This window comes from Pan paniscus, chromosome 11 (genome assembly GCF_029289425.2).
Source record: "Pan paniscus chromosome 11, NHGRI_mPanPan1-v2.0_pri, whole genome shotgun sequence".
NCBI classification, from domain to species: Eukaryota; Metazoa; Chordata; class Mammalia; order Primates; family Hominidae; genus Pan; species Pan paniscus.
In genome coordinates, this window is record NC_073260.2 from 11434342 (window position 1) to 11500337 (window position 65996).

Below are 65996 nucleotides of genomic sequence, written 5' to 3' on the forward strand. Positions count from 1 at the left end.
GTCCTGAGCACATGGCTGGTCTGACTTTGCCCACATGGAGCTTAGAGTCTGTGGGGCAGGTGGACCATAAATAAGGCAACCAGTTAATACACAGGGCAATTTCAGAGTGTGACAAATATTATGAAAAACTGAGTCGGGGTGAGGCAAGAGGGATTGGGGTGCAGTGTTGGGTAGGGTGGCTGGCAAGGGCTTTTCAGAGGAGGTGATGCTTGAGCTGAATGGTAAGAGAAGCCACCATATGACTAGCGCAGTCCAGCAGAGGACACAGTGAGGGCAGAGGCCCCGCAGTAGGAATGGCTTCAGTAATGATTGGCGGTCGGAGGGTGGCCAGGGCAGGTGGAGGGTGACTGAAGGAGTTCACACTGTGTAGGATCATGTAGGTTGTGGTAAGCGGAGTAGGTTTTTGCCAAAAGCAAAGTGAAGATCTTTATCTGGGGCTGTGGGACTTCCTGGTCACAGTTCTACTGTGGACTTATGATCCTCATCTACCCTGGGAGCACGGGCCATTTGGGCATGTCCCTGTCTCCATGTGGCCCTAGCAAGGATGGAGTTGCCTCTCCGGGGAAGGAATCATCACCTCACCAGCCATTGTGGGCAGTGAGTGAATCCATAGGGAACTTCTCACCATTGTGCCTTCAGGGTTGGGCCTATGAGGAAAGAAACTTGAAGAACGAGGACTGAGAGGAAAGGGCTCTGGCTTTGGGGACCCACTGCCTTGTGTGAGTGAGGGGCCATGGTGACTGAGCGTGAACCACTACTCCCCATGTGTGTCCAGGCTGGAGTGGCAGTGACAGGAGAGTTTGTGCTCAAAGGAGGCCCCTAGGGGGCAGGGCCACTACAGCAGCCCTCCTCCCAGCCCCTGGATAGGGGAGGCACTGAGGCCTAGAGCACCAGGCCCAGGGGTGATTTGGCTTTGAACCTGGAGCAGGGTAGACTGGGAAGGTTGCTGAGCTGGGGACAGATACCCTGGCATCCTGCCCAGGCCTGAGCCTCTGAGAAAAAGGAAAAAGGAGTTTGAAATGGAGACCAGGGCAGGAGCCCAAGCTGGTTCCCAGGCTAGCTCCCTGCAGAGGAGGTGGGTGTGGTGGGGATGGTGAAATGATCTTTCTGGCCAATTCAACATTTTGCACAAAAAAATCATAAACAAGGGCTGGGCATGGTGGCTCATGCCTGTAATCCTAGCACTTTGGGAGGCCGAGGCAGGCAGGTCACTTGAGGTTAGGAGTTCGATACCAGCCTGGCCAACATGGTGAAACCCTGTCTCTACTACAAATACAAAAGTTAGCTGAAAATTGCTTGAACCCAGAAGGCGGAGGTTGCAGTGAGCCAGGATGGCACCACTGCACTCCAGCCTAGGCAACAGAGAGAGACTCTGTCTCAAAAGAAAAAAAAAAATCCTAGACAGGAAGTGTGCCCTCTCACTTCCCCATAGGCCCACCCCTGCTACTGTCCCAGTGCTTTCTGCCACCAGCCTGGCGCTTGAAGGCAGTTGCCTCTGAGATCCCAAGGGACCCCAATAGGACACACTGCAGCATCTGCCTGGGGCCTGAGCTGACTTGACTTGGATTTGGAGGACATTCCAGCGAGGGAGCCTTCGAGAGGTAAGAGTAGGTGGTCACAGCCCCGGGTCTGGAGTGAAACTTCCTGGGTTCGAATCCTGGCTGTGACAGGAGCTGCCTCTACACGTGTGTCTCAGAGGAGAAAAACAGGCTCAGGTGACTGTCACACTGACATAATCATAATAAAATAATCATATTGAAAATAACTCATGTATTCGTTGTTTATCTGAATTTCCAGTGTCACTGGGCGTTCTGTATCTTACTTGATAAATGCAGCAATCCTACCAGTTGAAACGTGGGCTGCCTGACCCGAAGCCCTGCTTAATTTCCCTCCCCAACCACCATTTCAGAAATGGAGACACTCAAGTCCGGACAGCCAGGCCGCCACTGCCCGGTGGCCCCCGACACCCTCTAGGTCTCTTTCCCCTGCGGCCCAACAGCCTCGCCCAGGCAGGAGCCTGCTGGAAATTCCGGAGGACCGAAAAGGGAGATGCTGGTACTCAGACTCCGCCCCGGCTTTGAAGCCCCGCCCCCGGCCCTGAGGCCCCGCCCCTAGCTGGAGGCCTCGCCGCCAGCCATTCACGTCCCGCCCCGTCCCGGCCGCGCAGAGCCCTCCCCAGGTCGCGCAGGCCGCGCTCGTAGGATCCGCCTGCGGCGCGCAGGCCCCGCCCCCGGCGCGCAAGTCTCCGCCCCTCCTCGCCGGCCCCGGCCCCGGCCCCGCCCCCTGCCTCTGGCCGCGCGGATCAGCTTCCAGCCCAGTCGGTCCGGCCCGGGGGCCATGGAGCTCCGAGCGGCGGATCGCGAGCCTCCTGCGAACCCCAGCCTGCACGCCCGGTTAGCATTCGGCCGGGAGATGCGGCAGTGGAATCTGGAAGGGCGGTGAAAAACCCACGTCCTGCCCTCCCCCGGCCTCTCCATTCGTCCCCCGGGTAGAGAGGTAGGATGGATGGGGTGGAATTCCGGGCTTCTGGCTCTCTCTGCCCCAGACCTGATGGGTGACCTTGAGCTGGGGGCGCCCCCTCGCTGCCTCTTCCTCCCCATCTACGCACTGGGAATTGGGTTGGCAGGAGGTCTCGCAAAGGTCGCTGATTCCTGCTCCTTTAGGATGGGGACATTGCCTTCCGGTGTTTGGAGACGTCAAGGGGTTGGATTCCCGGGTGCCATGTGCTTTCACCCCGGCCTGTACCCTCTCCTGCCTCAGTTTTCCCTATAGCTTAGAACCCCACCTGCCTTACCCCTCCCGGCTCTGAGTTTGTTTCTGGGTCTTGGCAGGTGCCCGGCTCCCACCCCTTCCCAGCCCCAGCCCTGGAGACAGCAGCCCCTAGACTACTGAGGGACAGCGACAGCATGAAGGCTCCGGTAAGTGGGAAGAAGGAGGACTTCCAGGGAACGCAGAGGCCCCGACTGGCGGAGCAGCTCAGCAGCCTCTCCACCCCAGGACCCACTGCCACTTCTGACCTCCCTACTGCTGAGCAGAGAAGGGCAGAATGGCCTCAAAGTCCAGCCCTGTTCTTGCAGACCGTGTGGCCCCAGGCGGGTGGCATCCACTCTGAAGTGTCAGTACCTTGCTATCCCTGTAAAACGGAGGTAACGCTACGAGCTCACCAGGCAAAGCCTACGTGGAATTGGGGTTGTGAAGTTCAGTTCAGCCGCTCTTGTCTTTACTGCAGAAGCCCCGGGCTGTGAGAGAGAGAGCTGGATGTGGGGGGCAGTTCATCTCGACTGCCTGAGTCAAGGTCTCTGGTTCCTCATGGGCAGGGGAGCAGGTGCCAGGCAGAACTCCCTCCCCTGCACAGCTGGCCACACAGAAAAGACTTATTTTTAGAAGCTGACTTAGCTTGCGGGCAGAAAATGGTGGGCCTCAGGCAGGATGCGCCGGGGCAGGTGGGGTGATGGGGTAGGGGGTGGGGGCCACTTTCCCACTTCTGATTTTCGAAGAGCACCAGCCAACTGCTTGGTGGCTTCTGAAGGGTGGCCTAGGGACTTGTGCCTCGAGTCTAGAAACCTGGAGCCCAGAGAGACACAGGTGGTGACCAGGGTGGCCCACTACCCAGTGACTAGCCCACAGTTCTGCTGCCACCAAGCCCTTCCCCTCCTGGGAGGCTTGGTGGTGGTAGGGGCATTCACTAAGTCTGCCAGCAGGGCCAGCCCCAGGCTGGGTCTAGGCCAGATGGCTAGAAGAGCTTCCTGGTTCCAATGGCCTTTGGCACATGGTTTCTGGAGGCGGTAGCCTCCAGGCACCAGCTTTTCAATTATTAAAACCATTTCTTGAGTGACCTTTGCTCCAATCTCCTTGTGCCACCTGGCCTGCTGACCCAGATCCGGATCACCAGGGGACAGCCACTGAGTCAGCTGGGAGTGGGGAGGAGGCGGGGCCACACTAGGCAGCCCTGGTCCTAGGCTGAAGGGGCTGGTGGCCCTTCTGAGGCACCACTTTCCCGTTGTCATGTGCACAGCACTTTACAGTATACAGAACGTTTTCACTGCCCCCCTCCCGTAAGTTCACATGGTGGGCATTATCAGTCCCCAGTTTGTAGAGGAGGAAACAGGCCCAGAGGGATGGAGAGCCATAGGTCGCACAGTACACCCCAGCCTCCAGTTAGGAATATGGGCTTTCCAGCCGGTATTTAAGGCCCCACTGTGCTGCTTCTTTGCTGTATGGCCTTGTACTACACACTTCACTCCAAACTGCTTTCCTTATCTAGAATGTGGGGATGATAACAGTGTTATCTCCGGGGCCTTATGTGCCCAGAGCTTGGCATCCCCAGGTAAGGCCCAGTGGATGGAGACTGGATTCTGCTGCTGTTCTAGGAGCTGCTCTAGACCCAGGAGCTTCTCTAGACCCAGGAGGCCAGGTGCAGCGCTGAAGGGGCTTCTGGGAGCCCCTCCCCACATACACCCCCCATGGCCACTGTCTCCCTCAGGGTCGGCTCGTGCTCATCATCCTGTGCTCCGTGGTCCTCTCTGCCGTCTACATCCTCCTGTGCTGCTGGGCCAGCCTGCCCCTCTGCCTGGCCACCTGCCTGGACCACCACTTCCCCACAGGCTCCAGGCCCACCGTGCCGGGACCCCTGCACTTCAGTGGATATAGCAGTGTGCCAGATGGGAAGGTGAGTGGGCCAGGCAATGCATCCGGGATGAGTAGTGAGAGCTGGGCTTGTCCCAAACCGGACCTTGAGCTTGACCCCTCTACTCACCAGCCATGTGATCCTGGCCAATCACATCACCTCTCTGAGCCCTAGGTTCTTTTTTTTTTTTTTTTTTTTGAGACGGAGTCTTTCTGTTTCTCCCAGGCTGGAGTGCAGTGGCGCAATCTCGGCTCTGAGCCCTAGATTCTAAAAAGAATTTTTTTTTTTTTTTTGAGATGGAGTTTTGCTCTTGTTGCCCAGGCTGGAGTGCAATGGCATGATCTCAGCTCACGCAACCTCCGCCTCCCAGGTTCAAGCGATTCTCCTGCCTCAGCCTCCCGAGTAGCTGGGATTACAGGCATGCACCACCACACCCAGCTAATTTTGTATTTTTAGTAGGGACGGGGTTTCTCCATGTTGGTCAGGCTGGTCTCGAACTCCCAACCTCAGGTGATCTGCCTGCCTTGGCCTTTCAAAGTGCTGGGATTACAGGCATGAGCCACCGCGCCCGCCCAAGAAATGTTTTTGTTTGTTTGTTTGTTTGAGAGAGAGAGTCTCGCTTTGTCACCCAGGCTGGAGTGCAGTAGTGTGATCTCAGCTCACTGCAACCTCCACCTGCCGGATTCAAGTGATTCTCATGCTTCAGCCTCCCGCCACCGGTTCTTGCCTGTCTCGTCCTGGAAGATCTGGTCGCAGTAGGCCATCATGCGCTCGGTGAAGGTCTACACCTGCAGGCCGGGGTACATCCTGGTGAGCTGCAGCAGTGTGCAGTAGGTGTGGCCGCCGAGCACCCAGTCCATGTGCCTGCCCTAGCCCTGCCCTGGGACTACAGGCTCATGCCACCACACCTGGTTAATTTTTAGAGATGGGGTTTCACCATATTGGCTAGGCAGGTCTTGAACTCCTGATCTCAAGTGATCCACCCACCTCGGCCTCCCAGAGTGCTGGGATTACAGGTGTGAGCCACCTTGCCCGGCCAGATGTTGTTTTCTTTTTCTTTTTTTTTTTTGTATTTATATTTTTATTTATTTATTTATTTATTTTAGACAAGAGCTCACTCTGTCAACAGGCTGGAGTACAGTGGCACAATCTCGGCTCACTGCAACCTCTGCCTCCCAGGTTCAAGGGATTCTTCTGCCTCAGCCTCCTGAGTAGCTGGGATTACAGGCGTGTGCTACCACGCCCAGCTAATTTTTGTGTTTTTAGTAGAGATGGGGTTTTGCCATGTTGACCAGGCTGGTCTTGAACTCCTGACCTCAGGTGATTCACCCACCTTGGCCTCCCAAAGTGCTGGGATTACAGGCGTGAGCCACCGCTCCCGGCCCAGATGTTGTTTTCTTCCCCATTTTATAGATGAGAGACTTGAGGCGCACAGAGGCCGGTGACTTGGCTTCAGGCCACATAGCTAGGAGAGGGCAGAGCCAGGATTCAGGCTCAGGACCAGGGAGTCCCACAGCTGTCCTGGGCGCTGATGACCCTGCTCTTACTTAGAAACTGGGCACAGTGTGGGTGAGGCATGCGCAGGGGAGGGAGTGGCCTAAGAATGATTCTGAAGAGCTGAGGTTCATGTTTACTTGACAAATACTTATATGACCTCCAGTCTGCGCCAGCCACTGTTCTAAGTGTTTTATAACTATTTGCTCAAGCAAACCTCATAAGGACTCATTACGTAGAGACAGGGCCTCAGAGGCAGCAACAGGAATGAGGACCACAAATATGGCTGATGAGGAAGTGGGGGCTGAGTGCAGAACCTTAGCTCTGACACTGGGTATCACTGTGATCTCGGGAAAGTCATCCCTGCTGCCCAGCCTGCAAAATGGGTTCATAACAGTCCTTCAAGCCGATACCTGATCAAGCAAGATTGGTGGATATTCCAGGGGGAGCTGCAGGGGTGTAAGCTGCGTGCTCATGCCTCTCTGTCTCTTTCTCCCTGCCTGCCCTGCAGCCGCTGGTCCGCGAGCCGTGCCGCAGCTGTGCCGTGGTGTCCAGCTCCGGCCAAATGCTGGGCTCAGGCCTGGGTGCTGAGATCGACGGTGCCGAGTGCGTGTTCCGCATGAACCAGGCGCCCACCGTGGGCTTTGAGGCGGATGTGGGCCAGCGCAGCACCCTGCGTGTCATCTCACACACAAGCGTGCCGCTGCTGCTGCGCAACTATTCACACTACTTCCAGAAGGCCCGAGACACGCTCTACGTGGTGTGGGGCCAGGGCAGGCACATGGACCGGGTGCTCGGCGGCCGCACCTACCGCACGCTGCTGCAGCTCACCAGGATGTACCCCGGCCTGCAGGTGTACACCTTCACGGAGCGCATGATGGCCTACTGCGACCAGATCTTCCAGGACGAGACGGGCAAGAACCGGTGAGCCTGGGGCCTGCCTGCTGGGGTCTCTCTGGCAGCTGGGGCCTTCCTTCTCTGGGAGTCTCTTGTCGATCAGGGGGCTGCTCTGTCAGGCCCGGGAGGTCAGCACTCATGGAGGCAGACATGGTCCTGCCCTCTAATGGGGGCAGGAGGCAGAGGGGATGTCACTCAGGAAACTGTCACACAGATCTAGAATCCCAGATGGTGTTGAGGGCTGTCAGGCCTTTTGAGCACCTGATGGGAAGCACTAGCCAGTGTGTAGGGGCATGAGGGAGCACTTCTCTCTGGAGGGAATGGTCTGTCTAACTTGGTCTCTGATATCCCTTCTGGATAATAAAAGTTAGAGGCCGGGTGCGGTGGCTCACGCCTGTAATCCCAGCATTTTGGGAGGCTAAGACGGGAGGATCACTTGAGGTCAGGAGTTTGAGGCCAGCCTGGCCGACATGGTGAAACCCTGGTCTCTACTAAAAATACAAAAATTAGGGCTGGGCGCGGTGGCTCACGCCTGTAATCCGAGCACTTTGGGAGGCCAAGGTGGAAGGATCACGAGGTCAAGAGATCAAGACCACCCTGGCCAACATGGTGAAACCCCATCTGTACTAAAAATACAAAAATTCGCCAGGTGTGGTGGCGCATGCCTGTAATTCTAGCTACTCAGGAGAGTAGCTGAGGCAGGAGAATCGTTTGAACCTGGAGGCAGAGGTTGCAGTGAGCCAAGATCGCACCACTGCACTCCAGCCTGGGTGACAGAGCGAGACTCTGTCTCAAAAAGCAAAACAAAACAGAGCAATAACAGCCCTCTTTGCTCACCAGGCATTGGGTGAAGCACTCCGCATTCAAGGTTTCATTTTATGTCATAACCAAAAGCACACTCATGACTCTTGCCAGCCCCTCCTCCACACACCTGCTCTCCACTGGCCTCTGTGCTCAGGAGATAGAACAGTCAGCCTCTGGTGTATCCCCCAGAAAATTGGGCTGTGCCTCTGACTCCTCTTGTATCATCATCTGCCACGTACAATGGCCCATGGCTGCCATCTTGACTTAGGCTTCCCGCCCCCACCACTCCTGGCCTGCCTGCCCTGCGTGATCCTGCCTCTGCCTGCCTCTGTGACTTTGTGTCTCCTTCACTCTCCCTGTTCTACCCATACTGGCCGTCTGGGGCTCAGACATCCATGCCTATTTCTACCTGCAGGCCTTTGCACCTGCTGTTCCCTCTCCCTGGAATGTTCTTCTCCCAGATCTTCCCATGACAGGCTCCTCTTGTTACTCAGGTCACCTCCTCAGGGAAGCCCGCCCTGACCACCCCATCAGAAGGAGTGCCTCCCGCCCTGGCATTCTTTATCCATTCCTTTGTTTCCTTGTCTTGGCAGCAGGTGTCACCCTCTGCCATCATCTTGCTTACAGATTGGTCTCCTAGCTACTTGTTTATCTATTTGTCTCCTTCCCTTCCCATCTGGTGCTTCTGTGGAATGTTAGCACCAGATGAGGTAGGTTCTGGGCCAGCACAGGGCCTGGGTGGGGCTCAGTTTGAATGAATGAACCAGTTCATACCCGCTCTATAGAGGTTGAGAGGGGCGGCCCTCGGCTGCAAGAGTACCCAGGGCTGCTGCCTCCAGGGAGCTGAGGCTGGGGCCACCACCTAGCCCCTTGCTGTGAGTGGGGCATGGGGGCATGCGGGCAGGGGCTGGGCTGACAGTGTTCCCTCCCTATAACCCCCTAGAATTATCTCCACTTCACAGACTGGTCATGAGGCTCAGAGAGGTTCACGAGCAAATGTGATGCCCATAGCAGAGCCAGGGTTCAAGTGGAAGATCCTTGGACTCTAGAGAACCCCCACCTGACTTCAAACCACGGTGCCCTGCTGCCTCATGCTGTCTCCCCAGGCCTGGTCCCTTAGATGAGGAGAGGACGTGGCCAGAGCCCCCACACCCATCATCCAGGGGTTTGCTCAAACCCTGCAAAGCGTAGCTGGGCCCGAGCCCCGCTGGGTGCTGAGGAGGTGATCAGGCCTGGGTTTGTGTGCCGCTCTGCCTGTCACCCACTGCTGGCCTTGGGCTGGCTCTGCCCCCTCCCCAGCCTCCCCCAGAGTCCCCCGCAAGAGGTTGAGGTGCGTAGCCCTGGGCGGGCAAAGTACCAAGTGCTGCTGGGGCCTGGAGCTACCACATGGCCCCTTGTTGACAGCATCCCCCTGTCCCCCTGCCACCCCCAGGAGGCAGTCGGGCTCCTTCCTCAGCACCGGCTGGTTCACCATGATCCTCGCGCTGGAGCTGTGTGAGGAGATCGTGGTCTATGGGATGGTCAGCGACAGCTACTGCAGGTCAGACCGGCCAGGCCAGGCACGCGGGGACGCGGGGAGGACTGTGAGCCCTCCTAGGCCTTAAACCAGAGGATTTGGGAGCTGTGGGGGCACAGGGAGTGTGGGCTTCATGGTGGGTGACCATAGCACAGATACCCCTTGGGCTCTGGGCCTTGGGAAAGAGCTCAGTGTCAAACAGGCTGCCTTACCAACCCCAGTGCTGCTGTTGTGGCCACAGGCTGTTCACGGGCCAGTCATGCCACCCCGCAGACCCTCTGTTTCCTTATGTGGAAAATAGAGAAAAGAACCACATCTTACTTGGAAGGTTGTTGAAACATTTAGGGAGGGAATAATCTACAAAAGTGCTTACCACAGTCAGGGCCTATATATATAGGGCCTAAATATATATATATATATCAGTGATATGTTTTATATAAGTTTTAATTTTTGATATTATATATGATTTTTGATATATAATATTTGATATTATAATACCAGCATGATATCAAGTTCAGATATGTTTATGGTATGATTTTGTACCATTGTTATATTATTATATTTCTTTTTTTTTTTTGAGATGGAGTTTTGCTCTTGTTGCCCAGGCTGGAGTGCAGTGGTGCGATCTTGGCTCACTGCAACCTCCGCCTCCCGGGTTCAAGCGATTCTCCTGCCTCAGCCTCCCTAGTCGCTGGGATTACAGGCACGTGCCACCACGCCCAGCTAATTTTTTGTAGTTTTAGTAGAGACGGGGTTTCATCATGTTGGCCAGGCTGGTCTGGAACTCCTGACCTCAGGTGATCCTCCCGCCTTGGCCTCCCCAGGGATCAGGGATTACAGGTGTGAGCACCGCACCGGCCTATATTATTATATTTCAATATTATGGAAACTAACGAGTTCACCACAGGTCACCGAGGTGACAGGTGTCCCTGTGCCCCAGCCATGGCCCTGGCCATACAGCTGGCCCCTGTGATGCTGATGGGGAGGTGGGCATGCAGGGCTGGTGGCTCTGTGACATGGGAATGAGGGGCTCCTCCCTCACCAGGAGCCCAGGACCACTAGCAGGGTGCCTGCAGTCTCCATCTCTTGATCTATGCACTTGTTCTGGAAGGCGGATGTGACCGTCTGCGTTTTACACACGGGCTCTTGAGGCTCACAGCGTCCATCTCTGGCCCAGAGTCATCCAGCTTGCAAGAGGCAGAGCCAGGACTCGAACCCTGGCTCTCGGGATCTGCTACTCCCCTATGTGTCTTGGCCTCCCCAGGGATCAGGCGTGGGTCTTCACGAGCCCATGGGCCTGGCGAGGGGTGGTCAAGGTAGGCGGCAGGGTGTGGCCGGAGGCGAGTGGGTTCTGTCCCACCCCAGCCCTGTTCCCCACCCCGCAGGGAGAAGAGCCACCCCTCAGTGCCTTACCACTACTTTGAGAAGGGCCGGCTAGATGAGTGTCAGATGTACCTGGCACACGAGCAGGCGCCCCGAAGCGCCCACCGCTTCATCACTGAGAAGGCGGTCTTCTCCCGCTGGGCCAAGAAGAGGCCCATCGTGTTCGCCCATCCATCCTGGAGGACTGAGTAGCTTCTGTCACCCTGCCAGCCGCCATGCCGTTGCGAGGCCTCCGGGATGTCCCATCCCAAGCCATCACACTCCACAAAAACACTTAATTTATGGATCCTGCCTCCTGCCACGTGCTGGGGGGACCTAAGGTTCCTTCCCGCCCCATTCTGGCGACACTTGGAGCCATCTCAGGCCTCATGACTTGAAGGGGAGTGGAGGGGGGAGCTGTGTCTCCCCCCTCCACTCCCTGAGTAATTCATGGCATTTGGGGGCTCACCCCACCTCCAGGTCTGTCAAGTGGCCTTTGTCCCTGGGGCTGATGGCCCCCAACTCACCAGCATCATGACCTTGTGCCAGTCCTGGTCCTCCCTCCCCAGCCGCCCCTACCACCTTTTGGTGCCACACTTCTCAGGCTGGCCGCCCTGGTTGGGGCAGCCGAGAGCCTGGGGTTCATTGGTGAAGGGGCCTTGGAGTTGTGACTGCCGGGGCCGTATCAGGAACGTACGGGTAAACGTGTGTTTTCTGGATGCTGTCTCTAGCGTGGTCATGTGTCTGATGTGTTTAGGGGTGGAGATGAGGGTTTCTTTCCCTGTCACAGTCCCAGAAGCTTTTTTTTTTTTTTGAGACGACGTTTTGCTCTTATTGCCCAGGCTGGGAGTGCAGTGGTGCCATCTCGGCTCACTGCAACCTCCGCCTCCCAGGTTCAAGCAATTGTCCTGCCTCGGCTTCCCAAGTAGCTGGTATTACAGGCGCGTGCCACCACGCCCAGCTAATTTTTTGTATTTTTAGTAGAGACGGGGTTTCATCATGTTGGCCAGGCTGCTCTCGAACTCCTGACCTCAGGCGATCCACCCGCCTCGGCCTCCCAAAGTGCTGGGATTACAGCCGTGATCCACCGCGCCCAGCTGTCCCAGAAGCTGTTGACTGGAATCCCTGAGGCTCCTACCTGGGCCCACATTGGCTGGGCTTCAATTTCTTCCCCAACAACCTCCTGCTGGTGGCCCCAGCCCAGCCCCTTCCCCAGCAGGTCAGGGCTCCTCTGGGGGGCTGGTCCCTTCACTGCTCTGGCCCAGGAAACTGACCCCAAGTCGGAGGCTTCTTTGGGAACCCCGTTCTGTACCCAGTGAGAGGAGAGCCAGGGCCAGGAGGAAGCGACTCTGAGTGGGAGGGAAATTCCTCCACCCATATTGCTTCCCTGGTCCTGGGTCAAATGGCAAGTTAAATTAGCCATTAAATCTGGGGTTGGGCCTGGCACAGTGGGGGCTAAGGCGGGAGTGTTGCTTGAGACCAGGAATTTGAGACCAGTCTGAGCAACGTGACAAAACCAGTCTCTACAAAAAAAAAAAAAAAAGAAGAAGAAGAAGTGGGCCAGGCACGGGGGCTCACTCCTGTAATCCCAGTACTTTGGGAGGCCGAGGTGGGCAGATCACTTGGGGTCAGAAGTTCGACACCAGTGTGGCCAACATGGTGAAATCCCGTCTCTACTAAAAATACAAAAAATTAGTAGGATGTGGCGGTGGGTGCCTGTAGTCCCAGCTACTCGGTAGGCTGAGGCAGGAGAATTGCTTGAACCCGGGAGGCGGAGGTTGCTGTGAGCTGAGATCATGCCACTGCACTCCAGCCTGGGCGACAGAGTGAGACTCCATCTCAAAAAGAAAGAAAGAAAGAAAGTGGGTTTGGTTTCCCAGCAAAACAGGAAGGCAGAGGGCAGCCCTGGGTGGCTGCTGTGAGGGAGTCTAGTCTGGCTCAGGCCTTACTTTCGTCATCTGTAAAGTGAGAAAAAAAGTCCCACCAGCGGAACCTTGCCATCCTCAGAGGAGGACTGGTGCTAGCCGGTTTTACAGATGAGCTGAGGCCACTCAGCTGAAGCCGGACAACTGTGGAGCGGCTGGGCCAGTGTGCAATACCAGTTCTGAGAGCTGAGCCCGAGGACCTCAGCCCTGCACCCCTGGGCTGGAGAGAGCCCACAAGCATCACCCCTTCCAGGCATCACTACTTCATCTGGGGACGGGAAGACTCAGAGGACTGGGCCAGGGCCTCGGGCTGTCAGCTGGGATGCAGCCCTGGGGTTCTAGCTGCCAGCTCCAGGGATCAGGGCCCTATGCTAATGCTCTGCTGTTGCCAACTTTAAATTCTTAGGTTTTTTGTTTGTTTGTTTGTTTTTTGTTTTTGTTTTTTTTTTGCAAGAGGACTTGCATTTTCATTTTGCACTGGATCCCAGAAATTATGTAGCCAGTAGTCCCGGGGGCTCTGGGTGACCCGGCGCACTCTCCCTCCAGCCTTTGGCTTTCACAAAGGGGGCTGAGACCTGGCACTTGGTTCACAGCACCGCTTTTGTGCCCGGCTTCCTCCTGCCCAGTGCCAGGTGGACCCAGAAGTTTCTGCAGGAATGGGAGGGGGGAGGAGAGCCCTGAGCTGGCGAAGCAAGGAGCAGGCTGGCAGCGGAGCCACAGCACAGAGCGAAGAGCTCTCAACAGGTGTCAGGCAGAGGTAAGGGCGGGATGGAGTCTGGTAGGCGGAGGTGGAGGGGGTTTCCGGGCTCAGAGGGAGGGAGGGCCCTGGAATCAAGGCCTGACTTCTTTCTGGCCCCACTTTCTGCTGTTGTGGTCTTGGCAGATTAGTACCCCTCTCTGGGCCTGTTTTGTCATTTGTAAAAGGTTAAAATTGTCCCCACCTCACAGATTCAGACAGTGGACTATCCCCGTGGCTTAGGACATAGCAGGCACTTGACATGTGGAGCCAGCATTTTTCGTGGGGTTCATCTGCCCTCGGCTGGCCCTGCCTTTCCTTGGTGGTGACAGATGGCAGGAAGCCCCTGCCCCATTGGTTGTCTCCCTACTCCCTGCCTCATCCTGGGTGTCCAAGGCCTAGTGTCCGCTGGTTCTGATGGGATTTGAACTCCACTCCCTCCTGGGAGGCTGCCTCCTCTTCCTTCTCTATCCCCTGGGAAAAGGCTGACCCAGCCCTTGGGCCCAGGACACAGAGGCTCCTCTAACCTGGCCCTACCCTTGGGTGGGGTATTTACTACTGGGTTGACCCAAATCGTGTGTCTTTCTGGGGGTGGTGACCTCGCAGGAGTGATGCGTCACTCACTTCCTCCAGGCAGATGGAGATGATCCTTGACAGGTCTGGTGGCTGGCTCGGGGTCTACTGAAGGCTGTCTTGATCAGGAAACTGAAGACTCTCTGCTTTTGCCACAGCAGTTCCTGCAGCTTCCTTGAGGTGAGCCCAGGGCAGGAGCCTCCCCACAGCCCCAGGGATCACCTGAATCTGCAGCCACTCTTTGGGCCTCTGTTTTCCTGTTCATACCCTGGTTCCTTTGCCCCTCAGCAGACTGGCTGAGGACCTACCCTACTTCCTCCAAGCCCAGAGGGGAAGCCAGGTAAGCCTCACAGCCCAGAGGTGTCCTAAGGGGCCTTTTCCTTAGAAGGGCCATGGAGCCAGGCCCAGAGCTCACGCTCACGGTTCACACAGCTTCACTTTGTAAGGAACAAAATGAAACAAAAAATCTCACACACCCAGGTGAGAACAGGAACATCTGGCTTTGAGGGACTGGTGGGCCCCAGCGTCTAGGCTCATCTAGGCCCGTCTGCCCTCTCCAGCCTCTGTGGGGGAAGAGGCAGTACTTCCTCGTTCCAGACCCTCTGGCTGGGAGCCCAGGTCTTGGGCTATGGAGCAGCCCCTGTGTGCAGGCCCCCACCTGCCCGCCACTCTCACAGGCCTCTCCTCTCCAGAAGACCCCCCGCCAAGACAAAAGCCTAGAGGGAGAGAGGCCGGAGTCCCCAGGCTTGGCTTGCAGCCTGGCTCTGCCCAGGACCCGCTGCGGAGTCTTGGGCAAGTTCTATTCTCTCTCCGACCCTTGATCTTGATTTCTTTGAATTGGGAGCTGCGGCAGGTGAGGGGGTCTCTTAGAGCTCTTTCCAGAATACCATGGAAGGGAAAAATCCTAACAGATCAAAGAAGTTTGCTAAGGGTCAGGAAGCAGGGGATACATGGGCCTCTCCTACCCGTGTAGGAGGCAGGAAGGGTCAAAGCAGAGGCCAGCTCTCCTGGACTGTGGGGGAAGGGCTGGCGGGGGGGAGGCCCACGAGGACTGGCCACAGCCACCATGCAGGAACGTCCTGGTGTGGCCTGGCTTGGCTCTCTCAGACCCAAGGCTTCCGTGTAGAATGTCTGTGGTTATTAAACAGACAGGCCTAGTGAAAACAACCCTGCCACCTGCATGTTCTCTGAGCCTCAGTTTCTTCCTCTGGAAAGTGGGTTAACCGCAGTACCCAACTCATAGGCCACCATAAGGATTCAATGAGGTGTGTTTGCAAAGTGCCTGGCAGAGAGTAAGCTGCTCTGTTTCTCATCCTTGTTATTACTGTTATTGAGATGGTTGCTGTCGTTCTTGGGGCCCAAGAAGGGAAGCCAGCCCTGAAGCAAATCCTGCTGGAGTGAGCCTGGGCCCAGAGACATGGCAGGCGGGACAGGCAGCTCCAGGCCCAGATGCTGTCCAGGAGCAGGGCCAAAGCACCCTCTCACTTCTGGGTGTTTGATTCGGGTCACTGGCCTGGGTTAGTGAGAAGGGCTGGAGACGGGATGTTTCCCTCCCTGGTGCAGCCCCCAGCCCCCTGGGTGGCCTTGGGCTAGAGGCTCTGAGTCCTCAGAAGTCAAGTTCATCAGGCCTCCTGCCTGTCTGACCGCCCTGCCCCCACTCCGTGGTTTTCCATCCTGTCACTTGTAGGGCGGGGTCGGCGACCTAGGAGGGCCATGGGTGGAGCTTGGTCTGAGGCTCAGGAAGCGGATGGAGGTGGGCACCAGGGACAGGAAGCCTCCAATCCACCCTTGCGGGCCACCCCCTCCCTGCCTGGTGGGCAGTGCCTTTATGGCCTAAAGGCTGGACCCTGGGGGACTGCTGCTGACTTTTGTTTTAATTGGAAACAAACTGGTATTAACTTCCCATATAAGTACAGTGCAAACAACCTAGAAGTTTATAAAGGGAAAAGTGAAGGTAGCACCCAACCGTCCTGCCCCACCTTCACTTTAACAGGGAATCAACTGCTGGTAGTCCTTGTGGGTCCTTCCAGACACTTTATGTGTGCATTTACAAATATTATGCATAGTTATGTATTTTTAAAAGGCAAGCAAAGGCCGGGTGCGATGGCTGATGTCTGTAATCCCAGCACTTTAGGAGGCCGAGGCGGGCGGATCACAAGGTCAGGAGATGGAGACCATCCTGGCTAACACAGTGAAACCCCATCTCTACTAAAAATACAAAAAATTAGCCGGGCGTGGTGGCAGGCACCTGTAGTCCCAGCTACTCGGGAGGCTGAGGCGGAAGAATGGCGTGAACCCGGGAGGCAGAGCTTGCAGTGAGCCGAGATCGTGCCACTGCACTCCAGCCTGGGCAACAGAGTAAGACTCCATCTCCAAAAAAAAAAAAAAAAAAAAGCAAGCAAAAAATTATGCTATATATTGCAGTTTGTTTTTAGAAATTAAAAAATACATTTTTAAATATATAAAAATATTGTGTGGGCTGGGTGCGGTGACTCATGCCTGTAATCCTAGCAGTTTGGGAGGCCAAGGGGGGTGGATCATTTGAGGTCAGGAGTTTGAGACCAGCCTGACCAACATGGTGAAACCTCGTTTCTACTAAAAATACAAAATTAGCCCAGCGTGGTAGCACACGCCTGTAATCCCAGCTACTCAGGAGGCTGAAGCAGGAGAATCACTTGAACCCAGGAGGCAGAGGTTGCAGTGAGCCGAGATCGCGCCATTGCACTCCAGCCTGGGCAACACAGTGAAAGTCTGTCTCAAAATAATAATAATAATAATAATAATAATAATAATAATAATAATGTGACCATTATCTTAAAATTTTTGGAAAAATACAGTTAAACCAAAAGAAAAAAAGCAGCCCCAGATCCCATCATTCCAGAAATAACCACTATTAACACTAAACACTGGCCAGGCACAGTGCCTCACACCTGTAATCCCAGCACTTTGGAAGGCTGAGGCAGGCGGATCACCTAGGTCGAGAGTTCGAGACCAGCTTGGCCAGCATGGCAAAACCCCATCTCTACTAAAAATACAAAAAAATTAGCTGGGCGTGGTGACCCGCGCCTGTAGTCCCAGCTACTCGGCAGGCTGAGGCAGGAGAATCACTTGAACCCAGGAGGCGGAGCTTGCAGTGAGCCGAGATTGAACCGTTGCACTCCAGCCTGGGTGACAGAGCGAGACTTTATCTCAATAAAAAACAAAAAACCAAAAACACTAATCACCGTGATAGGCAAAAGGCATTTCCTTATTTATTTTTTTGCATCTTTTAAAATATTGTGATATGGTGTCATATTTGAAAGTGATAAAGCATAAAAATATCATGAACCTCTTGAACTCAGTCCCCACTTAAAGACCAGTTACTGTAACTTGCATACCTCTTTGATTCCTCCCCCATTGTTCTTGACTTTTGCTTTTATTTTTATTTATTTATTTTTGAGATGGAGTCTCGCACTGTCACCAGGCTGGAGTGCAGTGGCACGATCTCGGTCACTGCAACCTCCACATCCTCGGTTCCAGCGATTCTCTTGCCTCAACCTCCAGGGTAGCTAGGACTACAGGTATGCACCACCACACCTGGCTAATTTTGTATTTTTTAAGTAGAGACTGGGCTTCACCATGTTGGTCTGGCTTGTCTCAAACTCCTGACCTCAGGTGATCCGCCTGCCTTGGCCTCCCAAAGTGCTGGGATTACAGGCCTGAGCCACCGCACCCGGTCTATTTTTATTTTAATTTATTTTATTTTATTTTTTTGAGACGGAGTCTCTCTCTGTCGCCCAGGCTGGAGTGTAGTGGCACGATCTGGGCTCACTGCAACCTCTGTCTCCCGCCTCTCAGGTTCAAGCGATTCTCCTGCCTTAGCTTTCCAAGTAGCTGGGATTAAGTAGCGTGTTCCAAGTAAGCATGTGCCACCACGCCTGGCTAATTTATTTGTATTTTTAGTAGAGACGGGGTTTCACCATGTTAGCCAGGCTGGTCTCGAACTCCTGACCTCAAGTGATCCGCCTGCCTCCCCTCCCAAAGTGCTGGGATTACAGGCATGAGCCACCGCGCCTGGCCCCTATTGTGTAGTTTTTACTTATCTTCCAATACCTCTTTTTCACTCCTTGTGTCTCTAAGATTCATCCATGTAATTGTAGATCATTGATTTTACCCTGTTACATATTATTCCACAGTGTGAACCTTCCATTGTATAAAACAATTCCATTCTCTTGTTGATGGATATTTGGGGTTTTTCCCCATAGCGATGCTGCTATGAACCTCCTTGGGCACATCTGCAAGAATTTCTCCAGGGCATGTGTACTCAGCTGTGGAATGCAAATGTTTACAACTTTGTTTCCAAGACAGTTTTTTTTTTTTTTTTTTTTTTTTTTGATAGGGAGTTTAGCCCTTGTTGCTCAGGCTGGAGTCTGGAGTGCAATGGCATGATCTCGGCTCACTGCAATCTCTGCCTCCTGGGTTCAAGTGATTCTCCTGCCTCAGCCTCCCAAGTAGCTGGGATTACATGTGCCCGCCACAACGCCTCGCTAATTTGTGTATTTTTAGTAGAGACTGGAGGCGGGGTGGGGTGGGGGGTTGGGGGAGGGGGTTTCACCATGTGGACCAGGCTGGTCTCTAATTCCTGACCTCAGGTGATCCACCCACCTCAGCCTCCCAAAGTGCTGGGATTACAGCCACTGGGCCTGGCTGGCAGTTCTTTAACTTGCTTTCTTCACGTAAATATCCTATAAATATCCTGGCCATTCTTTCCTGCCAAGACATACTGACCTGCATCCTTCTTTTTTTTTTTTTTTTTTTTTTGAGACGGAGTTTCGCTCTTGTTGCCCAGGCTGGAGTGCAATGGCGTGATCTCGGCTCACCGCAACCTCTGCCTCCCAGGTTCAAGTGATTCTCCTGCCTCAGCCTCCCGAGTAGCTGGGATTACAGGCATGTGCCACCATGCCAGGCTAATTTTGTATCTTTAGTAGAGACGGGGTTTCTCCATGTTGGCCTGGCTGGTCTCAAACTCCTGACCTCAGGTGATGCACCTGCCTCGACCTCCCAAAGTGTTGAGATTACAGGCGTGAGCGAGCCACCGCGCCTGGCCCGCATCCTTCATTTTAACAGCCTCCTCGTGCACTTCGGCAGGCTGTGCCTTAACTTAAGCAGTCCCCTAGCAATGGCTACTTAAGTTATTTTTCCTTATCACGTAGAGTGATGTCATGGATGTCCTGGTAATTACAAGAAGGAACATCTTAAGTTTTCCTAGCTCTGTGAAGTTATTCTTCTCCCTATTTTCCAGAGGCAGGGAGAAGGGAAGTTATGCGCTAAGGCTGCGCAGCTGGCGAATGGCAGAGCGGAACTTGAATCTGAGGGTGAACCCTAAGTTTGCCCAGGTGACTACAGGGTGCAAGGCAGGGAGCTGGAGGCCCTCTTTGGGGAGCCCAGGTAGAAACTCCACTGAGTGCAAGCACAGCGTGCTCCGGAACTCAGTTTCCCCATCCGGGGTCATGGTGGCAATAAAGAGAGCTAGAAGTGGGCCTGATCCACACTGCAGGGAGCCGAAAGGCTGTTGTATTTTGGTGGTCACCCCGGGCTGCCCAGTGGGGTGACCGAGGCGCTCACCAGGCGGCGGCACCCGGGTCCGCCTCCCCTTTCCCTTCCCCGCCCGCGCCGCCCGTGGGCGGAGCCACCCGCGGCCCCGAGGCTCCGCCCACCTTCCAGGCCTGGGCCGGGCCGTGACGGCGGCGCTAGGACCCGGCGGGCCGCGGGTGCGGCGAGGCCTGGGCGGCCTGAGGAGCGCGGACCCCGGCGCTCGGCTCCCGGCGCCATGTGAGGGGGCTCGGGGGCCGCGGGGGGCCGGGCGCTCCCCGCCGGAGGTGAGCAGGCGCCGCGCGGGAGCGGGCCGCGGGGGCGGGGGCGGAGGAGGGGGCTGGGGCGGAGGGCGCCGGGAGAGGAGATTGCTAATCGCCGGGGATGGGGATGGATGCGGGTCCCCCGGCGGCACCCCTAGACCCCTTCCCCCTTGGTAGCCGCGCCCCGAGGTTCCGGTCCTCGCGCCCAGGGTCTGTCGCGGGGTCCGCTGGGCCTCTTGCCGCCGACTACCCCGTCAGCGGTCCTGCCTGTCTTTTCTTCCCAGCTGGGGTTAGGGCTCCGGACCCCCGGAGTGCAGGAGGTGGGGAGGGGGTTGACGCGAGGCGCGCGCTGGGTGAGCCCCCCACCAGGTGGACGCACGGGCTCAGCGTCCCGCATCGTCTTGGATTTAGGAGCCCCCCTCCCCCTTCTCCCTGGAGCCCTCCTCCCACGCGGGCTCGTGGGGGCGTCCCGATCTGCGGGAGGACTCCCGGGGCTGGAAGAAGGAAAGCCCCCAAACAGAGGTCAGGGTGTGGCCCCCACCCTCGGCTCCCGCTCAGCTCGCCTGCATGTCCAGCCTTGGGCTGAGTCCATGCTCCTGGCCCAGCGCTCGGGGCTGCCGCCTCCCCAGCGTGAGCAAGCCGCTCCCCAACAGGCCGGCACCCCTAGACCCCCGCCCTGGTGCCGGTGCCGAGCCACGTCCTGGGCACACACTCCATGGCCTCTGACCCGTTCCAGCCGAGAGGGATCCTCCAGGGAGACGAAGTCAGGCTCAGCCCTGGGCAGCTCCCTGTAAACAAGCCTGTAAACAAGGCTCTGGAGCCGGCTCTGGGCGGCCCCGCAAGGCGCTTTGCCTCTCTGAACCTCAGTCTCCTTATCTGTAAAATGGGCAACAAGAGCTCCTACCATGCATTGCCTGGATTCAGTGCGTGGGTGATGCTTAGAACGCATTCCCACACATTCCTTGATATTCCGGGAAAGTCGCCGCACTGGGGTCAGGGGAGGAGTGTTTCACTGACACACTGGAGAGGCGGGCCTTGAACAGTGATTAACCACAAGACTAACAGCTGTTGGCATTGTGGGAGCACTTTCTTTTCTTTCTTTCTTTATTTTATTTTATTTTATTTATTTTTGTTTTTGTTTTTGAGACGGAGTCTCGCTCTGTCGCCAGGCTGGAGTGCAGTGGCACCATCTCGGTTCACTGCAACCTCTGCCTCCCGGGTTCAAGCGATTCTCCTGCCTCAGCCTCCGGAGTAGCTGGGACAACAGGCGCACGCCACCACGCCCAGCTAATTTTTGTATTTTTAGTAGAGACGGGGTTTCACCATATTGGCCAGGCTGGTCTGGATCTCTTCACCTCGTGATCTGCCCACCTCGGCCTCCCAAAGGGCTGGGATTACAGACGTGAGCCACCGCGCCCGGCCAATGTGGGAGCACTTTCAAGCCCCGCGTGTTCCTTGCCACATCTGCTTGAATCCTTCCAACAACCCCTTGAGTTACCGACTCTTATTGTTCCCATTTCACAGATGAGGAAACTGAGGCTCAGAGAGGTCACATGGCTTGCTCGAGGCCCCCCAGCCAGTAAGTCGTGAAACCGGGATTCGCACTGGCAGCTGACATGCTGTACTGACCATGGCCTTCTCAGAGCAGGATTGTGACGGGGCGGACCAGGGGGACGGTGGTCCTGGCTGAGGGCACAGCTCGGGCAAAGGTGGGAAAGTGGGGGGCGGGCAGGGGGCATCCGCAGGAAAGGGTGGCCACGCGTAGTAAGATAGAGGCGGCTGGACCCCTGGGCGCCTTGAATGCCAAGGTCTCAGGGCAGATGGGGCCACCCCAGGATTCTGGATTCCTGTCTTTTGCTCTAACGGTCTGTGAGGGCAAGAACAAGCCGCTCCCTGCTTCTGATGAGGCCCCGTTTTCTGCTCTGTACCGCAGGGCCTGGACTAGATAGGAGTCTGGGCCTCCCTGACTGGCAGCGAGGGGCAGCCGCTGGAGAAACCCGAAGCCGAGCTCCGGATGAGGGGCGCTCCCACGGGGAGGGGGCGGGGTTGGAGAGGGGGCGGGGCCATGATCTAACCAATCAGGAGCGAGGTGTGTGTGCCAAGCCTCCTCTGGCCCGAGGTTCTCTGGCTATTCCTGGTGGCCGTGTAGGAGTAAACAGCGGCTAGGTCAAAGGGCTCAGAGAATACAGGAACTGAGAGGCCCCTGGAGCAGGGGACGGAGCTGAGGAGGGCCCCCTAAGCCCCAGTTTCTTCCCTCTGCACTCCTGCCCGCCCTGCCCCCGGCCTGTCTGCTGGAGGTAGGCTGGACACAGTACATTTTCCCTTTCGCAGGTGGGGAACCCTGGAAAGGAGCTGGGTTTTGGTGGTGGGAGAGGAAGAGATTGGGGTGTGCGGAGCAAAGCTGGGCCGGCCTCCTCACTGCCAGGTCTTCCAAAGGCCCCCCCAGCCACCCCCTGAGACTGTGATTACAGCCATTGGACAGATGAGGAGTCAGCCCTGGCAGAGACTGTTGAGCCTGGACTAGAACCGAGCCTCTCAGACTTGAGTCTGTGCCCTTAGCCCCCGAGAGATCCTGCTTGTTAATGCATTAATTCATTCAGCGATATTCCTGAATCTCCGTGGCTGTGGAGGCACGGGGAAACTGAGTGAGGACCTGGGTGGGCTGTATCCCGCAGGCAGCTCTTAGCCTGGGGGGACGGGAGGACCTAGGGGAGTTCCTGGTCCATGCCAGGCTTGGAGGATGAGTGGGAGTCAGGAGGCCATAGGAGGGAGGGCGTTCCAGGCCAACCTGAGAGAGAGCCAGAGCAGAGGAGTTTGGGGCCTACAAGCGGTGTTGTTTTATTCTGACACCACAGGGACCCAAGGCAGGGTTTAGAGCAGGGTGTGAATGGGGCTCCTACTGCGTGGAGGTCAGGTCCTCCAGCAGGGGAGCCAGCTTTGGCCCTGCCAGCTGCCTTGGTGTGGGAAGGTCCCTGCTTAGGGAGGAGAATGGGCAGGGCTCTGCTGCCACCAGGCTGTGTGACCTCAGGCAGATTCCTGGCCTTTCTGGCCCTCAGTGTCTCCGTCTGCAAAAGGGATACAGTCCTGAGCCTTAAAGTTCTGGGTGCATAGAAGAACTAGTGCGGGGCAGAGAAGGTGTAGCCTTTGGCTTGCTGGACCCAAAGGACCGAAGCCATAATAACCCTTTCTGGTGGCTTGCAGGTGTGAACCCACATCCCTGCCCCCAGGGCCACCTGCAGGACGCCGACACCTACCCCTCAGCAGACGCCGGAGAGAAATGAGTAGCAACAAAGTAAGTCTGCCTTCATTTCTTAACCCCATTGAGCCTCTCACTTCCCTCCATGGAACGGGTTCCTTTGGACCTGTCTCAGGCCCCAGCCACCACGAGTCTCTTCTTCCCCGCAAGAAGCCGCCCATGCCTGGGAGGCCCAGATTTAAGCCCTGGTTTGGCCACTGATCTTCTGAGTGGCTTAGGGCAAGCTCCTGCCTGTTCCCGGGCCCAGGGTCAGCTCTGCCTTCCCAGGCCTGACGGTCTGTCTGTGATGGTCAAGGACTAGCTGAGGTGACTGTGGAGTGCTGTGCAGGAGAGAGGGGTGGGCAGGTGGAGGTGAGCGGGAAATGGGGCAAGGGTGCACTGATCAGAGTTAAAGGTGATACAGCCCGAGCATGACCCTGAGAATGTCAGGATTCCCCATCGTTCTTTCATTCATTCATTCTTTCCTAAGCACTTACTACATGACTGGCCCTGCATGCCCCTTCCCTAGGATCCACTGCAGCCTTGGTGGAGCCTGAGGTTTGGAAGTGGGATGGGGTGGTTGTATTAATTTGAGTTTAATCAGGAAAAAGAAACTACACAGTGATTAAACAGGAAAAGTTTAATGCAAAAAATTATTGACTATAATAGGACACTAGAGTAACAAGGGATTGGAATTCTGAGGAATACAGGAATAGCAGATATTAATATAAGGAGCACCCCTGCCCCCATAAAGGCTGAGATCTGGGCCTTGCTGAAGAAGGCCCAGCTATGGCCCACTGGATGGCTCCAGTACAGAACCGGCCTGGGGAGGGGAAGCCGCCAGCCTCCAGGTGCTGCAGGTGGTTGAGTGTACTGTAGGAGCTGGACTTCGGAGAAGCTGTGATCACAGCGGGAGCCAGAAGCAATATGCCTGACTTGCTGGCACTGCTGGCCTCTGGGCAGTGGGTAAGATGCCCTTACTGGAGAGGCCGTGTGCACTGAAGGAGCCTCCCTAGCAAGCCTACCAGAACCAAGAAGCAAATGCTTTTCCTCCTGCAGTGTCTGTCCAGCACCCTCTACTCACAAAGTTTTATATGCAGCTAACTGACAAGGGAAAATATTTAAAGGGCCCAGATCCATTTCCACAGAGCAGACAAAAAGGATAAATTTGGAGCTAGAGGCAATACATTGGAGAGTTACTGTTGGGGGAAGACCTAGACCCTCTCACTCAGATGTCCCACCTGTCTCTAGACATCCTCTTAGCAGCAGCTATAGGGAATCCTGACATATTCAATCCAGTCCAGCAAACCCTCCCGGAGAACCTTCCATGTTCCAGGCCCGGCCCTGGGATCTAGGATACAGTGGGGAGCAAGGCTGACCTAGTCCCAGAGCTCACGGTCTAATTGGAGGGATGGGAGTTTGAATGCAGTATGATCAGTGTTGTGATGGGGGGACTGAGGTGGCTGAAGGAGGCCTTCCTGGAGGAAGTAGTGCCTGACCTGGTCTGCAACAAAAAGCAGGAGTTAACCAGGCATGGTAGGTGGCAAGGAGGTGGGGCGCTGAGCCTGCCCGGCAGCTGGGCCCTCACTGACCTCTCCTCTCTCCAGGAGCAGCGGTCAGCAGTGTTCGTGATCCTCTTTGCCCTCATCACCATCCTCATCCTCTACAGCTCCAACAGTGCCAATGAGGTCTTCCATTACGGCTCCCTGCGGGGCCGTAGCCGCCGACCTGTCAACCTCAAGAAGTGGAGCATCACTGACGGCTATGTCCCCATTCTCGGCAACAAGGTAGCGCAGCTGCTTTGGGGAGCTCCTCCCTACTGCCCAGCATCACCACTCCCTCCACCTGTTCTTTCCTAAAGGAAAGGTGGACCCTGAGAGTCAAGGCCCTGCCTCCGGTGATTTCAGCTTGCTGCTTGCTGTGTGACCTTGGATAAGTGCGCTGCCCCTGTCTGGGCCTCAGTTCTCTCCAAGTCCCCACCCTTATTGCTAATATCCTACCATCTCCTGAATCAGAATCCTTTTGAAAATGTGTTTCTGTTTTCACTGCTCTCTGTCTCTGCTGGGGAGCCCACACAGGCTTGGGAGCAGAGCACTGGGACATTTGACAACACAAAAGCAGTAATAATACCGGCTGCCTTTTATCAAGTGCCTGTGTGTGCCAGGCACTTTGATCACCAGTAATCCTCAGACAAGCCCTGTGAGGGCAGCATTATTATCTTCCTTGGTGAGATGGAGTAACCAAGGCTCAGAGAGGTGAAGTCACATGTCTAAGGCCACACAGTGAGGGAAGGAAGAAGATGGTATTTTCCTACCCCCTGCTAAGATGCAGCTGCACAGAGAGGCCAAAGTCATTCCTGGGGACTTCTGTTGGCCTTGGGTAGCCATGAAATTCAGATTGTATTTCTGGGGTTCACCCTGTAGCACCTCTTTCTCCTTCCTCACTGACCCTCCTATATTTTCTTCAGGGCCTTCGCATGCAGAGTGTAGAGCCCGGGCTCTGGACACACCCTCACTAGGAAAGGGCACATTAGCAGGTGTCTGGAGACAGGTTAACACCTAAGTGAGTCTTTCTCTACCCTAAGAACCCTTGAAAGCGGAATAAAAATGGGACAGCTTGAGTGTGGGTGATGTGGAAAGGAGAGACAGAGCCTGGCTTGCAGTGCTTCCAGCATCACAGGGGAAGCCAGAAAAACTAGCACTCAGAAAAGTGGGAGCGCCAGTCGAGGTACGTGGGATGTGTTGCTGGATCTTGGAGTAAGGGCTCAGGGAAGGCTGCCTTGGGGAGGGTGGCATTTGAGCTTAGCCTTAAAGGGTGAATGGGAATTCCGTGGGCAAAAAATAGACCCCAGAGAGTATGTGGTTCCAACCCATTCATTTCAGCCATGGAAAAACAAGCCCAGAGTGGCTTTCACACCTTCCTTAATAACAAGGTGGTTCTTGTTTCTGGGTGCTGTGGAAATGTCATGGGTGCTTTTTGGAAGATGTCTTCTTTGGAGAGCTGGGAATCTGTGGTCACATAGACTTTGTGACCTTCTGTTCTCCCACTTGTTGACTCTGCCCCAACTGAATGGCCTTCTTTTGGTTTTCAATGTACCACCTTTATTTCCACATTGGAGCCTTTGTGCTGGCTGTTTCTCCTGCCTTGAGTATGTTTCCCTAGGTGGTCCTTCTTCATCCTTCACATCTCAGCTCAGAGAGACGTCTCTGTTACAGCCGGACAGCTTCTTGCCTGCTGCCCAGGAAAAGCCAATACACTGAGACTGCGGGTGTTGCAGCAGAGAAAGGGTTTAACAATCGCAGGGCCAGCCAAATGAGGAGGCGTGGGATAGTTCTCAAATCTGCCTCCCCCAGAATTTGGAAGCCAGGGTTTTTAAAGGATAGTTTGGCAGGCAGGGGGACTAGAGAATGGTTGGGGATGAAATCATAGGGGTGTTGAAACTGTCTTCACCTGCCGAGTCAGTTCCTGGGTGGGGGCCATGGGCCACTGGTCTGGTTGGCATCCATTGATCTACCAGATTGCAAGGTCTGAAAAATATCTCAGACACTCAGGTTTTACAATAATGATGTTATCTATGTTAAAAACAACGATGATGTTATCTATATTTTAAAAAGCAAACTAAGAACCAATGACTGGTTATAATTCAACTATAGCTACATCTTAGCAGAAAAGCAAGCTAAGAGATAGTGACTGGTTATAGTTTATGCCTACAGCTTGACAGAAAGGTGTGCAGGGGGTGAGACAATCAATTCTTAGTGACCACCTTCTATCGAACTGACTATATGCAGGCAATCATGCATCTATGAAGAGAAGGACAAAGGAAAAGGAAAATAAGTAAAACAAATGATTTTACTACACCTGTATCCTAGCAGAGTCCAGGCCTCTGTCTCAGTTGTTACCTTGTGGCCTTTTATTAACTTTACAAAGTCAGTTTTAGTCCCCAAACAAGGTGGAGTTCAGTTTTGGGAAGTGGCTGTTATCATCTTTGCTTCAGAGTTAAACTATAAAGTAAATTCCTCTCATAGTTAGCTTAGCCTATGGACAGGAATGAGCAAGGGTGGTTAGACTGTGAGGTCAGAAACAGGATGGAGTCAGTTATGTTAGATTCCTCTCACAAATTAGATTCTTTTTTTTTGTTTTGTTTTGTTTTTTGAGATGGAGTTTCGCTCTTGTTGCCCAGGCTGGAGTCCAATGGCTCGATCTCGGGTCACCGCAACCTCTGCCTCTGGGGTTCAAGCGATTCTCCTGCCTCAGCCTCCCGAGTAACTGGGATTACAGGCATGTGCTACCACACCTTGCTAATTTTGTATTTTTCATAGAGATGGGGTTTCTCCATGTTGGTCAGGCTGGTCTCGAACTCCTGAGCTCAGGTGATCCGCCCACCTCAGCCTCCCAAAGTGCTGGGATTACAGGCGTGAGCCACTGCACCTGGCCTTCCAGGCCACCACTCCTAAAGTGCCCTGGCTGCAGTCGCTCTTTGGTCACTTGCCCCTGTTTCCCCTCCCTTCCCCTCCCCTCCCTCTCCCCCCTCTCTGTCCCCTCCCCCTCTCTTCTTCCCCTCCCCCTCCCCCTTCTCCCTCTCCTCTCCTTTCCTTTCCTTTTTCCCCTTTCCTTTCCTTTTTCTTTTCTTTCTTCTTTCCTTTCCTTGTTTCTTTTCTTTCTTTCTTCTTACCTTTCTTTATTTCGACAGAGTCTTGCTCTGTCATCTAGGCTTGAATGCAGTGGCACGATCTAGGTTCACTGCAACCTCTGCCTCCAGGTTCGAGCAATTCTTGTGCCTTAGTCTCCCGAGTAGCTGTGATTACAGGCACGCGCCACCACGCCCGGCTAATTTTTGTATTTTTTGGTAGAGATGGGATTTCACCATATTGGCCAGGCTAGTCTCGAACTTCTGACCTCAGGTGATCCGCCTGCCTCGGCTTCCCAAAGTGCTGGGATTACAGGCATGAGCTACAATGCTTAGCCATTTGCCACTATTTTCTTTCTTTTTCCTGGCATGTATTATGTACATTCTTATCTGTCTCCCCACCTGTTTCTTGAAGGCAGAAGCCTGGTCTGTTTTGCTCCTTGCTCTGCCCCAGGACTTGGCCATTAACCAGCTTGCTATCAATGTGTGCTGAATGTGGAATGAATGGGCTCAGTTTCCCTGTCTTTAAAATGGGCATAACAATTCCTGGGTCCTGGAGGCCTGGATGTATGGAGCACAGGGCCAGCACAGAGTGGCCGTGATAATGTTGACTTTCCTTATCCACCAGACACTGCCCTCTCGGTGCCACCAGTGTGTGATTGTCAGCAGCTCCAGCCACCTGCTGGGCACCAAGCTGGGCCCTGAGATCGAGCGGGCTGAGTGTACAATCCGCATGAATGATGCACCCACCACTGGCTACTCAGCTGATGTGGGCAACAAGACCACCTACCGCGTCGTGGCCCATTCCAGTGTGTTCCGCGTGCTGAGGAGGCCCCAGGAGTTTGTCAACCGGACCCCTGAAACCGTGTTCATCTTCTGGGGGCCCCCGAGCAAGATGCAGAAGCCCCAGGGCAGCCTCGTGCGTGTGATCCAGCGAGCGGGCCTGGCGTTCCCCAACATGGAAGCATATGCCGTCTCTCCCGGCCGCATGCGGCAATTTGACGACCTCTTCCGGGGTGAGACGGGCAAGGACAGGTACCAGCCTCCTGCCTGCCCCCTCTGGCCAGCACTGTGCTCCTTCTCAGCATGCCCCATCCAGAGGGCCTGTTGCTCCCAGCATGCACTGCTCTGAGGGGTAGTCAAGTCCTGCCGTCCTCTGGTTGGGCCTCCTAGGAGAGTTCTCTTCATGTCCAGCTGTTCACATGGGTCCTCTCCAGCATGCTCTGCATGGCCTGGTTTGTCCAAGAGGGCTTTCTCCTGGCATACCTTGCTGTGAGGGCACAAGGGCTCCCACCCAGCATGCTCTGCTCTGAGGTTGCACAGTCAGTCCTAGCATCTTTCTGAGAGAAGCTCCCCATAGTGTACCCAATGTAAAGTCTTGACTGTTCCCAGCATGTCTTGCCTTAAGCACACAGTTGCTCCTGGCATGCTCTGCTCCAGCGATGCATCACTCCCGGCATGCCCTGCTGTGACTAATCTCCCTAGGAAAGCTAGGCCAGTGCTGCCCAATAGAAATCTATGTGAGCCACATATGTCATTTATTTTCATAGTAATCGCATTTTAAAATTAGTGAATAGCTGTGTGCGGTGGCTTGTACCTGTAGTCCTAGCTACTCAGGAGGCTGAGGCAGGAGGATGACTTGAGCCTGGGAGGTTGAGGCTGCAGTGAGCCAGGATGGTGCCACTGCACTCCAGCCTGGGTGACAGAATGAGACTACATCTTACATCTCCTTAAGAAAAAAAGTAGTAAAAGCAACTTTAATATATTTTTAACCCAATATGTTCAACATATAGCTCCTGTACATATTTTGTTAGATTTATACCTAAATATTTAAAAAATTTTGGAGCTATTATAAATGGCATTAACTTCTTTTGTTCCCAATTGTTAATTGCTAATATATAGAAATGGCATATAGAAATTGATTTCTGTGGCTGGGAGCGGTAGCTTATGCCTGTAATCCCAGTACTTTGGGAGGCCGAGGTGGACGGATCACGAGGTCAGGAGTTTGAGACCAGCCTGGCCAGCATGGTGAAACCCCGTCTCTAGTAAAGATACAAAAAATTAGCTGGGCGTGGTGGCGCACACCTATAATCCTGGCTACTCAGGAGGCTGAGGCAAGAGAATTGCTTGAACCGGGGAGGTGGAGGTTTCAGTGAGCTGACATCCTGCCATTGCACTCCAGCCTAGGCCACAAGGCGAGACTCCATCTCAAGAAAAAAAGAAAAAGAAAAAAAGAGAAATTGATTTTTGTGTGTTGATCCTGTATCCTGTAACCTTGCTAAACTTACTTATTGGTTCTAGGAGATTTTTTTTTTTTTTTTTTTTTTTGAGAGGGAGTCTTGCTCTGTTGCCCAGGCTGGAGTGCAGTGGCATGATCTTGGCTCACTGCACCTCCACCTCCTGGGTTCAAGTGATTCTGCTGCCTCAGCCTCCCAAGTAGCTGGGACCACAGGCTTGCGCCACACACCCAGCTAATTTATGTATTTTTGGTAGAGACAGGGTTTCACCGTGTTGGCCAGGCTGGCCTCAAACTCCTGACCTCAGGCGATTCACCCGCCTTTGCCTCCCAAAGTGCCGGGATTACAGGCGTGAGCCAGCCACCATGCCCAGCCTGTTCTAGGAGATTTTTGTAGACTCTTTGGGATTTTCCATGCAGATAATCATGTGACATGCAAATAAGGACAATTTTATTTCTTCCTTTCTAATCTGTATGCCTATTTCTTCTTTTTGCTTTATTGCACTTGTTAGGATTTTCAGTACAATGTTCAATTGTATTGGAAATGGTGAGAGTGGACTTCCTTGCCTTGGTCCTAGTCTTAGGGAGAAAGTATTCAGTTTTTGTTTGTTTGTTTGTTTGTTTTGAGATGGAGTCTTGCCCTGTCACCCAGGCTGGAGTGCAGTGGCACAATCTCAGCTCACTGCAACCTCCGCCTCCCAAGTTCAAGCGATTCTCCTGCCTCAGCCTCCCGAGCAGCTGGAATCATAGGCACGTGCCACCACGCCAGCTAATTTTTGTATTTTTAGTAGAGATGGGGTTTCACCATGTTGGCCAGGCTGGTCTCAATCTCTTGACCTCGTGATCTGCCCGCCTTGGCCTCCCAAAGTGCTGGGATTACAGGCATGAGCCACTGCGCCCGGCCAATTTTTTTTTTTTTTTGGAGAAGGAGTCTCACTCTGTTGCCCAGGCTAGAGTGTAGTGGTGCGATCTCGGCTCACTGCAACCTCCACCTCCTGGGTTCAAGCAATTCTCCTGCCTCAGTCTCCCATGTAGCTGGGACTACAGGCACGTGCCACCATGCCTGGCTAATTTTTGTATTTTTAGTAGAGACAGGGTTTCGCCATGTTGGCCAGGCTGGTCTCGAATTCCTGACCGCAGGTGATCCGCCCACCTCGGCCTCCCAAAGTGCCAGGATTACAGGCATGAGCCACTGCACCTGGCTAAGTTTTAATTTTTTGTAGAGATGAGGTCTCACTATGTTCCCCAGGCTGGTCTTGAAGTCCTGGGATTACAGGTATGAGCCACCACGCCTGGTCTCCCTTCTTTTTTCCATACTACCTAAGAAATGCAGTGTGTATTTACACGTACAGCCCATCTCAATCACACATGGCTGGTGGCCACTGTAGTGCGAGCACAGCTCTTGGTTCTGGGCTACTCCTTCAGGCCTTGCTCTGAACTGCAGTCACTCCAGCATGAACTTATCTGATTAGTCTCCCCTTAGGAGTTTGCTTCTAGCATGGGCACAACTGTTTTTAGCATGCTCTATGATCATAGTCACTCAGCCTGCCCAACTGTGACCCAGCTCCCCAGGAGACAGTTCATTTCTAGCATGCCCTGTTCCCATTCTTCCCCTCAAAGGAGCTCCCTCCACACCCCTCACCTCTGCCTGGACAGCCCTCTGCCACATGCCATGCTCCCACAGCGAGGCTGGACTTGGGGTAACCAAAGTGGGAGTGGGGCCCCGATGAGTGGATGGGAGGAGTTCCAGGGAACTCCACGTGGGTGACCCTGGGTCACCTGCTCCCATCTCTCCCTGCATGCGCCCTCATCGTGACCCCTCTCCATCCCCAGGGAGAAGTCTCATTCGTGGTTGAGCACAGGCTGGTTTACCATGGTGATCGCGGTGGAGTTGTGTGACCACGTGCATGTCTATGGCATGGTCCCCCCCAACTACTGCAGGTGAGCCCTCCTTGCCAGCGCCCTCCCAGGACAACACCCAGGCACTGGCCACAGGATGGAGCTCTAGGGGCTGGAAACCTTGGCTGAAGGTGCCTTTGAGGGCCTCTGCTTCATTGTTTTCAAACTGTTCTTCAGAGATCTAGGCTTCTTCTCCTTCCTGAGGGGCCTCCACTCCAAGCTCCGCCAGAGTTTATTTATTAATAATAACTATTAGTAGTAGCATTATATGAAAAGCCCACTAGGGGACAGCTATACTTTACTGAATACTGACCAGGTACCAAGCATGGCCACATGTAGTCTCTCACTTACTCCTCACAGCAACCTTACGGGATAAGAACTGTTATTCTTCCCATTAATTAAATGAGAAAAACTGAGGAGTATGTTTTATGAGTAGCCAAAGGTCCTCCAAACAGTAGGAAGAGGGGCCAGGCTCCAGTGCTCACAGCCCTCACCACTGCTCCACACTGCCGCCTTCTTAGGCATTTAAAAAAAAAAAAAAAATTTGGTGGTTACACACTTAGTCTACCCTGCACCCATTTTATGGATGGGGAAACCGAGGCCCCAGGAGGCATGGGGATTTCTCCTATTGAGGTCCTATGGTAAGCGAGGGGCTGAAAGGGCAAGGACCCTGCCAGCGCCCACCTTGCCCTGATGACGCCCGTCTGCTCTGTCCCAGCCAGCGGCCCCGCCTCCAGCGCATGCCCTACCACTACTACGAGCCCAAGGGGCCGGACGAATGTGTCACCTACATCCAGAATGAGCACAGTCGCAAGGGCAACCACCACCGCTTCATCACTGAGAAAAAGGTCTTCTCATCGTGGGCCCAGCTGTATGGCATCACCTTCTCCCACCCCTCCTGGACCTAGGCCACCCAGCCTGTGGGACCTCAGGAGGGTCAGAGGAGAAGCAGCCTCCGCCCAGCCGCTAGGCCAGGGACCATCTTCTGGCCAATCAAGGCTCGCTGGAGTGTCTCCCAGCCAATCAGGGCCTTGAGGAGGATGTATCCTCCAGCCAATCAGGGCCTGGGGAATCTGTTGGCGAATCAGGGATTTGGGAGTCTATGTGGTTAATCAGGGGTGTCTTTCTTGTGCAGTCAGGGTCTGCGCACAGTCAATCAGGGTAGAGGGGGTATTTCTGAGTCAATCTGAGGCTAAGGACATGTCCTTTCCCATGAGGCCTTGGTTCAGAGCCCCAGGAATGGACCCCCCAATCACTCCCCACTCTGCTGGGATAATGGGGTCCTGTCCCAAGGAGCTGGGAACTTGGTGTTGCCCCCTCAATTTCCAGCACCAGAAAGAGAGATTGTGTGGGGGTAGAAGCTGTCTGGAGGCCCGGCCAGAGAATTTGTGGGGTTGTGGAGGTTGTGGGGGCGGTGGGGAGGTCCCAGAGGTGGGAGGCTGGCATCCAGGTCTTGGTTCTGCCCTGAGACCTTGGACAAACCCTTCCCCCTCTCTGGGCACCCTTCTGCCCACACCAGTTTCCAGTGCGGAGTCTGAGACCCTTTCCACCTCCCCTACAAGTGCCCTCGGGTCTGTCCTCCCCGTCTGGACCCTCCCAGCCACTATCCCTTGCTGGAAGGCTCAGCTCTTTGGGGGGTCTGGGGTGACCTCCCCACCTCCTGGAAAACTTTAGGGTATTTTTGCGCAAACTCCTTCAGGGTTGGGGGACTCTGAAGGAAACGGGACAAAACCTTAAGCTGTTTTCTTAGCCCCTCAGCCAGCTGCCATTAGCTTGGCTCTTAAAGGGCCAGGCCTCCTTTTCTGCCCTCTAGCAGGGAGGTTTTCCAACTGTTGGAGGCACCTTTGGGGCTGCCCCTTTGTCTGGAGTCACTGGGGGCTTCCGAGGGTCTCCCTCGACCCTCTGTCGTCCTGGGATGGCTGCCGGGAGCTGTATCACCTGGGTTCTGTCCCCTGGCTCTGTATCAGGCACTTTATTAAAGCTGGGCCTCAGTGGGGTGTGTTTGTCTCCTGCTCTTCTGGAGCCTGGAAGGGAAGGGCTTCAGGAGGAGGCTGTGAGGCCGGAGGGACCAGATGGTGGAGGCCAGCAGCTAGCCATTGCACACTGGGGTGATGGGTGGGGGCGGTGACTGCCCCAGACTTGGTTTTGTAATGATTTGTACAGGAATAAACACACCTACGCTCCGGCTTTGTGTCCTGTGTCTCCTGGGTCGAGCACAGCCTTCTGGTCCAGCGCTGCATGCGGCCTCAGGACCACGTCTTCCGGTTGGGGGCTCCCAGTAAAGCGATCCTCAGCTTTTTCAGCAGCCAGTGGCCAGTGAGGTGTGTATTTTTGCGTCTTGAGTGGAGACCTGGGGGCTCTGGGGATGGTGGGGGCGTGTGGAGCCAGGCCCATCTGGCTTTTCCTGTCCCCACCTCACCCTGCCTGTGTGACCATGGGCAAGTCACTTCGCCTCTGAGAGCCCCAATTCCTTCAAGGGCAAAAGGGGACCAGACACCGCCCTCAAGGAGCTCAGGTTCCAGGAGGGGAGGAGCCCCGTGGTACACTAGGAAGAATTCCCACAGAAGCTGGGAGAAGAGTTTGAGCAGTGAATGCAGAAGGGGTGAGGGGAAAGACATCCCAGGCCACAGAGCCAGAGGTCTCTCAGCTCCTTAAGCGTCTGGGGACCTGATGGGTGGGAGCTGAGATTTCCTGCCAAACCCAGCAGGAGGGAGCCTGGCGGGGCTGCAACACTGGCAGGAGTGTGGTGAGCGGTGGTTGCCACCAGCCTCTCTGCAAAAGGGCTGTGTACTCCAGGTTGGCAGGAGGCAGGGGGTCTGTGACTCCAGAGATTACAAACTGTTTGGGCAGATAAGATGCCCTCGGGGGCAAAGCCTAACAAAGAGTGACTGTGTAAGACATGGGCAGGCAGCCTGCTGGGATCTCCCAGGGTCCCCGAGCTGCTGGGGACAGGAAAGAGAACCCTTCTGGGCACTGGGCCAGCCAGGATGGTGGTGACCGGGGCTGAGAGGCATGAATGGCACCTTGCATCTGCCTCTCAATTCACGTAGCCAATAAGCAGCCGCATGCCGTGCACTGTATTAGGCACAGTTGATGAGGGTGAGAGTGTCTGGTGGGAGGAGTGGCCCACAGAGAAGCCTCATGGTGGGATCCCCAGCTTCACCCAGTAGGCAATGAGGCTACAGCAGGAGGGAGCAGTGAGAGATGAGACTGCCCGGGGCCAGATGGCACAAGGCAAGGCCGTAAATGTCAGTCTGAGGGGGGCAAGAGCCTTGATCTTTCTTGCATAGAGAAGTCAAATGGGATCACAGCAGGATGGGCAGGAGGCTGACAGGTGGCATGGCCCAGGGCCCAGGGGCCGCCAGACACAGTAATGGTGGCAGTGGGGCTGGGGGGCTGGAAAGATTGGGACTCCGTGTAAAGTCTACATGGGGAACAGAAAGCCGTGCGTGGGCATGGGGATATGGGAATATGGCACCCATCCAACCCCATGCAAAGGCTTCTGGGAACCTGGGTCCAGGCAGAGGTTTTTTTTTTTTTTTTTTTTGAGACAGAGTCTCACTCTGTCACCCAGGCTGCAGTGCAGTGGTGCAATCTAGGCTCACTGCAACCTCTGCCTCATGGGTTCAAGCGATTCTCCTGCCTCAGCCTCCTGAGTAGTTGGGATTACAGGCGCATACCACCATGCCCAGCTAATTTTTATATTTTTAGTAGAGACAGGGTTTCACCATGTTGGTCAGGCTGGTCTCGAACTCCTGACCTCATGATCCACCCACCTTGGCCTCACAAAGTGCTGGGATTTCAGGTGTGAAGGTGTGAGCCACCACATCTGGCCTTCCTTGTGAGTTTTTTTGTTTGTTTGTTTTGTTTTGTTTTTTTGAGATGGAGTCTCACTCTGTCACCCAGGCTGGAGTGCAGTGGTGCAATCTCGGCTCATTGCAACCCCTGCCTCCCTTCAGGAGTGTGAGCCAGGGTGATCTCCCACTCCTGACCTCAAGGGTTCAAGTGATTCTCGTGCCTCAGCCTCCCGAGTAGCTGGGACTACAGGCACTTGCCACCATGTCTGGCTAATTTTTGTATTTTTAGTAGAGACAGGGTTTCAGCATGTTGCCCAGGTTGGTCTTGAACTCCTGGCCTCAAGTGATCCACCCACCTTGGCCTCCCAAAGTGCTGGGATTACAGGCGTGAGCCACCACACCCAGCCCCGGCAGAGGTTTCGAGGTAGAATTTCTCCCAGAATGCTGTGGCTCTTCTGTCTGTCCACTGGGGAGGGGGAGGTCAGTAAGAGGTGCATCAAGAGGGGGTCGGTTCCCCAGGGGGATGTTCAGTGGAGCATCAGGAAGTGGGACTCTGGTGGGCCTAGTCCCCAACTCCTCAATCTCTCACCCCCTCAGTGGGACCCAGTGGAGACTGGCCCACTCATTGCTAAAGTGAGCTTCCTGAAGCCCCTCTCATCACAGCCCTCTGCCCTGAAACCTTCACTGGCTCCCCATTCACTGGCCAGCTCCAAACTTACAGACTTGTCTGGTGTTTGAGGCCTTCCCGCACCTCCATCTGCACCTGCACCCCTCTCCCGGGTACCTTAGTGAGGCTGGTGCTTCCTCATCTCTGTGCAGAGGGCCTTACCCCCACCCCTCCTTGGGAGGGGGCGCCTCCCACCAGCTGCAAACCTATGAGTGGCAGCCGCTCCTCTCTGGGCTTCCCGTCCAGCTGTTTCCTGCATCCATTTGTTTCCTGCGGATGCTCAGTGGTTCCCACTGAGCTCAGCCCCACCAGCCAGGCTCCCTGGGGCAATCCCCAATCCCACTACGTGCTGACTGGTGGGTCCACATGTGAACTTCAGAGTGAGGAGGCCCCGGCACATCTCCTGCAACCGCCATGCCAGCTTGTTTTCAAGCCTTGGAATTTTTTTCCCTTCCCTTCCCTTCCCTTCCCTTCCCTTCTTTCCTTCCCTTCTTCTCTTCCCTTCCTTTCTTCCCTTCCCTTCCCCTCTTCCCTTCCTCTCTTCCCTTCCTTTCTTCCCTTCTTCCCTTCCCCTCTTCCCTTCCCCTCTTCCCTCCCTGTCTTCCCTCCCCCTCTTCCTCCCTCCCCTCCCCCTCTTTCCTTCCCTTCCCTCGCCCTCTTCCCTTCCCTTCCCTTCTTCCCTTCCCTTCCCTTTTCCCTTCCCTTCCCTTCTTCCCTTCCCTTCTTCCCTTCCCTTCCCTTCTTTCCTTCCCTTCTTCCCTTCCCTTCTTCCCTTCCCCTCTTCCCTCACCCTCTTCCCTTCCCTTCTTCCCTTCCCTTCTTCCCTTCCCTTCTTTCCTTCCCTTCTTCCCTTCCCCTCTTCCCTCCCCCTCTTCCCTTCCCTTCCCTTCTTCCCTTCCCTTCTTCCCTTCCCTTCTTCCCTTCCCTTCTTCCCTTCCCTTCTTTCCTTCCCTTCTTCCCTTCCCCTCTTCCCTCCCCCTCTTCCCTTCCCTTCTTCCCTTCCCTTCTTCCCTTCCCTTCTTCCCTTCCCTTCTTTCCTTCCCTTCTTCCCTTCCCCTCTTCCCTCCCCCTCTTCCCTTCCCTTCTTCCCTTCCCTTCCCTTCTTCCCCTCCCTTCTTCCCTTCCCTTCTTCCCTTCCCCTCTTCCCTCCCTGTCTTCCCTCCCCCTCTTCCTCCCTCCCCTCCCCCTCTTTCCTTCCCTTCCCTCGCCCTCTTCCCTTCCCTCCCCCTCTTCCCTTTCCTTCCCTTCTTCCCTTCCCTTCCCTTCTTCCCTTCCCTTCCCTTCTTCCCTTCCCTTCTTTCCTTCCCTTCTTCCCTTCCCCTCTTCCCTCCCTGTCTTCCCTCCCCCTCTTCCTCCCTCCCCGTCTTCCCTCCCCCTCTTCCTCCCTCCCCTCCCCCTCTTTCCTTCCCTTCCCTCGCCCTCTTCCCTTCCCTCCCCCTCTTCCCTTCCCTTCCCTTCTTCCCTTCCCTTCCCTTCTTCCCTTCCCTTCCCTTCTTCCCTTCCCTTCTTCCCTTCCCTTCTTTCCTTCCCTTCTTCCCTTCCCCTTCTTCCCTTCCCCTTCTTCCCCTCCCCTTCTTCCCCTCCCCCTCTCCCCTTCCCTCCCCTCCCCTCCCCTCCCCCCCCCGCTTCCCTTCCCTTCCTTTCCCTTCTTTCCTTTCCTTTCCTTTCCTTTTTAGACGGTGTCTTGCTCTGTCACCCAGACTGGAGTGTAGTGGCATGATCTCAGCTTACTGTAACCTCTGCCCCCCAGGTTCAAGCAACTAGGATTACAGGCGTGCACCACCACACCCAGCTAATTTTTATATTTTTAGTAGAGGTGGGGTTTCACCTTGATGGCCAGGGTGATCTCACACTCCTGACCTCAAGTGAGCTGCCCGCCTCGGCCTCCCAAAGTGCTAGGATTACAAGCATGAGCCACTGTGCCTGGCTGGAATTTTTTCTTTAACCAAAATATTTTCATTTTAATTTTGTTCCTAAATGTCACAAGGTACAAAATATTTAAAAAAATTTTTTTAAATTAGTTTCTTTTTTATATGTTTCTGTTTTTAGATTTTTTTATCATAAAACAAATAATACAAATGGTATAAGATAGAAAGGGAGGGTATTGCCGAGTCCTATTAGGGTATAATCTTCCAGATCTTTCCTCCATGCAATTTTTTCTTTTTCTGAGACAAGGTCATGCTCTGTGGCTCAGGCTGGAGTACACTGGTGTGATCACGGTTTACTGTAGCCTTGATCTCCTGGACTTGAGCAATCCTCCCACCTCAGCCTCCCGAGTAGCTGGGACTACAGGCAGGCACCACCATACTTGGATAATTAAAACTTTTTTTTTTTTTTTTTGGTAGAGACAGGGTCTTGCTATGTTGCCCAGGCTGGTCTCAAACTCCTGGGCTCAAGTGATCCTCCTGCCTCAGCCTCCCAAAGTGCTGGGATTACAGATGTGAGCCACGGCGCCCAGGCTTCATGCAATTCTTTTTTCTTTCACTATTCCAGTTTTTCTCTCCCTTTCTTTTTTTTCTTTCCTTAGGTTATACCTGGGAAATAAAATTCTGAAACGTTAATATTCCAGAATTGGTAGAAAATCCATAGTTCACATGCAAATAAAACGGATACTTAAAATTGATTTTTTAATTTTAAAAAATTATTTATTTTATTTTAAAAATTGCGGTAAAAAACGTGTAACATAAAATTAATCATCTTAACAATTTTCACACTCTGTTTTGGATAACAGAGCTCCAAAACTTTGTCATTTTGCAGATCTGAGACTCTGTACCCATTAAACAGCAATTCTTCCTTCCTCATTCTCCCCAGCTCCTGGCAACCACCATTCTATTTTTTTTTCTGTGAGTTTGACTCCTTTAGATACTTCAATGTAAAGGAATCATACAGTATTTGCCTTTTTGTGATGGGCTTATTTCACTTACATAATGTCCCCAAGATTTATCCATGTTAAAGTTATTTTTTAATATATATAAAGTAATAGACGCTTGTTGTATGGAAAAACAAAAATGCTTGGGTGGCTGGGCACTGTGGCACGCACCTGTAATCTCAACACTTTGGGAGGCCAAGGCAGGAGGATTGCTGGAGCCCAGGAATTTTAGGCTGCAGTGAACTATAATTTCGACATAGCACTCCAGCCTGGGCAACAAAGTGAGACCCTGTCTCTTTAAAAAAAAAAAAAAAAAAAGCGTGGGGGGCTGGGCGCAGTGGCTCACGCCTGTAATCCCAGCACTTTGGGAGGCCGAGGCAGGCAGATCACTTGAGGTCAGGAGTTCGAGACGAACCTGGCCAATATGGTGAAACCCTGTCTCTACTAAAAATACAAAAATTAGCCGGGCGTAGTGGCACGTGCCTGTAGTCCCAGCTACTGGGGGGTCTTGAGAATCGCTTGAGCCCAGGAGGCAGAGGTTGCAGTGTGCCAAGATTGTGGCACTGCACTCCAGCCTGGGCAACAGAGCAAGTATCCGTCTCAAAAAATAAATAAATAAAATAAAATAATAATAATAATAATAATAAAATGCCGGCTAGGCACGGTGGCTCACGCCTGTAATCCCAGCACTTTTGGAGGCCGAGGCGGGTGGATCACGAGGTCAGGAGTTTGAGACCAGCCTGGCCAACATGGTGAAACCCCGTCTCTACTAAAGATACAAAAAGTTAGCCGGGTGTGGTGGTGCATGGCTGTAATCCTAGCTACTCAGGAGGCTGAGGCAGGAGAATCGCTTGAACCCAGGAGGCGGAGGTTGCAGTGACCCGAGACCACACCATTGCACTCCAGTCTGGGCGACAGAGTGAGACTCCATCTCAAAAAAAAAAAAAAAAAAAAAAGAAAATACAGACAGTGTCTCACTATGTTGCCCAGGCTGGTCTTGAACTCCTGGCCTCAAGTGATCCTCCTGTATCGGCCTCCCAAAGTACTGGGATTACAGGCGTGAGCCACTGCTCCTAGCCTCAAGTCATTTTTATGCAGGTGGGATCAGAAGAGTGCAGTGGGGCTTTTTGCCTATTTCTTTTTTTTTTTTTTTTTTTTTTTTTTTGAGACAGAGTTTCGCTCTTGTTGCCTTGTTGCCCAGTCTGGAGTGCAATGGCGTGATCTCGGCTCACCGCAACCTCCACCTCCTGGGTTCAAGCTATTCTTCTGCCTCAGCCTCCCAAGTAGGTGGGATTACAGGGGCGCACCACCATGTCCAGCTAATTTTTATTTTTAGTAGAGACAGGGTTTCACCATGTTGACCAGGCTGGTCTCGAACTCCTGACCTCAGGTGATCTACCTGCCTCAGGCTCCCAAAATGCTGGGATTACAGGTGTGAGGCACCGCGCCCAGCCTTTTTGCCTATTTCTTACCAATGCTATGGGTGTCTGAAGCCTCTTGTCCCATTAACCACAAACAACTTGGACATCCTTTCTCACTCAGACCCTATGGGAAAGTTGCCAACTCCTCACCCACCCTGGCTGTGCCATCATCCCAGTGAGTCCCTGCTGGCACTTTAAAACCTTCCTATGCAAATTTGTGCCCACATGTTTCCTTGAAACAAATTTCTTAAAGTAGAAGGGCGCATTTGAAGACTGTGTGTGTGTGTGTGTGTGTGTGTGTGTGTGTGTGTGTGTGTTTTATTTTTAGAGACGGGATCTCGTTATGTTTCCCAGGCCGGTCTCAGAATTCCTGGGCTCAAGTGAGCTCAAGTGATCCTCCCACCTCGTCCTCCTGAAGTGGTGGTGTTAACAGGAGTGACCATTATGCCCGGTCCATTTGAAATTTTGATTTACTTTGTCAATTGCTTTCCCCAAAGGTGCCAATGCACACACCCTTGAGAGGGCCTTTCAAACAGCTTCTAATGCAACACCTCTGACCCCACTGCACCTGCCGCCCCACAGATGGGGAAACTAAGGTCCCAAGAAGTAAGGACTTATCTGACATCACAGGTAGCAGAGACCCAGGCCTCCTGGTCTCCTGGCTGCTGTGGTTGCTAAGGCACCACCACTGAAGGTGGTCTCAATCTCCTGGTAGTCTCACTCTCTTGCTCAAATACCTTCTATGGCTCCCTAGGGCCTATAATACAAATTCCAAGTTCAACCCACCTCACCATCTGGGGCTGCTGCCTGGGCTCCCATCCCTGCCCGGCTACATCACTGAGCACCTACTACTATGTGCCAGTCTCCCTGCAAAACGCTGGATAAACACGTGGCTTTCTACCAGGGAACCTCCCGCAAGGTATTTGACATGCTCGCCTCCCGTTCTCTGCTCTGTCTAAGGATTCACAGATGCAGCTGGAGTCTGCTGCTTAGCACAGTGAGTGCTCATTGTGGGAGCCATTCTTCTTATCAAGACCGCAAATCCCCTCTCTGGCTATCCACAGCCTTCTGAATGTCCCCGGCAACTCCAGGGGAGCAGGGCTGGTTTTCTATAATCTTCTACCTTACTGGGTGGTCTTTGGGGTCCTGGCGGGTTCCAGTCCCAGAGGAGCTCGAAGGGTCCCTCCCGACAGGGGAAGAGGAGTCCCAGGTGGGTCTCGGCCAGGGCCTCTGGGCAGACTCTGAGGGCGGGCTTGGGGACTGTGGCCAGCAAAGCCCCTGAGTCCATGCCTCAGCCCTCTCGCTCCCTGGTCTGGCCTCTCTCTGGCACCAATGCACTGTGGGATTTTGCGGAAAGAGCCGCTCTTCTCTGAGCCTCAGTTTCTCCAGCTATCATAGGGAAAGCCTGGCCTTGTACCCTGGAGTGTACCTTGAGCACAGTGGGGGTATCGCAATGGAAAACTCTTGGCAAACTGTAAAGTGTAGTTCGCGTGTGTGGGCACAGCCACCTGGGGGTGCACGGTGCGGGGTACACGGTGCCGGGTGCGGTGTCGCCGCGCACCCGGGCTCGGGCTCGGTCCCGCCCCGCTTCCCGGTCCCTGGTCCGCTCTCCCTCCCTCCTTCCCGCCCTCCCTGCCTTCGGGAACGCCGGCTCCCGGCATGCCGCGCGCTGACAGCCTTATAAATAGTCGCCTTTGCCGGCCGCCGCGAGGACGGGCAGGGCACGCACTGGCCCCGGCGCCCACCCGCACCCCTCCCCAGGTCAGTGCGTGCCCGCGCGTGTCTGGGGGGGCGCCTCTGCGGGGAGGGGCAGCGGCACCGGGGGAGGGCGGGGGCGTGCTGGTGCGGGGCTCCCTGGGGGCTGTGCGGCTGTGTATCCGTGGTTGTGATCCGTGTGTGTTTGCGTGGCTGTGTTCCCCGGGCGCTGGGGATCTGTGCCTCGCTGCCTGTGCCTTTGTGGATCCATGCGTGTGTGTGCGTGTGCGTTTGTGTGTGTTGCAGCCCCTTCCAGCCTCCGAGATAGTCACTCCTTTGTTCTGGCTGGCACTCCCGGGGCTCCAGGTCACTGCCCTTGGCATGTCCCAGCTTGGGCCCAGAGAGGGAGAGCTGTGGCCTGGCTCCCTGACCCAGAGGACCTGGACAGGGGCAGCCTCTGTGCTTCGTAGGGCTATCGTGTCACTCCGCTTCTAGTGCTGGGTGCATTGGAGAACACCCCCTGGATGCTCAGAGCTTGCCCTAGCCTCCTGACCAGGGCCAGCGCTTGGGGCCTTCCCACAGCACTGCTCAGTGGCCGCCTGGTACTCCTCAGCAGCAGCAGGACAGGCCCAGAGAGGGGACACCAACTGCCCAAGGTCACACAGCTGAGTGATGGAGCTGGGATTCGAACCCTAGTCAGTTGCCACCCACTGGGAACCGACTACGTTGGGTCAGAAGCTGGGAGACCTGGGCTTGCCTTGGCCTTGTCTTGTGATTGGGGTTAAGTCACCGTCCCTCTGGGCTTCGGCCCCACAGGCCCCTTAACAGACCATCCAGTCATATTAGGAGTCGCTGGGGCCTTGACCCAGGGGCCTTATAAGGCCTGGGTGCTTAGCCCGTAACCCAACTCCATCCTAGACCCCTGTCCTCTGTGAGGCCTCCTCACGACCCAAGTTATTTTGGATCAAGGAAGTGGCAGGTGCCATCAGGGCGGAGGGGCTTAGATTACCAGGAGGGGGGCGGGGCAGGGCGGGGTCGAGGCCACTTCTCAGGGCTTCACTGTGGTTGTCCCTGGCCCAGGACGCTCCCCCTCCCATGGGCAGCTGCTGAGGGGCACCTGGCAGCTCCTACCCCCGCTGAAGCACACTCAGCAGGAAAAGTGGCTGCTACTCCTGCCTGGGGCAGCAGGGGCATCAGCAAAGCCACTTCAGCTGCTACTGGGTGCCAGGCCCAGAGTAGCAGAAACTCAGGGCCGAGTTGGACCCTAGCTGGCCCTCGAACCAGTCTGTCCTCCTCCCCATGCCTCAGTTTCCTCCCAAGATGGCAGTGAGGACGGAACGAGGCTCCCCAGCCCTGTGCTCAGCCCATGCCAGGCCCAGTCAATGGGATCCCAGGCCCGCAGCACAGAAGAGGGGCCCAGTACAGCGTGGTTGTGCAGTGCAGGGCAGGTTTCCAGGAGGCACCTGCCAGTGTGGGAGTGGAGGGCAGAGTCCAGGAAGGCTTCCTGAAGGAGGTGGCACCTGAGCTGAGTCCCACACAATAGCAAGGTGGGGAAAGGCATCCAGGCATTGGGTACAACATCTGCCAGTGGCAGCTGATAGGGTTGCAGAGGGCAGCAGAGGTCAGCTCACCGGGACCTATCCACTATGTCAAGGGGCCCAGGCTTTGTCTGGGAGCCGAGAGGGCCACACATGCAAGGTTGTAAGCCGGTGTGTGATGTGGTCTGATACTTGCCAGAGAAAATCCTGCAAATTGCCTGGCAGGGTGTGGAGGCTTCAAGGCCCATGTGGAGGCGGGGGCAGTGGCCCAGGCCCCTTACTTAGCACAGGACATAGTGGTGAGGAGACAGACGGAGAGAGCCTGGGGAGGGGAGGGTTGGGCAGTGGGTGTGCAGGGCTGTGGAGAGGAGAGAGGAGCCTTCACACTGACTCAGCCTGTGGCTTGGCCATAGGGGCCTGGAGCTGGGACTTGGGGAGGGCTGTTCAGAGCCTGAGAAGCCTGTGGGGCTTCTGGGGCCTGTCTGGGGGGCATGGATGTCTGGGGCTGGAGAGAGAGGCCTGGGCTGCCTGCACAGGGATGGGGGTCCTTGGAGCCTGAAGCCAAGTAGAGAGGGTGGTGTGGGTGCCTTGGGTGGAGGTCCCGGTGCAGGTGGGGTCGCTGGCTGGAGGTCAAGGCTGGAGGGGAGTGTGGCTGTGGTGGTCGCGAGTGGCCTTGGGGAGGGCTGGTGGCTGGGAGTGAAGAAGTGGAGGCCAAAGGTGTCCAGAGGGCAGTTCTGAGATAGGGGGGCGAGGTGGGGGAGGTCCTGGGGGCTGTGGCAGCACAGGGTGGGGTCGCAGGTGTGATTGGGCTCATGGGCAGGCTGAGGGCAAGGTGGGGGCAGTAAAGCCAGGTCCTCAAAGGATGGGGGTGCAGGGGACATGCGTGGGGCTGGTTGCTGGGCCTGTAGAGGTGAAGAGCCTGGGACCGCCTCACTTTGACAACGTAAAGGGCTGTGTTCATGCGAGCGGCTCCTGTAGATTCCTGCACCCCAGGCCTCTGTCCCTTAGAGGATCCCCATCCAAACCTCATCCCAGACACACATAGTTCCTGGCCACCTCCCACCTCCCGGCAGCTTCCCTCTGGCCCTGGGGAGCGTTGTCAAGGTGTCTGGGCAGACGCTGGCCCCGCGCCCTGTTTTCTGGGAGTTTCGAGGGGAGCAGCTCTGCAGTTGTGTGGCCGCTGTTTATGTCCCTCGGTGCCATCCTCACCGTCCCAGCCCCTCCAGCGGGAACCCAGGTGGATGGGAGGGGGCTACTGCCCTTCTGTGACAGGTGAGGCCATGGAGGCCAGAGAGGAAAGGTGACTTTTCCAAGGTCACTTTCCCAAGGTGGCTTTCTCAGGGAAGGGGTCCTGGGCCTTCCCTGCCCCCAGCAGCCCCCTCTGCCCTCAGACTGCATGTCGGGCCTGGCACACACCGGTTGCCTTGGGTGTGGCTTAGTGGAAGGTGAGTCAGGGTGAGGAGGAAAATCCCTCCCCAACCTGTGCCCTTGTCTTGCAGAGCACTGACACGGCTCCCGGGACCTCGGCAGGATGGAAGGTATGAGCCTCCTCTCCTTTTGCCCATTGCCTGGGCCTCAGTGTGCCTGACTATTAAGGGGGTGCGCTCTCAGGGAGACATTCTGGGAGGGGTTGGAGGAGGCTCTGGGGCTGCCGGAGGGAGCCTGGCTGGGAGCCTCCAGTATCCTCCTCTGGCCTCTCACGGGATGTGCCAGCTCCAAGATTAATTTTAGACGTGATGAGGCCTCCCCAAGGCTCCTGAGGGCCCCAGCGCACACCCCCTATGCTGGGTTTATAGAGCTGAGATCCTGCCCCATGGAGAGGCCACAGATACACAAAACACCAGGTCTAATGAGGACAAGGCAATTCCCCGTACCTCTCCGGGACTCAGTTTCCCTATCATCCAGTGAGGGTGGGCCTTGAGGAAGTCTTGGACCCTCCTGGTTCCTTTGGGCTGGGACTTAGAGGGAGACACGGGCAGGCAGAGAGTCCAGAACGGGCCCGCCCTCAGCTGCTGGCAGCACCATCCGTCCAGTTCCTGGCACTGTGCCTTGGCCTGGGCAGCTCTTAAAGACGCTTGGCGGGCCTGCTGCTGCTGCTGCTGCTGCTCTGCCTGAGCTCCAAATATCAACAGCCATAGGGCTGTGGCCACCGCACCCCCGGGATAGGGGCCCACAGGAGGAGCCCTTCTTGACAGCTCCTGTAGGGCTCCAGCCTTATGGCTGGGAGGGCCCCTGGGAGCCGCCCAGCCCACCTCCTCCCTGGGGAAGGGGCAGAGAACCAGAGAGGGGCAGGCCTTTCCTAAGTCACACAGCAAGGTGGGATACAGCCTGGTCCTCTATTTCCCTGGGAAGCGGGGGAGCCTGAAAGCCCAGGGGGGAGCTTGGGTTCTGGTTTTGGTTCTGACATCCCTTGAGCAGGCCCTCCCTCTCTCGAGCTCGGTTTCCCTCTGCCCAGTGGGGCTGTGGCCTTGCTGGGATCTAACAGCAGGCGGGACGAGACAGAGGTTGGAGCCAAGCTCGCCGCCCTCTCTGGGCAAGAGTTCCACATGCCCACCACAGCCCTCCACCCCGGCAACTGTCTCCATGGCAACATATGTTGTGGTTGCTAAGCCCACATTGGCACTGCCGGGGGAGGTGGGTGATGGGCCGGCCCAGGGCCTGAGAGGGGAAGGGCAGGGTGCATAGGAGACACGGCAGGACGGGACCATGGGCTGCTGCTCCTCGAGTGACCCCCGCAGAGAAGACGATCTGAGGGCCAGAGGTGACCGGCCCCGGGGTCCAGGCACCCACAGGGAGGCGCCATGAGGGCTGGCGGCCCAGCCCGCTGGCTGTGCGGAGAGTACTTAGCCTTTAGGCTTTTGCCTCTGCCTGTCTGGCTGCCTGGAGCGCCCTCCCTTCCCTGACCTCTCCCAGGCTCCGAGCTCACTCACATCCCTGCTGACTCTGGGCTGTGACTTGTCTGCCTCCCTGACAGGAGCGCCAGCGGTGTCTGTCCCTCCGCCTGGGGCCCAGCACAGGCCTGGGACTCCAGAGGTGCCTCTGGCTGTGGGTCCAGCGAGTGACTGAGCCCTGCTCCCCTTTTCTCTCCCGCAGAGAAGCTGAAGAAAACCAAGATCATCTTTGTGGTGGGTGAGTTGCGGGCAGGCGGGCGGTGCAGCAAGGGTCTTCACTGGCGCTGGAGGGAGCCCGGGCCTGGGGCTGCACCCTGGGCTCTGCCCCTCCCTCTCTGGGAGACCCTGGCAGCCCCTGTCCCTCCTGGGACCCTGTGTCTCGGGGTTTATGAATGGGTGGGCGTTTGCAGGTGGGCCTGGCTCAGGGAAGGGCACCCAGTGTGAGAAGATCGTGCAGAAGTATGGCTACACCCACCTCTCCACCGGGGACCTCCTGCGGTCCGAGGTCAGCTCAGGCTCGGCCAGGGGCAAGAAGCTGTCGGAAATCATGGAGAAGGGGCAGCTGGTTCCACTGGTGAGTGGGCCCTGGTGGGGTGAGGGGCAGGGGATGACAGTAGCCCTGAGTGGGTGTCCCACCAGCAGCAAAGCCCACGACACACAGGCAAAGCTGACCGTAACCGCCCCCGGCTCCAAACCCTTCTGTGGTTCCCCATTGCCCTGGACAGAAAGTTCCTTCCAGAAGCTCCCAAGACCTTGCAGGACTCTGCCCTGCCCCCCACTCTCTCCCTTCCCTCCATCCTTCAGCCACCCTGGCCTCTGTCCCCTCAAACTAGCCATACTCCTTCCAGTCTGGAATATTCTTTCCTCTTCAGCTTTCAGACTTCCCTAACTCCCCAGATTTGGCCTAAGACCTCCCCCCCCTCAATTTTCTACTCCAGAAGCCCCACTTCTCTGCCTGTACAACCTGTGCCATGCTTAGAAATGGAGAAATCATCTGTGGAATGTGTCTGTCCCCTCACCAGCCCCTGAGCTCCCCAGGGCAGGGAAGGCCTAATTGGTCCATGGCCGTGTCCTCGGGACCCAGGACAGCACCTGGCTGGAAGGAGGGGCTCAGTGAATACTGTTGAGTGAATGCATCATTCATTCATTCATTCACTCAGTCCAGGTCTCCACAATTCCGAGGAGGCTTCCTGGAGGGGGAGGCTTGTTTGGGACATTTGTGTTGGGGAGAGGGCATTTCAGGTGGCAGGAGCAGTGTGAGCAGAGGCTGGGAGAAGGGATGGGGAGGAGAGGCTCATGGCCCCTTCCTCCTTTGCTGTGCCCCAGGAGACAGTGTTGGACATGCTCCGGGATGCCATGGTGGCCAAAGTCAATACTTCCAAAGGCTTCCTGATTGATGGCTACCCGCGGGAGGTGCAGCAAGGAGAAGAGTTTGAGCGACGGGTAAGGCACTGACCCAAGTGGGGATCCTGGTGGGCTGGGGCAGGATAAGACTCCCATCCCCATGCGCGGGCCTGCGGGGGCTGTGATGCAGGTCAGAGTTCTGAGCAGAGGCTGATTCATGGAGTGTGGGTGAGGAGGAAAACCAGGAAGACTTTCTGGAAGTGTAGAAGAAAATGTGTAGAAGGGGAAGCGCCAGGCAGGGGAGTTGCCAAACCTGGGCTCAGATTCCAGCTCAACGGCTTGAGATCTTGGGCCAGTCATTCTGCCTCCTGAACCTCAGTTTTCCCATCTGCAAAATGCAGGGAGTGGGAGGACCAGGTCACAGCTGCCTTAAGGGACAGTGTGGGAACTGGAGAGGATGCGCCCTTCCAGTGTGGGCCTTGGCTCCCCATAAACACACAGAGAGGGGCAGGGAACAGCACTGGCTGGGCTGGAGAGGCAAAGCCAGTGTGGGGAGAACAGAATATGTGGGCAGGGCAACAAGGGAGGTTCCAACCTGGCTGGAGGCTGCAAATGCCATAAAGGGACATCAGTCTCCTTCCAGGGGTCATGAGGAGCCTGGCTGGAAAGAGCAGGCCTGGAAAATGATGGCCCTGAGCTTCCTAGCACGAGCATCCTGCAGATACACCTTCCCCAGGATGGGGCACCCCACACACGCACACACGTGGACACTTGCACATACACATGCACAAGCTCCACAAGTTCATACACACAAGGCCAGGGGCATGTGCACACGTGCACACACATGGCAGTGGATACTGCACTCCTGCACATGCATGTCACGGACGCAGCACACATATGCAGGGATGCACACGTGCTCGCACACATGGCCCTGTGCGCACACATACACTTTTACCTCGGTGTCACAAGGCTGTATGGGAGAAATAAACGGGACTGCAAGGGCCTAGGAGGGAGAGGTCGGCAAGGGCTAGGGGGAGCCTAACCAGCATCCTGGTGGGCTAGGGCAGGATAAGACTCCCATCCCCATGCCCCATTCCCATGCCCTGTCTCTGTGGGGCCTTCTGGGCTTCCGTAGCTTCCAGCCTCATCTGGGGATAGGAGGCCATATTTTCTGACCTCTGAGTGGCTGCATGAGTGGCTGCAAGACCTCAGGAAAGTGTCTACCCCACTCTGCCCCTCACCTTCCCTATCTGAAATGGGGGTTAGCTGGATTCCTTCAGACCTCAGACCCCTGACCCTGTGTTAGGTGCCACAGTTCTGAAAGATGTCCTGGCCTGGGTCACACATACCATCTGTGTGGTATCACCTGTGACCCTCAGGGCCACATCTAGAAAATAGAGTTAATGAAAGTCGGCCGGGTGCAGTGGCTCACGCCTGAGATCCTAGCACTTTGGGAGGCCAAAGAGGGCAGATCACTTGAGGTCAGGGTCAAAACCAGCCTGGCCAACATGGTGAAAACTCATGTACTAAAAATACAAAAATTAGCCAGGCATGGTGGCGGGCGCCTGTAATCCCAGCTACTCAGGAGGCTGAGACACGAGAATCGTTTGAACCTGGCTGGACGGAGGTTGCAGTGAGCCAAGATCACGCCACTGCACTCAAGCCTGAACAACAGAATGAGACTCCGTCTCAAAAAAAAAAAAAAAAAAAAAAAGTCCCCACCCTTCCAGGGCTGTTGTAGGTGCCGCTGAGGGCCGCAGGCTCAGCCCTGGTCCCATCCCTGCTGTGGCCTCCAGGTGTCCGGGCAGCTGGTCTTCTTGGCTCTGGACACCAGGGGGCGCCAGGGCTTCACCGAAGGAGGGAGGGTCAGCCTGGAAGTGTGGCCGGCTCACACCCAAAGCTTTTCTGGAGACTGGCAGTGCCCATTGTGGACTCCCCGGGCTAAATGTCCATTGTCCTGACAGGGAGACTGAGGCCCCACAGCCAGAATCTCAAGCCCAGAGGCTGAGCTGGCTCTCCCAGATTTACCACCTCTGCTGGGGGTGTGTAAAGAGCCTACTGTGCTTGGTCCTGGAGACCCAGATGAACCAGAGACTGTGAGTCTGTGCCCTGGAGGAGCTCAGCAGCTGATGGATGATGATGGGGGGTGGGTGGCCTTGAAGTTGAGGTCAGACTGCTGCATCCAGGCCCAGCCTTTGCCCCCATGGTAATCTGTAAGATAGAAGCAGCCGCTGGGTGGTACGGAGTCATCTCCCTGAAGGCAGCTGACGCTGTCACCCTGAATCCTTAACTACGGAGGAGCTAGGGATGAGCGCTAGGATGGGTATCACAGGCGAGGACAAAGGGCTTGCCCCAGGTCACACAGCTGAACAGAGGCAGGGGTGAGCCTGGGTCCAGGTCAGTCTGACGCCGGAGGTCAGGCTGCTTCTCGCCTCTGTCCAGCTGTGTGGCCTTGGACAAGCCTCTTGGTTACACAGCTGGACAGAGGCACGAAACAGCCTGACCTGAGAGGCAGTGCCCCAAGGCCTTGACAGGGGTCCAGGGCCAAAGCTGCGCAGAAACCCTTGGGGGCTGGCCCAGGCAGTTGGAAGCAGGAGACAGGGTTTGAAGGTCCCAATCGCATTCCTAAAGCTGTGGCAGTCATGGGTGACTCTGGGGTGGCTCTGCCCTCCCAGCCAGGCAGCTGTGGTAGCTGGATTGAGCGAGGCAGGGCCTGCAGAACCTTATTCCTCTTGCCTTTCCAAGGCGTCCCATGGATGACATGGATGACATGCTGTTCCAATGACACGGACATTGCTCAGAACCCCCCAGGACTCAGCAGCCCCTCACCCCTTCCCTCATCCCTTGTTCCTTTGTCAAAGGACCCCAGAATTGTGAGACAAGTGCGTCCCTGCCCTCAGGGGCCCTTGGGAGACCTGCTCAAGGAAAGATAAAGGCGCTGGAAGAGCCTGTTCCAGGAGGCGGGGAGTACTGGGGGGCAGGGGGTGGCATCAGAAAGACTGCCCTGAAGAAGTGAGCTTCGAACCGAAACCTGATGCTTGGTATTGAGGTGAAGGCGAGTTAGGATCAGGCTCGGGGGAGAGGGCTCCTAGCAGAGGGAACAGCATGAGCACAGGTCTGGCATGGAAGGAGGTTGATGAGAGCCTAGAGCAGAGAGAGTCAGGCTCTCTCAGTCTGGCAAGTAGTGTGGACTTTCTCCTGAGGGCACTGGGGAGCCATGGTGTAGGTTTGAGCAGGGGAGTGGCAGGAAAGATTGGTTTTAGGAAGGTCTTTCAGGCTGCCTTGGGGAAGGGATTGAAGGTCTGAGGGGGTATCTACTGGGGCTTCATAGATGGGAAGATGGGGAGGAGATGGCCCTAGGGGGCAGGAATGGGGTCCCTGTGACATGGTGCCCGCCTGCAGATTGGACAGCCCACACTGCTGCTGTATGTGGACGCAGGCCCTGAGACCATGACCCAGCGGCTCTTGAAACGTGGAGAGACCAGCGGGCGTGTGGACGACAATGAGGAGACCATCAAAAAGCGGCTGGAGACCTATTACAAGGCCACAGAACCCGTCATTGCCTTCTATGAGAAACGTGGCATTGTGCGCAAGGTGGGCCCCGCGGGCCCAGGGGCAGCTCCGGGAAGAACGGGTTCCTATGTGGCTCCGCCTCAGCTCACTGTGTGGCCTCAGGCCAGCCCCTCTCTCTGGGCCTTGGTTTCCCCACTGGTTCAATGAGGGGCTGCTGTCAATTAGGTTGGGCTCGGGGAGGCAGGCCTGGCCTCTGGGGCCTGCCATGGTGAGGCCCACCCCACTCCACCTGGTGACTCAGCCCTCACGGCCCATCTCCCCCACAGGTCAACGCCGAGGGCTCCGTGGACAGTGTCTTCTCCCAGGTCTGCACCCACCTGGACGCCCTAAAGTAGCAACGCTGGAGCCGCTTCCCCAGCTCAGAGCCCCGCCCCACCCCTGTCCTGATTCGAGGTCCTCCTGGCCTGAGCGCAGCGCCTCCACCCTGCCCTGCTGAGCACAGACGGAGGAAGCCGCTTATCCTGTTTTCATGGACAGCTGAGCACTAAAGGAATTTCTAAGGACATTTGGTTTTACTGCTTTTTCTCTGCTTCCAGTTGGAGTTGATTCATGTGCTTGTGCCTACCTGGCCGCAAGTCCCCAGCCCCTCAACCCTCCGTTCCTCCTCAGCCTCCCTTTGCCAGCCACCCCTCCTCTAGCTCTGGTGGGAGGCCTGGGGCCCTTCCTCGCACAGGCCATGCCTGGCCTGAGGACCCGGCGCTGAGTGGCGGGGCCCCTGCTCCGAGGGGCTCATGTTCAGGCAGAACCGGTCCCAGCCTGGGCTCCTCTGCATCTTGCTCTGTGGCCTTGGCCCTGACCCCCATCGCTCTGAGCATATGTTCCATGCCTGGCCCTTGCCGGGGCCTGGACTGCACAGGCAGCAAGGTCATGGTCTGAGTGGGGCTTCCTGGGTAGTTGGGGCGGCACGCCAGCTGGCCCAGTGGGTAGTGAATTGGCTTCTTTGACGCGAGAGGCTCTGAGGGTCTGAAAAGGGCATCTCAATGGCATGGGTGGGTGGGGAGTCATGTCACTGAAATTGGGGGAGGCCCAACGAGGTGGCTCATGCCTGTAATCCCAGCACTTTGGGAAGCTGAGGCAGGAGGAGCACCTGAGGTCAGGAGTTCGAGAGCAGCCTGGCCAACATGGCAAAACCCCTTATTTACTAAAAATACAAAAATTAGCCGGGCATGGTGGCATGTGCCTGTATTCCCAGCTACTCATGAGGCTGAGGCAGGAGAATGGCGTGAACCCGGGAGGTGGAGCTTGCGGTGAGCCAAGATTGCGCCACTGCACTCCAGCCTGGGCGACAGAGCAAGACTCCGTCTCAAAAAAAAACAAAAAAACAAAAAAAAGAAATTGAATTGGGGGAGTCATGGTCAGGGGTGAGACCTGAAGGACCTCCCCCTGTGTGGCCCTGGACACAGCCCACCCTCTGTGAGCCGTTTCCAATTCTAAAACAGACTCAATGTCCCCCTCACCCCCCCCTCAAGGTCAGGATGAGAACACACTGAGTGAGGAGTGGACGCTGTCCATTGCCACGGCCATGAGGGCTGGAGACCAGAACAGCCTGGCCCGAAGCGTGCGGGGCCCGGGATGACTTGGGGACACCCCAGAATCCCCTGGGGAGAACCCTTCCTGTGCGCTTTCATTTTTTGACCTCATCACTGAGAAAGGCTCAATTTGGTGCTCACGTGTCCTTGACACCTGATCTGGCCCAAGCTGGGCTCCCTTTAAGCCAAGAGAGCCTCCTGTGGACCCCGCCTGCCCAAATGAAATCCGAACAGTTGGGGCTGTTCATGGCAAGTGGGGCTGGTTTTTCGTTTCCATTGGTTATTTAAAGTTTCCTTTAAAATAAACGATTTTAAGTTATAAAAGGTGAATCTATTGAAAGAAGAAGATGAAAGAAATAAACAGTTCAGCGGAGCTAGCAGAAGACAAGGCATGTAGGGGGAGCCATCCTGTCCCAGGGGGGTTGTGGAGGGTAGGGGCTGTGTGGAGGCCTCTGCAGCTGGTCCTCAGTTTTCCGCATCGGCAGAAAACTGATGGGGCACGCAGGGACACCGCAGGCTCCAGGTCCTGGGTCCTGCATCTGTCAAACCAGATTCACACACTCACACTCACACACGCCGGCGCGCACACACATGCACTCACACATACACACTGATCCACACACTTGCACTCCCACACACACATGCACACGCATGCACACACACTTTTACACACACTGACACGCATGTGCACACAAACCACTCATCCATACACACATTTACACACTCAGTCACCCACACGCACTCACACACACTGACCCAGACACTTGCACTCCCACTCACACAAACACGTGCACGCACACACATTCACACACATTTACACACTCACAGTCACCCACACACTTGCACTCCCACTCCCACAAACACACTTGCACACTCATTCACACACATTTACACATGCACACATTCACACACTTGTACACACAAACCACTCACATTCACACACACATCTGCACACTCACACAGTCATGCAGTGCACACACCACACACGTGCACACAAACCACTCACATTCACTCTTACACGCACACACACTCACTGTCTCACACATCCATTCTGTCTCAGGATGAAGACAAAGTAATAAAGATAAGGAGGCGGTTTGGTGGGGGGGGTTCCTAGTTCTTTATCATCTACCTTATCTTTATTTTGATCACAGCTTCATTCATCCGGGTGAGTCCCAGTTTGTGAAACCTAAGCTGATTCAAATTGTCAGACGATTCACCACAGAATCACTTTATCCACGTAAACAATACCTACCTATCATCTCTCCCTCTCTCATCTGTCTAGATGCAGATATCCTCTTTGCTGAAAACTTGGAAACGCAAAAAGTTTTAAAGCCCTGGAAACCACCACCCCGTCCTTGCCACCGTAAACCTTCCTTTGGGAATTTCTTTCATGCATGTTTGCTTGTTCTGCAGACATTGCTGGAGCACCCGCCGTGCCAGCAAGACAGAGGCTTAGAGGCCCCTGGCCTGCTGCGATATGGCTCCCAGCACGAGGAGAGGCCTGTGTTCGCAACATCCCGTCAGACCCACTCAACCAAGACCAGTTCTGGGCAGCTGAGTGCACCAAGCTCAGAGGAGACCTAGTGGTGGGAGGTTCCTTGAGCCAGAGTTCTGGGGCAGGGCCCTGAAGACACCTGGGAGTTCGCCACAAGACAGAGGGCAAGAAAGGACAGAAGGAACAGCTCTGCAGAGCCACAGAGGTGGAAAGGACCTGTGGGTGTTGGGAGAGCTGAGACCGCAGAGGGGGGCTGTAACGCAGGCTAGCGGGGTGGCGGTAGCAAGAGACAAGGCTAGCAGTGTACGAACCAGACTCACAGGGTTTCTCATAAGGGCAATGAGAGGCTAAGAAAGAGGTGTTTTTTGGTTGGTTGGTTTTTTTGCAACAGAGTCTTACTCTGTCACCCAGGCTGTAGTGCAGTGGTGCAATCTCGGCTCACTGCAACTTCTGCCTCCTGGGTTCGAACAATCCTCCCACCTCAGCCTCCCAAGTAGCTGGGATTATAAGTGTGAACCACCATGCCCAGCTAAGCAGGGTTTCACCATGTTGGCCAGGCTGATCTCGAACTCCTGACCTCAAGTGATCTGCTTGCCTCAGCCTCCCAAAGTGCTGGGATTACAGGCATGAGCCACTGCACCTGACCAAGAGGTGTATTTGTGTGTGTGTGTGTGTTTGTTTGTTTGTTTGTTTAGAGACAGGGTCTTACTCTGTTGTCCAGGCTATAATACAGTGGCACAGTCATAGCTTACTGCAGCCTCAAACTCTTAGGCTCAAGTGATCCTCTTGCCTCAGCCTCCCAAGTAGCTGGGACTACAGGTATGCACCACCACACCCGGCTAATTTTTAAAATTTATTTTGTTTATTTTGAAATGGGGTTTCTCAGACTCTTGAGCTCAAGTGATCTGCCCACCTCAGCGTCTCAAAGTGCTGAAATTACAGGTATGAACCACCACGCCTGGGTTAATTTTTATTTTTTATTGTAGACAGGGGTCTCAGTATATTGCCCATGCTGGTATTGAACACCTGGCCTCAAGTGACCCTCCTGCCTCTGCCTTCCAAAGTGCTGGGATTACAGGTGTGAGCCACCACATCTAGCCAGTTTTTGTTTTTTGTTTGTTTGTTTTTTTAACAAAAATTGGAAGAAAATATATACTGAACACCCGTATACCCATCAACATTTAGCAATTGTTAACATTTTCCCATACTTGCTTCCTTGTTTAATTTTTGCCAAAGTATTGTATTTTTATTTATTTATTTATTTGAGACCAAGTCTCACTCTGTTGCCCAGGCTGTAGTGCAGTGGTGCAATCTCGGCTCACTGCAACTTCTGCCTCCTGGGTTCGAACAATCCTCCCACCTCAGCCTCCCAAGTAGCTGGGATTATAAGTGTGAACCACCATGCCCAGCTAAGCAGGGTTTCACCATGTTGGCCAGGCTGATCTCGAACTCCTGACCTCAAGTGATCTGCTTGCCTCAGCCTCCCAAAGTGCTGGGATTACAGGCATGAGCCACTGCACCTGACCAAGAGGTGTATTTGTGTGTGTGTGTGTGTTTGTTTGTTTGTTTGTTTAGAGACAGGGTCTTACTCTGTTGTCCAGGCTATAATACAGTGGCACAGTCATAGCTTACTGCAGCCTCAAACTCTTAGGCTCAAGTGATCCTCTTGCCTCAGCCTCCCAAGTAGCTGGGACTACAGGTATGCACCACCACACCCGGCTAATTTTTAAAATTTATTTTGTTTATTTTGAAATGGGGTTTCTCAGACTCTTGAGCTCAAGTGATCTGCCCACCTCAGCGTCTCAAAGTGCTGAAATTACAGGTATGAACCACCACGCCTGGGTTAATTTTTATTTTTTATTGTAGACAGGGGTCTCAGTATATTGCCCATGCTGGTATTGAACACCTGGCCTCAAGTGACCCTCCTGCCTCTGCCTTCCAAAGTGCTGGGATTACAGGTGTGAGCCACCACATCTAGCCAGTTTTTGTTTTTTGTTTGTTTGTTTTTTTAACAAAAATTGGAAGAAAATATATACTGAACACCCGTATACCCATCAACATTTAGCAATTGTTAACATTTTCCCATACTTGCTTCCTTGTTTAATTTTTGCCAAAGTATTGTATTTTTATTTATTTATTTATTTGAGACCAAGTCTCACTCTGTTGCCCAGGCTGGAGTGCAGTGGTGTGATCTCGGCTTACTGCAACCTCTGCCTCCCGGGTTCAAGCGACTCTCGTGCCTCAGCCTCCCAAGTAGTTGGCACTATAGGCACGCACCACCACACCCAGCTAATTTTTGTATTTTTAGTAGAGACGGGGTTTCACCATGTTGGCCAGGCTGGTCTCAAACTCCTGACCTCACCTGCCTCAGCCTCCCAAAGTGCTGGGATTACAGGCGTGAGCCACCATGCCTAGCCTTGCCAAAGTATTTTAAGTAAATTACAAATATGAGAAAAATTTACCCCTAAAGTATGACCAAAGTCTGGGCACTCCACTGCACTCCAGCCTGGGCAACAGAGTGAGACCCTGTCTCTAAAAATAAATAAAAATAAAATAAATAAAGTATGACCAAAAATAAGAACATTTTCCTAAATAACCATAATTCAGAGTTTCAATAACACTAAATTCAGACTCTTGCCACTCTCACACACACTGTCATAATAGCTAATAGCCTGTGTGCAATTTTCCCCAGTGTCTGCAAAATGTGTCTTATAGCTCATTTGTTGAAACTTGCATGCAATCCAGGACTGCACATCGCATTTGGTTGTGATGCTCATCAGATCTTATTTATTTATTTATTTATATTTTTATTGCGACAGTCTCGCTCTGTCACCCAGGCTGGAGTGCGGTGGTGCAATTTCAGCTCACTGCAACTTCCACCTACCAGGCTCAAGTGATTCTTGTGCCTCAGCATCCCAAGTAGCTGGGACTACAGACGCGCACCACCATGCCTAATTTTCGTATTTTCAGTACAGACGGGGTTTCATCATGTTGCCCAGGCTGCTCTCGAACTCCTGGCCTCAGGTGATCTGCCTGCCTCGGCCTCCCGAAGTGCTGGGATTACAGGCGTGAGTCATTGAGCTCAGCCAAGATCTCTTTTAATCTAGGACCACTCTCCCCTGCTTTCTGTGAAGGAACCAGCTGTTCTGGGGAGAATTCCTCCTCCTACATTCACCTGTCCCTCCTTATGGTGTTGTTTAACTTGCACCTTTATCCTTCAACATTTCTGTAAACTGGAAGTTAATTGTAAAGTCTTCGTTGATTCAGGTTAAGCCTTTGGGCCACACTCGTGACGGGTTTTAAAACCAGACAGGAAGGTTAGATCTGCAGCACTTCCAGCTTTGGTGCACGCACGAATATCCCGGGGTGGGGGCCTGGTGAAAAAGCTGATTCTGATTCAGCAGGTCCAGGTTAGGTGGTGACGCCCAGGCTGCTGGTCTACGGCTGACACCATGAGCAGCTTAGGGAGATCCTGCTTGGCGGAGGGAGGGCCAGAGGGGGTCCCGTGGAGGCAGGAGCTCAGGGAGGAGTGTGGAAGAGGAGGGGACCCCTCCAGGGTCAGTGAGTGCTCACCCCCACTGGTGGACTGAGAGTTGGGCGTGGTGTTGGGTTGGATAACGTCAATGCTGTCACACGCTTCTTATCTCTAGGGACACTCCAGGCAGTGGCTTGTCCCAAGGTGCTGGAACATTCTGACCAGCCAGTGGGATTAGAGCCTCTATAACCTGGGTGCTCCCGGGCAGGACTCACTTGGTAGTGGCCTCAGATGACCCCTGCTCTCCCCCCACCCCCCGCAAAGACTGTGCCTCCAGGTCTTGGCCTCGAGGGCCCTGAGGGCCTGGGCTGGAGGCGCTGAAGTGGGAGAGGAAGGAAGTGGGGAGCAGAGGAGGCCAAGGCTGTCGCCTCCCAGCCGCTCTAGGGGCCTCGAGTAAACAGGAAGGCCTGGCGACTCCGCGAGGGGGGGCTTTAGAGGAGTGGGGGCCAGGAGCCCTGTTGGACACGTGCAGCCTGTGCGCACAGGGCTCCCTCACTAGGGAAGTGGGCCCAGAGAGGCTGTGTGGTTGGGCCCAGAGAGGCTGTGTGGTTGGCCCCAGGTCGCACAGCAGCAGGGGCAGGGGGTGAGACCTTCTCCCTGTGCCCAGGGGTTCTAGTGCGTGGGCTCCTGCATGGGTTGCCATGGTGGGAATATACACTGAAATAATAATAAGCCAGGCTCGGTGGCTCACGCCTGTAAACCCAACACTGGGAGTGCTGGGTGAGTCCCTTTCCCTCTTGGGCCTCAGTTTCTCTTTCTATGAGCTCAGAGCCCTTACCACTCAGAGGTTCTAGAATCCTGGCCCAGTGGAATCCTCTGTCTCCTAGGGGGGTTTATGGGTTCTTTAGCTCTAGGGGGGTGTGTTTCATCAGGAAGGCCAATTTCACCCAGGATTTGGAGGCTCCAGCTCCCAGGGCCCCTTCCTTGGGGAAAGAGAGGGTGACTTTAAGGGACTCTGCTCTTCTAGAACAGAGTAGGGTCTGGCGGGACGTGACCAAACCCTACTCTTGGGGAGTCATTCCCCCTCTTCAGAGACCCTGTCCCTGGGCTCAGAATGCCCCCAACACCCATACCCTGGGGACTCAAATCATCGCCCGTGAGACCTTGAGCCGTATAACCCAGTGGCCAAACCCACTCATTGATTCACAAGCTTCTTCAGCACCTGCCAGGCCAGGCACTACTCCTAGTGATGGGGATTCAGCAGCAAACAAGGCAGAACCCCGGTCCTCATAGAACTTCTGTTCTGGAAAGGAAGACAAATCAATCAACAATATCTAGTGTGTCAGCCGGGTACTGTGGCTCACGCCTGTAATCCCAGCACTTTGGGAGGCCGAGGATGGTGCATCACCTGAGCTCAAGAGTTCGAGACCAGCCTGTCCAACATGGCGGAACCCCGTCTCTACTAAAAATACAAAAATTAGCAAGGTGTGGTGGCGAGCACCTGTAATCCCAGCTACTCAGGAGGCTGAGGCACAAGAATCCGCTGGGAGGCAGAGGTTGCAGTGAGCCGAGATCACGCCACTGCACTCCAGCCTGGACAACAGAGCAAGACTCCGTCTCCAAACAAACACAAACAAACAAAAAAACAATATCTAGTGTCAGATGGTGCCATGTGGGCCCATTGCTAGTGGGAGGAGAGGGCTGTTTTAAATGTGCTGCTCAAGGAAGACCTCGCTGGCCATGTGACATTTGATCAGGGATGAGGGAGCAAGCCCTGTGGCGACCTAGGGGAAGAATGTTTCAGCGAGCAGTAACAGCAGGTGCAAAGGCCCTGGGGTGGGCGTGTGCTTGGCACATTTGAGAAAGAGCAAGGAGCTGGGGTGGAGTAGGGTGGAGGTGAGCAGAAGGGGAGGCTGAAGAGGGGGCAGGGAGAACCTCATTGGCCTGAGGGGCTCTGGCTTTGACTCTGAGGGAGACGATGGCCAGTGGAGGGTGCTGAGCAGAGCCAGGACGGAATTGGACTGAAGCTCCCGTGATAGCAGAGAAAAGGCTGGGGGCAAATTGGAAGCAAGGTGGGCTCAGTGCAGGGACTGGGGACTGTGACATTCCAAGAGGGAGGTGGCTGTGGGTGGTGAGAAGCAGCCATATTCCACAGTCCCTGGGAATCTGAGGGAGGGCCTGTCAGATTTGCTGTGGCTTGGATGAAGGCATGAGAGAAAGACCCAAGGTCAACCCCAAGGCTTGTGCAGTAGGAGGAGGTCAAGGTCTGAGATGGAAAGACTGAGGCAGGAGCAGTTTGCAGAGAAAGAACAGAGCCCAGTTTTCAATGTGTGGAGTCTGAGATACGACATCCAGGGCCCTGGAGCCAGGGGGAGTTCTGGCTGGAGACATACAGTCGGGAGCCCTTGATATCTAGATGGTATTTAAAGCTGTTGTCTGGACAAGGTTGCCTGGAACAGGCCTTCTCAAACGTTGACGTGCACACGATTCCCTTGGGGATCTTGTGAAAACGCAGGTTCGGATCCAGCAGGTCTGGGACAGGACCTAAGAGTTTGATTTCTTTTTGTTTTTTTTTTTTGAAACGGAGTTTTGCTCTGTTGCCCAGGCTGGAATACAGTGGTGCGACCTCAGCTCGCTGAGATCAACCTCTGCCTCCCGGGTTCAAGCAATTCTCCTGCCTCAGCCTCATGAGTAGCTGGGATTACAGGCGCGCGACCCCACACCTAATTTTTGTATTTTTAGTAGAGACAGGGTTTCACCATGTTGCCCAGGCTGGTCTCGAACTCCTGACCTCAGGTGATCCACCTGCCTCGGCCTCCCAAAGTGCTGGATTACAGGCGTGAGCCACTGTGCCCAGCCCTTGCATTTCTTTTTATTAAAATGTTTTCATTTTTCATTTTTATTATTTGAGACAGAGTCTCGCTGTGTCACCCAGGATGGAGTACAGTGGTGCAATCTCAGCTCACTGCAACCTCCACCTCCTGGGTTCAAGAGATTCTCCTGTCTCAGCTTCCCAAGTAGCTGGGATTATAGGCACCCACCACCACACCTGGCTAATTTTTGTACTTTTAGTTGAGACGGGGTTTTGCCATGTTGGCCAGTCTGGTCTCAAACTCCTGACCTCATGTGATCCACCCACCTTGGCCTCCCAAAGTGCTGGGATTACAGGCGTGAGCCACCACACCCGGTCCTTCATTTTTTATGTTTTAGAGACAAGGTCTTGCTCTGTCACCCAGGCTGGAACACAGTGACGTGATCACAGCTCACTGCAGCCTTGAACTCCTGGGCTCAAGCAATCCTCCTGCCTCAGCCTCCTGAGTAGCTGGGACTGCAGGCTTTTGCCACTAAGCCTGGCTCAAATCTGCATTTATAAGAAGCTTCCAGAAGAAACAAGACCACACTTTGAGTAGCAACGGTCTAGGGCATTATATTTTATGGCCGAGACTCGTTGGTGGGTAACAAAACCAACAGATGAGCTTGTGACGAGTAGTGAAAGAAAATGCAACAGGTTGGGGGTTACTGGAGGGCATCACAGCCGCAAATCTATCTACAGGACCACAAAATGCTTGTTTCCATTATTTGAGTCTGAGTCCCAGGGTCTGTGTTGGGACGTGACGCCAGGGTCACAAAGGTTTGAGAAAACCTGGCTTGGGAGTGAGGGTAAACAAAGAAGGAAGGGGCCAGCAACCAACCCTGGGGGAACAAGGAGGAACCAGGGAGGAGACAGATAAGGTGACCAGGGAGGTGGGAGGAAAGCCAGGACAGAATGTTCTGGAAGCCAAGGGAAAAAGGCCTGGATTTCAATTATCCTCTGCCTCTTCCCAGCCCTGTGGCCTTGCAAACCTGAGCCTCAGTTTCTTCCATCGTAAAATGCCGACATGACAGCCTCAGCCACTGAAGTGGCTGCAAAGTGGCACTTGGCACAGGGCCAGGCAAGCTCATGGATGGTGGTGCAGTTCCAATTCTTGTCTTGCCCTTTGAACTCCTCCAGACCAGCAGGCTGCCCTCCCCTTGTGCAGATGAAGAAACTGAGGCTCAGAAAGTGGAAAGATTTGGCTGGGTGCGGTGGCTCACGCCTGTAATCCCAGCACTTTGGGAGGGTAAGGCGGGTGGATCACTTGAGGTCAGGAGTTCAAGACCAGCCTGGGCAACATAGTGAAATCCCGTCTCTACTAAAAGTACAAAAATTAGCCGGGTGTGATGGTGCATGTTCCCAGCTACTCGGGAGGCTGAGGCAGGAGAATTGCTTGAACCCCGGAAGCGGAAGTTGCAGTGAGCCAAGATCATGCCACTGCACTCCAGCCTGGGTGACAGAGCGAGACTCTGTCTCAAACAAACAAACAAACAAACAAAGATCTTGCCTGAGGCCACCTGGCCAGTGTAGGGCAGAGCCTGGGCACCCTGCTCCGCCCTGTGGGTCTGGCCCTGCTGTTATCAATGGCCCCTGGCTCCAGGCCAGTGCTGGAGACAGTCAGCCGCCTGGTGGGTCCCTGGGGGCCGCCTGAAATTCCTTCAGTGGCCAGTGGCCAGGGTGGACGTGCTCTGTCTTTTCCTGCAGCCCTGGCCTTCCTGGCCAGCCAGGAGGAAGAAAGAGCAGAAAATGTGCATCTGCCCTCTGTGGGGTCCAGGCACAGGGGCCTGGCCATCAGCCATGCGTCTCTTGGGCGTGTGGACAGACGGCACCTGAACACATCCGTATCAGTCAAAGCCCCGGCAGGAAACAGATGGCACGTTCCAGTAGGATCATTAGAGGAGAGTTTGGTGAAGGGTCTGTTTACACAGGTGTGGTCGGGGTGTAGGGAAGCCCCAAGGGACGGTGCAGAACCCCAGGGCTGGCAGCGGCGTGGGCTGTGACCACCCTCAGCCTGAAGGGGCCAGGGGAGGAGCTGAGTCCACAGCTGGACAGGGCTGGGTGGAGGGGGTCCCCAACAGGACCGTGGCCTTCAGTGGAGGGAGGCCACCAGTATGCAGTGACCCTGCAGGGAAGGGGCTGGAAGACGGACCCTCCTCCTCCTGCCTCCTCTGACCTCTGCAGGGGTGGAGAAGTGGATGTGTCCCACAAGAGGGAGAGTGCAGCTGGGGGACGTAGAAGACAGCTACCCCAAGGCCTGTGCCCAGCAGGGAGGCCATGTGGCCACCAGGCTTCCTGGGGCAGGAGACCCAGTCCAGGACTGGCCTTTTCTCCTGGGAACCAATGACAAGGCCCACTTCTCTGGGCCTCCATGACCCCGACCCCTGCCTTGACTTCTAGGGTCCCTCATGCTTTCAGCAAATCTATCTCAAGAGCCGAAAGGCCCTGGGCTCTGTGCTGGGGAACAGCAGTGCAAAGGGTGTCAAAGTCTCTGCCCTCGTGGGGCTTCTAATCAGGTAGAGAGTTACATGCAGATGGCTGCACACAGGCTTAGGTGTGACAGGGAAGGTCAGGATGCTGTGGGAGCCAGACGTGACTTCCGCTTCACCCCCCACCCACGGTGGTCCCAATCTCTGCCTTCCTCCATGAGGTGTCTGGGGTCGGGGCCCCAGTTCTTCCTGGAGTCCATCTGGAGTCTCTCCTGCTTTCTAGAGAATCCATTGGGTCTTGTTTACAATGTGGATGGGGACAGACTGTGCAGCGTGGAGGGAAGGGGAGGGAGGGAGGTTTGGGAAGAGCCTCCTGTGGGGTCCCTGTCACTGCCCCAGATGCCCCCAACACCCTGTGATACCTGCAGCCCCTGCCACATCTGTCGCTCACTCCAAACTCAGCTCAGGGGATGGTGGCAGGGAAGGAGGTGAGCTTGGACCCAGGCAGCCCTGGGGTCACCACCCTCCAGCTGGGGTTCCTCCTCTGTAAAGTGGGGGTATAACGGTACCCACCTCCTGGGGTGGCTGTGAGGATTCAGAGCTGATAAGGTGAACGCCTAGGGCGGGCCCTGGTGCAGAGAGAGCGCTCAGAGCCTAGGGCTGGATTAACTGTCCCTGGGGCACAGATCTTGGTCTGGGGCCTGGGAAAACCTCAGAGCCACCCGTGAACCCCCACCGAGCCACCCTTTGCCTCGCAGTGCCCATGGCCTCATCTCCGAGGTTACAGGAAAAGCCAGAGGAGATGCCCTTCTCAGGGTGGCCCCCTGGGAGAGGACACTCTCCCTTGACCTCACAGCCACGCTTGGCTGCAAACTGGCCAGGCAGCCACAAGGCTGGGTGAGCAAAACTATCCCTAATCCCCACCCAAAGAGCCACACTGACCCTCCCAGCCCCTGTGACAGCTCCTGCAGAGACAAACACATGGCCTACTCTTGTCACCTGGGCCGGCCAATAAGCACGGAGAGGCAAGGCCTCAGACCCTGGACAGACATCCTCCCTCCAGAGGCACCCAGGGCTTCAGCCTTCTCCTCCCTCCCTGGGCCTCAATTTCTCCACCTGTGACCCAGGGCAGGTGGATCCAGGGAGAAGAACCTTCTGGCTCCATCTCACCATGGGTCCTGCCAGCACACACAAAGATTTGGCCTCTCAAAGCCTAGCTCTGCCAGCGTCCTTCTGCTCAAGAACTCTCCATGACTCCCAGTGGCCCTAAGGACAAAGTCCTGGCATTTGAGGCCCTCCCAATGCAGGGCCAGACTCTGCCTCTCCAGCTTCCTGTCCCCACCACACCCCTGCTGGTCTCACGGTGGTCCAACTGCTTCCTGCTTCTGTGCCTTTGCTTAGTCTGGCACCCCTGCCTGGCATGCTTTCCTCACCCCTTCTCCCCACCCCCAAGTCACCCAGTCTTTCTTTTTTTTTTTTTTTTTTTTTGAGACGGAGTCTCGCTCAGTCGCCCAGGCTGGAGTGCAGTGGTGCGATCTCGGCTCACTGCAAGCTCCGCCTCCCGGGTTCACGCCATTCTCCTGCCTCAGCCTCCCGAGTAGCTGGGACTACAGGCGCCCGCTACCACGCCCGGCTAATTTTTTGTATTTTTAGTAGATACGGGGTTTCACCGTGTTAGCCAGGATGGTCTCGATCTCCTGACCTTGTGATCCGCCCGCCTCGGCCTCCCAAAGTGCTGGGATTACAGGCGTGAGCCACCGCGCCCGGCCTCACCCAGTCTTTCAAAGGGCAGGCCTAAATACCAGGCCCTCCAGGTGGCCCAGGATTCCTTCTCTGAGCTTTCATGGGCCTGGCCCTGGGTGCTACCTGTGAGTAGTCCCATCGTGGGTACATAGTAGGTACGCTTACTGTTTGCAGAATGAACATGGGACAGTTTGGAGACTGTCACCCAGCTCAGGGAGCACTGATGGGGAAGCATCTCCTGTATGTCCCAGGGCTCAGTGCTGTAGTGTCCTGACCCTCAGAAATCTCATAATGGCTTGGTCAGGAAGGCATCGTGCCCCACTTTGCAAACAGGGGGTGCTGAGAATTGAGGGGCCTTGTCCAAGGTCTCATGGCTAGGAGCAAGCAGAGTCAGATTTGAACCCAGGGCCACGTGACTTCAGAAGTGCCATTAAAGTCCCCATAATTTGGAGCTGTCTTCTTTTTTCTTTTCTTTTCTTTTTTTTGAGACCGAGCCTCACTCTGTCACCCAGGCAGGAGTGCAGTGGTCTGATCTCAGCTCACTGCAACCTCCGCCTCCTAGGTTCAAGTGATTCTCTAGCCTCAGCCTCCCAAGTAGCTGGGACTACAGGCGCACGTCATCATGCCCGGCTAACTTTTGTATTTTTAGTAGAGATGGGTTTTCACCATGTTGGTCAGGCTGGTCTTGAACTCCTGACCTCAAGTGATCCGTCTGCCTCGGCCTCTCAAAGTGCTGGGATTATAGGCTTGAGCCACTACACTCGGCCTGGAGCTGTGTTTTGTCGGTGAAGGATTTTCCACCCATGAAGGGGTCAGACATGAAGTGTGTGGCCCTGGGCAGCTCCTCTGAGCCCAGAGACACCAGCCCTAGCCGCCTTGCTGTACCACTTTGGGACTTCCCTCCCTAGCCTGAG

General features: G+C 55.1%; 3 protein-coding genes across 15 annotated transcripts; all 3 read left to right on the forward strand.

Annotated features, from left to right (window-relative positions):
• Nucleotides 1–2241: 2241 nt before the first annotated feature.
• ST6GALNAC4 (ST6 N-acetylgalactosaminide alpha-2,6-sialyltransferase 4) lies at nucleotides 2242–11419 on the forward strand. 3 transcript variants are annotated; one of them, XM_008975830.3, is made up of 6 exons: nucleotides 2242–2393; nucleotides 2832–2918; nucleotides 4484–4669; nucleotides 6633–7045; nucleotides 9255–9362; nucleotides 10724–11419. In XM_008975830.3, the coding sequence occupies exons 2-6, from the start codon at nucleotides 2907–2909 to the stop codon at nucleotides 10911–10913; spliced, it is 909 nt and encodes a 302-aa protein (XP_008974078.3). In that variant the 5' UTR covers nucleotides 2242–2393; nucleotides 2832–2906; the 3' UTR covers nucleotides 10914–11419. The 3 variants fall into 3 exon arrangements, with proteins under 3 accessions (XP_008974078.3, XP_034785024.2, XP_003822354.3); XM_003822306.4 differs by having other exon boundaries at nucleotides 2251–2496; XM_034929133.3 differs by lacking the exon at nucleotides 9255–9362 and having other exon boundaries at nucleotides 2248–2496.
• An 817-nt stretch (nucleotides 11420–12236) lies between these two features.
• On the forward strand, nucleotides 12237–33951 carry ST6GALNAC6 (ST6 N-acetylgalactosaminide alpha-2,6-sialyltransferase 6). Of its 9 annotated transcripts, XM_057298626.2 has the most exons (8): nucleotides 12237–13382; nucleotides 14019–14114; nucleotides 21293–21347; nucleotides 22970–23060; nucleotides 24611–24790; nucleotides 28259–28665; nucleotides 31700–31807; nucleotides 32484–33951. In XM_057298626.2, the coding sequence occupies exons 3-8, from the start codon at nucleotides 21322–21324 to the stop codon at nucleotides 32671–32673; spliced, it is 1002 nt and encodes a 333-aa protein (XP_057154609.1). In that variant the 5' UTR covers nucleotides 12237–13382; nucleotides 14019–14114; nucleotides 21293–21321; the 3' UTR covers nucleotides 32674–33951. The 9 variants fall into 9 exon arrangements, with proteins under 9 accessions (XP_057154609.1, XP_054973554.1, XP_034785017.1 ...); XM_034929123.3 differs by lacking the exons at nucleotides 12237–13382; nucleotides 14019–14114 and adding an exon at nucleotides 19640–19792 and having other exon boundaries at nucleotides 32488–33951; XM_034929127.3 differs by lacking the exons at nucleotides 12237–13382; nucleotides 14019–14114 and adding an exon at nucleotides 19641–19792.
• An 8178-nt stretch (nucleotides 33952–42129) lies between these two features.
• AK1 (adenylate kinase 1) lies at nucleotides 42130–52065 on the forward strand. 3 transcript variants are annotated; one of them, XM_034929121.3, is made up of 7 exons: nucleotides 42130–42280; nucleotides 45252–45290; nucleotides 46846–46881; nucleotides 47054–47217; nucleotides 47970–48086; nucleotides 51390–51581; nucleotides 51827–52065. In XM_034929121.3, the coding sequence occupies exons 2-7, from the start codon at nucleotides 45284–45286 to the stop codon at nucleotides 51893–51895; spliced, it is 585 nt and encodes a 194-aa protein (XP_034785012.1). In that variant the 5' UTR covers nucleotides 42130–42280; nucleotides 45252–45283; the 3' UTR covers nucleotides 51896–52065. The 3 variants fall into 3 exon arrangements, with proteins under 3 accessions (XP_034785012.1, XP_034785013.1, XP_008974077.1); XM_034929122.3 differs by lacking the exon at nucleotides 42130–42280 and adding an exon at nucleotides 44899–45024; XM_008975829.3 differs by lacking the exons at nucleotides 42130–42280; nucleotides 45252–45290 and adding an exon at nucleotides 46362–46513.
• The last annotated feature ends 13931 nt before the right edge of the window (nucleotides 52066–65996 follow it).

What these genes read in the sequence shown, in the direction of transcription:
- ST6GALNAC4 (XM_008975830.3), top strand. An exon ending in GACGAGACGGGCAAGAACCG is followed by an intron (nt 7,046 to 9,254) that starts GTGAGCCTGGGG and finishes TGCCACCCCCAG; the next exon opens with GAGGCAGTCGGGCTCCTTCC. An exon ending in GTCAGCGACAGCTACTGCAG is followed by an intron (nt 9,363 to 10,723) that starts GTCAGACCGGCC and finishes CCCACCCCGCAG; the next exon opens with GGAGAAGAGCCACCCCTCAG.
- ST6GALNAC6 (XM_034929123.3), top strand. Translation starts at nt 21,322, where the DNA reads ATGGCTTGCTCGAGGCCCCCCAGCCA. An exon ending in TGCTCGAGGCCCCCCAGCCA is followed by an intron (nt 21,348 to 22,969) that starts GTAAGTCGTGAA and finishes GGTGGCTTGCAG; the next exon opens with GTGTGAACCCACATCCCTGC. An exon ending in GGTGAGACGGGCAAGGACAG is followed by an intron (nt 28,666 to 31,699) that starts GTACCAGCCTCC and finishes CTCCATCCCCAG; the next exon opens with GGAGAAGTCTCATTCGTGGT.
- AK1 (XM_008975829.3), top strand. Translation starts at nt 46,459, where the DNA reads ATGGGCTGCTGCTCCTCGAGTGACCCCCGCAGAGAAGACGATCTGAGG. An exon ending in AGGGGCAGCTGGTTCCACTG is followed by an intron (nt 47,218 to 47,969) that starts GTGAGTGGGCCC and finishes GCTGTGCCCCAG; the next exon opens with GAGACAGTGTTGGACATGCT. An exon ending in AACGTGGCATTGTGCGCAAG is followed by an intron (nt 51,582 to 51,826) that starts GTGGGCCCCGCG and finishes TCTCCCCCACAG; the next exon opens with GTCAACGCCGAGGGCTCCGT.